Source organism: Vigna unguiculata, chromosome 3 (genome assembly GCF_037176805.1).
Source record: "Vigna unguiculata cultivar grain cowpea cultivar isolate G323 ecotype 2 chromosome 3, ASM3717680v1, whole genome shotgun sequence".
NCBI lineage: Eukaryota > Viridiplantae > Streptophyta > Magnoliopsida > Fabales > Fabaceae > Vigna > Vigna unguiculata.
Window position 1 is genome coordinate 13,559,838 of NC_140794.1, and position 60,948 is coordinate 13,620,785.

Genomic DNA, 60,948 nt, shown 5'->3' on the forward strand with positions numbered 1-60,948 from the left:
AATTTTTTAAAATAAATTCTCTTTAAAAAAGTTGATGCCACATAATGAATATTTTAAAACTAAAAAAATAATATTATATAAGATTTTAAAATAAAAAATACATTAGTACCAATATTTATATTTATTATACTAATTTCAATATTTAAGTTACAAAAAACTTTAATATAAATAAAAAATTATAAAAATGTTAGTTGTCACATAATTTAATTTTTAAAAATAATTTCTGTAAAATCATAACATAAAAATAACATTACATAGTAAAATTCATTCAAAAATAAAATAAGATATTGAATTAATTTATAATTTTTTTTAATAAATTAATTATAAATATTTTATAATTTTCTCAAAGAAAGAGTGAAGAAAAAAATTAAGACAAAATAAAATAAATATTTCAATATGAAAGAGAAAGAATAGAACGTAAGATATAAAACACATAAGTCTAATTCTTATCCTAATACTAATATTTTTTTTTGAGGTATTTTGCTCTTTCAATCTATTATAGTTCAATAGTTAACTTAGTTAACTTAACATAAATTTAGTTTCTTAAAACTGAACTATTTTATAGTACAGTTCAATTATTATTATGAATAGTTTAGTATATTTTAGTTTAATATAGTACAATTAACTATAGTTTAGTATAGTTTAGTAAATTATGCCCGGCCCTGAGGGGAGGCTGTTTACAGTTATTAGAATCAAGCGCAACCTATCTATGGATCATCTTTTCAATGAGAAAGATGTGTACGGAAACACACCCCTTCATCCCCAAAGTGGCTTCTTGATCTTTTTTCCTATTATTAGTGCGCTCAGACGCAGAGCCATTGTTCTTAAGTTGGCGTACGCTAGCAGAGAAGATTTAAATGCCTTGTTGACGACACAGGTATAGAAGTTAGCACTTTTAATATTATCTCCTCTTAAAATTAAAACATTCTTCGCATTAAGTAGATACTAATCATTTTGAGTTAGATGTAACCACGGTCCTTCAGTTCACTAAAACTTTACCTAAATGCAGGACCCAATAGAGCAATTAAAATTGGGGGAAGAAAAACAAAATGAGCAATTTGACAAAAAGCCAAAGAATGAGCTAGAAAAGAGTGTGGGGCGATTTTTCACGAAGGAAGCAAAAGAGACGCATCTATTAGTTGCCACACTCATTGCAACGGTGAGTTTTGCAGCTGGAATAACCCTACCAGGAGGTACCATACAAGATGGAGAACATAAAAGTACCCCAATTATGAGAGACAAAGCCTCTTTCATAGTATTCACTGTATCAAACACACTAGCTATGGTTCTGGCAACTGCTGCAGCTCATATACATCTTTTCACGCCACTCATCACCAAAGCCAAATGGAAGGTGCATTTTCTCTGTGAATTAGCCCTCAGGTTCACTTTGCGCGCCTTATTAGCAATGATTGTTGCATTCGCTGTGGCCACCTATGCCGTACTCGAATCTTCCTTGCTTGGTATAGCACTTGTCACTCTTGTATCACTATATTTCTGTATGGTACCTTGTCTAAAGGCATCCATGGCAAGGATTTAATCTATACACTGTTGGAGTAAACTTAAACTAGGGGTTATTGAGTAGATTTTATGACAGTTATATTTTGATGTTTTAGGAAAGCAAAGTGAAGGAGTTTTGTGTGTTATGTTTTATTAATGGTCATTATAATATTATGTTTTACAATAATTGGAGACATCATGGAGATAAAAAGTTAAATGTAAGTCATATAAATTGTAGTGTTTTATTGATATGAGATTCAGTGAAAGAAATCAGATTATTCACAAAAGAGTGCTTTGCTAAAAAAATGGTATCAAAAATTAGTTAGCTTGAGTGTTTGAGTGAAAAAAGAGAGTAAGAGATGAGTCTTACAAACATTGTGCCCCTGTCCAAGTTGACAAAGGCAGTCAACTATGACAATTGGAGCCTCAAGATGAAAGTTCTCCTTGGCTCCCAAGAAAATTGAGAGATGGTGGAAAATGGTCACGTAGAATAAAAAAACACCACCAATGGTCGAATGCCCAGATGATTGCGTTGCAAAAATCGTGTACAAAAGACAAGGTAATTTTGTACATCCTATATCAAGTTGTTGACGAGTTTGACTATGACAAGATTAAAAGTGCAAAAGCTTCAAAAGAAGCGTGAGGCATTCTAGATAAGGCATATAAGGGAGATGACTGGGTGAAGGAAGTGAAGCTTCAAACACTCAGAGGAGAGTTGGAGAGCATGAGAATGAAAGAGACAGAGGGAGTAGTCGAGTACATTACTCGGGTTGAAACCGTGGCAAACCAACTCGGCAGAAATAAAGAGGCGTTACCCGATAATTGCGTGGTGGAGAAGATTTCGAGGTTATTGATTGATGACTTCGATAATGTGGTGTGTACGATTGAGGAGTATAAGGACCTATACACGCTCACGGTTGTACAACTTGTTGGTCTCTTTAGGCACACAAGCAACGAAAAAAGAAGAGAAAGGTGGAGTCACTTGAACATGCACTCCAATCAAAAGCAACAATTACAGAGGAGAAAACATGTTACACTCAAAACACTTGAAGTAGAGGAAGAGGTTGAGGAGGTAAAGGAGATGGTTGTGGTGGTAGAGGTGGAGGAAGACATGAAGAAAAGAGAAGTCAATCTGGCCAACAAAATTGGTATGAACGAAGAGGTCGATGGAGAAGAGGTCGATCGAGCACCTTAAACATTGAGTGCTTCAAATGTGGCAAGCACGATCACTATGTAAATGATTGTAAATCAAACAGTTGTTACAGGTGTGGCAAGGTCGATCACTTTCAAAATAGGAGGGATGAGCCAACCAACTTTCTCACAGAGGAAGTCAAAGAGAATGAGGTCGATGTGTTGACTAGTATCTCAGGAAAAATGACTAAGTTATTAAACTCAGTAGTACAACTCAAACATTCAATCAACTCGGTGTGGTACCTTGACATAAGAGCGAGCAACCATATATGCAAAGACGAGCAATATTTGGAAGAACTTACTAAAGTTAATGTCGGGCATGTGTTTTTTAGAGATGATTCAAAGGTTGCATTAAAAGGTATAAGAATAATTTGGTATTTATTAAGGATGACCGAGTTGGGGAGATTTGAGAAGTGTATCATGTACTCAATCTCAAAATCAATATTCTTAGCATGAGGCGGCTGATGGAGAAAGGTCACTCGATTTTAATGCAAGATTGAGTATTACAGTTGAAGGACAAACTCAGACATTTGATAGTTTGAGTACAAATAAGGAAAAACTAGATGTACAAACTAGATTTGAAGATTTTTTGAAAGAGATGCTTTAAAGTTAATATGCAAGATAAAGCAATGATGTGACATTTTCGGTTTAGACTCCTACATTTTGGTGGACTGATAGAGTTGGTGAGGGAAGGCATGATTCATGGATTGTCGAGCATTGAGTTCAATGGAAAGTTTTGTGAAGAATGCTTACTTGGCAAACAATCGAGGACATCGTTTATGAGAAGTGTCGAGAATCAAGCAAAGGAGAAAAGAAAGTTTTAAGGTTGAAGAAGGTACTATATGGGTTGAAACAAGCTCCTCGGGCATGGAATGACCGCATTGACACTTACTTCAAGAAAAAAATATATATGAACAATGTCCATATGAACGTGCCCTATACATAAAGAAACAGGAAGGTAATGTGATGTTCATTGCTCTTTATGTTGATGATCTTATTTTCATGGGAAATAAAGCAGAGATGATTAAGGAGTTCAAAAGAGTCATGGAGAAGGAATTTCAAATGATTGACTTGGGAGACATGAAATACTTCTTCGGAATGGAAGTCAAACAACTTGAGATAGGATATAGATCACACAAAAAATGTATTGGTTTTATTAGAATTGGTGGGTAGAGACAAAATGATCGTGTGATGCATTAACTTTTGTTGTTATTGCCTTGACATTCAGGAAAGTACAAAGGAGGCTGAATTGATAATAATAGCAGAAAGATCTGTGAGGGAGGGTTGCAAATTTATGAATTTGAATACAAGGTGGATAATACTCGTGGAGGTTGTAACGAAACTCTATTTTCTAAATATTGCTCAGTCTGATAATCTAGAGAGTCCTCTTGACTTGCATTAGAGAATGATTTTAGAGAGTTCTTCATTCCTTTGATGTAGCAGTTTAAATTGTGGCGTATGAAAATTTCCTTCTTCTGATTTTGTTTTATTACTTCTTGAGTTTTGATTTGATTCCCAGCTAATGACTTATGTTCAAGACCTTACATATAACTTCGACATTATAACTAGTTAAAGGGAAAAAATAGAAGGTTTATGTATTACAGTATAGTATATTTACACGTGATCCATCAATTTTTCTTCATTTTTTTTGTGTAGATGAAGTGTCATTTATTTTATTTTTATGTTAAGAATTTAAATAATATATTATCTTAATCTTTTATATTATTAAATTTATAATATTATAATATTTTATTATTTGATATATTATTTTAATTTTTTTAAAAATATTTATGCATTGAAATAATTATTTCATTTTTAAAATTAAAATTAAATTTATAAAAAATTAAGTTTCATTAAAAATGGATTTAAAATGGATATAGATTTTCAATTGATTCAAATATTTGAATCTAAATATCTAAGTTGATTCTAATTTTTAGATCTGAATTTTAAAATATTCAAATAATTTTAAAAAATCCAAATTATATTTTCACCAAAAATGAATCTAGATTAAAAATCTGGTCCATATATATAGATTCATAGTGAATATATAGATTCATAGATTCATAATGAATCTGGATTGGATATGTAAAGATCCCGTCCATGTCCACCCTTAAATAAAAATCAATCATTTTTCAAAGAAAGACTTGAAGTTCATACCTGATTTAGAAGGGAACAAAAGTGTTGGGAATAGTCCAAGTGTGAGTCAAAAGTTCCACATTGGATAGAAAAGACAAAGTTGAACACTGTATAAGAATAAAGACCCATAACAACATTGCCTTAAGGTTTTGGTGTAAAAGTGGTGTCTAAGGTCTTATATGTGTAAGACTAATGTCATATAACCATATAGAACCACAATCTCTCAATGACCATGACTATGACTATAAATGCATATATGAAAAAATATATATAACCTATCAGTGGTATCAGAGCCGATGGTTCGGAGTGACTGACCGCATAACCATAACCAAAGGGCTCAAGCTCTTCTCAACGTTGTTGTTCCAATGGGTTCCATTCAGCTAGGTGTGGTGGAGAATCCGAGTTGCGATATAAAACCCGCGACTACGATTCACATCTAACAACATTATGTTCACAACTCCAGTTTATAACAACAGTATGAGATTTCGTTGACCTTTGCATTCATTGACCTTTGCATGAAAAAGGAGCATGTGTAACTTAACAACAGAAAAAAAAAACAAAAAAAAACGCAATTATCGATAAAAAAGACAAATGGGTCACAATTGGAGAAAATAAAATTAATAATTTTACTTAAAACCTTTGTTAATGACGAAAATGACATGCTTTGCAATGTTCATGAAGGTACCTCCTTTTTATGCTATAGAATTATTGGCAATAAGTGTGAGTCAAAGTCCCACATTGAATAGAATAGACAAAGTTAAGCACTATATAAAAATAAAAATCTATAACACGATTATCTTAAAGTTTTGATATAAAACTGGTGTCAAATGTCTTATATATATAATACTAATGTCATATAACTATATGGAACCACAGTCTCTCAATATAATTATAACCATAACCCATATCTGAAAAATTATATATGCATAAACCCATCAGATGACAAAGTGCGATACCTATGACCGTTACCCAAGCTACAAAGCACAACTAGATTTTTAGCACAAATCGAGAGTCTGTTGGAGTTTCATTGGTTTTGGTGAGGTTTTTGTATATGCGAGGTCCAACATGGACAAGCGATTTACGGTGAGGTTTAACTCGGTGAGGGTTTGAGGTAACTCAACCGAGTCAATCATGGAGCTGGAACTGATGAGATCCAAAATCTTGGATAAAGAACTATCTTCATCGATATTCGGAACCACCATGGAGACTTTTTCTTTTTCTGCAATAGTAAGGTTTTCAAACAAATTTACCTGGACACCACTCATTTACAGCAATAGCACACTTTTGTTGCAGGTCTTAATCCAAAGAGTCGAATTCTGACCTTTGTTGTTGTTATATTACTCATACAATCAACGATACAATTTATAAATTCCATATTTCGTTGTATTCAAAATAAATAAAAACAGTTAACACAATAATTATCCATAAGACTCCCATGTATAATACAATGACTACTTGTAAAACTCCAATGACTAATACATTGTTATATTGATTGATTTATGTATGGTAGACCATTAAGGGGTGCTAGTATCATAGAGAGTCCATCTGGTTTTGGTCTTGAGTTTGGTTCGGATGCCATGAAAACCTTCTCCATCAGACATGATTGCACCTACAATGAATTATTACAAACCGTAACTCAATTAGTCGAGTGTGGTGATCGTAGAGTTGTCAAACAAATTAACTATCGTCGCCTTTCAATAATACGCAACAGGCGACTATTTCATGACACCGCGGAAATCAAATATGACTTTGATGTGTCACAAATGATCAGTCGTTGGAAACACGTACAAAGTCTAGACCAATCTGTCAAAAAACCGCGTATCTCTTCCTATATCGAGCTTTTCATCCAAACTAGAGACATCAGACCACCAACACCTACCGAAAAATAGGAAGATATCAATTCTGGATAATTTGTGGATCACCGGGGGAGAAGAAGATACAGATGGTTGCCGTAATTCATTTAGTTTATTTTCTTTGCTTTCCATTTTAAGTTATGTGCAACTTGTTAATCATTTTATTTTTCATTAATTAGTGGAATATTTTAAACTTTTTATTGATGGAGTAGAAATGCTATCACAAAAATATGTTATGCTGTAATCAATTATATGGACCATGTTATCCATCACCATAATTAATTTGGTGCAAAAATACGTACTGTAATCGATTACCTTCAAAGTGTAATCGATTACCATCATCAAATTTTTGACATCTGATGTGAAGGTAATCGATTACAGAGTAAGTTAATCGATTATGTGTTACCTTAATCGATTAAACAATCGATTACACAAGTCTAAAATTGTAAAATGTAATCGATTACACAAAGCTTGTAATCGATTAACGAACTAATAGGAGCCCCTGGAAAATAATTACTAATTTGGTAATCGATTACAAAAGCGCTGTAATCGATTAATGAACTAATAGGAGCCCCTGGAAAATAATTTCTAGCTTCGTAATCGATTACAGAAACCCTATAATCGATTACACCTCTAACAGGAGCCCCTGGAAAATAACTTCTAACTTGGTAATCGATTCAGAAACCCTGTAATCGATTACACCTCGTCTTCCACTATAAATACAACATTTTCTCTCTGCCACTGCACACCAGAAACCCAACTTGCGCCCCCTTTACCTCCTTCGTGTTTTCACCATTGTGCCTTCATTTCTTAACCAAATCACCTCTCGTTCGTTGCAATCTTTCTCATTTTCAATTCTCTACAAAATCCACCGATTAAAATCATCAGAAACACCTAAAAATGGCTGAATCTTCAAGGAAACGCAAGACTCAAACCGGTGCTCGTTGCCGTCGTGGTGCCGCCATCAACGAACCTGAAGAAATAATTGCACCTTCACAGCCACAAAGACTTTTCTCTTCCGTAGCACAATATGAAAGATATACTTCAAAATTTTTCAGCAAAGATATTATTGAACCCAGATATCCTAATGATTTTATTGCTGAGCAAAACTTTGAGTGTTATGATATACTGCACAACTTGGGATTATTACCTTTTTTGACTAATCGTCAATGTTATTATCCGGAGTTAGTTAGAGTATTTTATTCTAACTTACAAATTACTGATGAATGGGTTATTCTTAGTGAAGTTAAGCATGTCAAGATTAGAATGGATATAAATATGTTTTATTGTATAACCCAGTTGGGCACTCAAGATGTCTGTTTTGAGGAAAACATGGTGGAGGAATGGAGAGATGATTATTCGAGTCACAATGCAAAAGTAATGATTTGTCGTGACAATGTAAATATTGGAGGAAGAATACTGGCAAGCCAAATGAAAGTGGAAACACGTATCCTGCACTACATCTTATGTCGATGCTTGGTGCCCCGATCAACTAACCTTGCCCAAGCTACTGAAGAAGACATTATCTTAATGTGGGCAATGCTGACCGGAAGACAGCTTAACTGGGGTCATCAGGTTAGATATCGCATGAAAAAGACATTAAGAGACCATGCCCCTTTACCATATGCAAATCACATTACTGACATTTTAATTAAGTTTAATGTTCCTCTAGAAGATGAACCATTTGAGGAGGTTAATTGGAGAACAGGTCCAATTGGTGCTGAAGTTATTCATTCCTTTGGTTTTGTAAAAAACCAAAATGGTGAATGGATTCATAAACGTGATATGCAGGATGCACCTATTCATGATGATCGCACACCATCTCCACCGCCTCAGCCTACCCAAGATGCATCTGCTGCTATGCTTAATGATATTATCCACGAAATTCGCGATCTCCGGGCTTTTGTTGGTTCAAGATTTGACAGTATAGATGCTCGGGTTGGTCAACTTGAGGAAGACATGGCTTATGTGCGACGCCAATTTCCTCCTTTTTAGATGCATTTTGATGTTTATTTCATTCAAAAACTTTGTATTTGTTTAATGCACTTTCACATTGACATTATTATGTTAGTACTTTAATTGATTATAATGTTTTTTTTTTCATTATTATCACTATTTTTAGTTTCATATTCAACTATATCATATGTCATTGCTTTCCTATCCAGTAAAATGTTTGTTAACGTTTTTTTTCAAAAAATTATGCATGTAATCGATTACAGTTCATTCATAATCAATTACATTACACTCAAAAAATTGCAACGCATGCAGTAATCGATTAGAACATACGGTAATCGATTACTGTATGAAAAACGTTAACCCCTGCACGATTTCATGTAAAAACGCTAATTCCGTAATAATCAAAGTAAATTGCGTATAAGGGAAAAAAAATCGGAATTGTTGGAAGTGTAATTGGGCTTTATTATGGTTTAGTAATATCACTCCTACCTACCTATCACAGTGCTCCCAACCACTTTTAGGTATTTCACAGTAGAAGAATAAATGTGTTGTAAACTCTTCCTTTTGTGTGCAGACGCATAATATACATCCTAAATCTACTCCCCGGCGTGCCAAATAAAATATATTGGTTGCTAAATTCTTCAATTTTTGTGATCGATTTAGCCATCAAAGACTACTTTAATCTAGTAAAAAAGATTTATCCGTTAGTAATAAAATAATACTTGCTGTATATATCTCATATTTGCCATCAAATCAATGGTCAATAATGATGATAGTCCAATTAAAAAAAAATCATGATAAACTTATTTATTTTTTATTCAACTCATTCATTTTTGAAATTTAAAGTTATAAAGTCTATAATGAATTAATCATAAAATTAAAAAAAATAAATAAATAGATATTTGAGTTGGTTAAAGAAAGAAAAAAAAAAGATTCATTACATGGATTAATTCCCTGCCATGGATGCCTTTATCAAAGGTATCATACAGAAATATAGTAATGCAAGAGTGATAACTGCTATACCAAGCAAGGAAGATCCCAGTACGGCATAGGTGGCCGTAGCGAATGCAACAATCATTGCTAATAAGGCGAATAAAGTGAAGTTGAGTGCTAATTCGGAGACATATTGTTCCTTCCAATTGGCTTTGGCGACGAGAAACGTGAAAAGATGTATATGTGCTGCAGTAGTTGCCAGAACCATAGCTATTGTGTTTGATACAATGAATGCTTTGAAAGAGGCTTTTTCTCTCATAATTGGGCTACCCTTATCTTCTCCATCTTGTATGGTACCTCCTGGTAGGGTTATTCCAGCTGCAAAACTCACCGTTGCAATGAGTGTGGCCACTAATAGATGAGTCTCTTTTGCTTCCTTCGTAAAAAATCGTCCCGCACTCTTTTCTTGCTCTTTTTGTTTTTCTTCTCCAAATTTTAATTGCTCTGTTGGTTCCTGCATTTAGGTAAAGTTGTAGTTAATATACTTAATGCAAAGAGTGTTTGGTAAGTGGAGTTAATATTAATACCTGTGTCGTCAACACTGCATTTGAATCTTCTGTCTTATCATACACAAACTTAACTGTGGCTTTGCGTCTGAGGTAACTGATAACAGGGACAAAATGCATGAAGCAATTTTGGAAGGGTGTGTTTCCGTCAACGTCTTGCTCATTGAAAAGATGAAGCATGGATAGGTTGCGCGTGATTCTAAAAACTGTAAACAGCCTCCCCTTATTCATAGCATAATGAAGAAAATTCTGGCCTTTTTTATCAACTAGCTCCGAACAATCTGGAAAGCGTTTTATGATGGTTTCTATAATTTGCCAACTTCCATCGGCAGCAGCGATGTGAAGTGCCGTCATGCCGCCGTTATCTTGCATGTATGCAATGCTCGCATTTTGTTGAAGCAGCAACTCCGTCAAAACTTTGTTCCTCTTTTTCACCGCATAATGAAGAGGATTCCGACCTTTCTTATCCGCAGGTTTCACTGCCGGTTTCACATGTTCGTTCTTCAGAAGTTCTCTTGCCATTTCTGTATGTCTGGTAAAATCGTTATCGTTCCTTTTGTATTAACACTCAAAACTATCGGTTCCATAAATATTTTTCAATTCTTATTCTTGATTTATCTTAGTTCTATACCCCTTCTATTTGTCACTGATCTGCCCATACACCCCATTTGGTGTCACTAGAAAACTTAAAAAAAAAAAAAAAAAACAAAACTATCACCGACATTTGAAGAAAATTTCTACAGAAGAAATTAAAGTCAAAAGTTTAATTACTATTTCAATATTTATATATCTTTTAAACTTTGATTCATTATGGTTTCGATACTTTTTATATTTAATTAAGTTCTATATATTAAATCGGTTCAATTCAATGTAATTCCTTTTATTAAATTGACGTCATTCGAAGGTAACTACATGTTAATTTAATAAAAGGTTTGTTATTAAATAGAAACGGTCACTTTTCATAAGATCACATTACTGTTGTGATCATGTGTCAATGTAAATTCTCTTCTCTCTCTAATCCTTTTTTAGGACACATCATCAATATCGTTTCCTTTAGATTTAAGGTTAACTTCTTTAGATTTAGAATTATTTATCCAAAATTTTTATTTTTGTCTATGACATTGTCAAAGATGGAAATATGAACTTAGTTGTGACTTTTTATATTCATTCTCAGGATATGTGAAGAATGACAAATAATGGATTACATTGTCTTCATATAAAAATAAGGATCAAATTATTAATTAAATGTTTTATTCAATTGACATGTAGGACAACATTGAATTGATTTAATAGAAGAGACTCCGTTCAATCAATTTAACATTTAAAAAAAATTAATTAAACCAAAACAATTTAACATTTAATGAAAATTAATTAAACCAAAAATAAATATCGAGACATGAAGTAAAACACAAAATATAGAAAACAAAATAGTAGTTAAACCTCAAGTAAAGATGTAATGTTTCAGATTATTTATATAGTTATGGAATAAAAGGTATGAGAAACAACCATCAAAACTTCAAATGAAAGACAGGAAGGTTTGTTACCTATATCTTGATTAATCACTGCAGCGTGCAATGCTGTTTGATTATTGGGGCCTTCATATGCAGGCGATTTGATGTTGGATAATATCTCATACGCCACTTTCTGATATCGTCCTTTTGATGCGAGATAAAGAGGAGTCTCATCAGCTTTATTTGCATGATAGGAGTAATGAGGATCCAATTTTAACAAGGTCTTCACTACTTGGATGTGATTATAGCGCACAGCCTCATGCAATGCAGTGTCCTTCTCATTATTTGTTGCCCTTATAAACTTTTGTTCTGCTCCAACACCATGCTCGATGTCTGGTGGAAAAGCCTTCACATGTTCAACCAGTAATTTTGCGACACCGGAGTGTCCATTCTTTGCAGCAATATGAAGGGGTGTTTCCCCTTTGGCGTTAGGGATTAGAACTAGACCTCCACACTTCTCAAGAATCTGTTTCACAAATTCTTCTGAAACACCTACTTTGAATCTGAGATCTGGACGCTTTCCCTGAATTGTTTGCAGAAGAAATGATGCAGATGAAGGGATTCCGATTTTTTGTGTTGTTGTAGAAGTCAAGTGTATATGGAGGATGGTGTTTTTGTTGGGGGTCACCAGAGTCTCCAAATTCTGAACTTTTATGAATTCTTGGAAGTTTCCTTTCAGTGCAGCAAAGTATAGAGTAGGATGAATGCGCGTGATATTGTTGTTTGTGCCATCGGTGTCTTGCGGTGACGCCGAAGAAACTGCTGCTACTTGGTTAGTTGCTGCCATTATCTTCACCATTCTGCTTCCGGTCATAGCGTATTTAAGATAAAAGAAAGTAGAAGACGACAAATTTGCATCAATTTTAACAATTTACCGAGATGGGCCATACACACCTTTTAGTTTTGAAAATAAATATTTCCTTATATATATATAATTCGACATTTATTAAATGTTAAATTTCAATTTTATTTTTTAAGTCTAATATATTTATAATTTCCCCAAGTTCCTAATATTATATTTTTTCGATTTTTTAATCTATTTTTTCTTTTCGTTTTAACGATCGCGTAAAACTAAAACTAATTTATAATATAAATAAGACAATTCTGATTGTCCTATAAGAATTAGTTAAAGTCAAACTCAAAACTCAATTATTGATGTATGTTATTATTTTATATTTTGGAAAACTTAAGCTTATAGAGACAATATTATAAAGAAAACTTAAATAAAAATTTTAATTTATTTAAAGTAATTATAATGTTTAATTAGTCGGATGGTATCCACTTTCGTTCAGACGTGTCAGTTTGATACTCATTTTTAAAAATGTGTCAATCGAGTCCTAATTTTTAAAAATTTTTCTCAATTAGGTCATTTTCAGAACAAAATTATTAACAATGTTAATTTTATTCATGATTTTTACCACTAAATTTTAATATAAATATCAATACTTAATTTTGTAACTTATTTTAAATATCAATACCGTTATCGACGTTAATAAAAAAAATTCTAAAAGAGACCTAATTAAGACATCTTCTCAAAAGTTAGAACTTAATTGACACTTCTTAAAAATATGTACTAATCTGACACATCCAAATAAATAAAAATTGGTATGATTCGACTAATTAAAACTAATTATAAAGAAATCTAAAATATATGCTTAAGTCAAAATAGTTGAAATTCGGAGTTATTAACGATTACCACGTACAAAATAGAGTTATTGTCTTATTCTTCATTTAAATAATTTCTTTTCTGAAACAACGTGGGAACCTCCAATTCCCATTTAAGTAGTATTTCTCAACGACTTGTGCAGAATTTAATCGTGTGCGTCCGGAATTCATTGCGTGGCTTTACTATTTGTCTATTAAATTTTATTTTAGTTTATTTGTTCGACGATTTGAGTTTTACTGTTTGATTCCTTTAGGACACATTTATAATCATTTCGTTTTAAACTATTCTCTAAACTAAAATCTGTGAATCAACCGCAAATTTTTAAGTAACATAATTGCTGAAAAGTCAACCGATTTGTTAATGTTTTGCCCAACAACGCAAGGGAAATTTTTTATTAAACTTTTGTGTTTCGGGAGTAGAGACCAAGCACCTATAATCAACACTTAAATTACTCTTTTTATCTTCACTTTGCTCTCCTCAAATGGCTCGTCTTATTTTCCGTTCCACACGATCTTTATTCTTTCTCGATCGGTTAGGCGGGCGAAGTGTATCTGTCTAAAAGGCTCTAATGCTTAAGTCAGTTAAGGCCGATTGGTAGATAATTGTAACTGCTGTAATAAATGCGAATTAAAGATCCTCACCAACCTACCTTGGGCCCCTATTTATAGTTTTTGGTGTGGGCTTATGATTAGGGCTCCTTAATCATGGCCCAATTGCTTTTTAATTTTGATTAATGACTTGTTTTATCATAATTAATGTCTGACTGATTGATCAAGGTTATAGTTTGGCCGACCGACCGAGAATCGTCGGCCTGACTGGTTGCCCTTAGAGGTGAGGGTCTCCATGAAGATGGAAACAAAGTTCAAATGGAGATGAAGGCCGGGGGGGTGTTTAGTTCGTCTGGTCGACAGATAGCCGATTTAGTGTGTTCAGAGCTAAGACTCCGATGGGCCAGACGCCTCAGCGTCCACTGTGAGGTTCGCCTGTAGCGGGCGGCCTGCGACCGCTGGTCTTTGGTCCGCTTGGCCGATCTACCAATGGGCCATACAGTACATTTTGTTTTTGTTAATTCAATTTGAATTCAAAGGCAATTTACTGAAAGGGTAGTTCTGAAATCTTGTTCATTGTTTACGTTCACAACTATCTCTGCTTTTCATTCTCAATTAATGTTTGTTGAATTTTCCTTTATTACCTCTATTGTATCATTAACCCTATGTATAGGGTGTTGAGTGTGGGAAACTATATACTGTCGTATCTACTGTTGTATCTAATCGTGCCTAGGATCTTAGAGCAGTCTTTTCATATTCTATGTACTTGTTTCACTATAAATAGAAGAGAGGAAGAGTGGTCTTGTAGTCCACTACTCATATATTTTTAGTCTCAATCTTAAGTTGGTATGAGAGAGGGTCGATCTCGCTCTGGTTTCTATCTCATCTGGTCTGGCACCATCCGTCACCGCTGTCCGCGGTTGACCGCCGTTAGTCACCGCCGCTGTCCGCAGCTGTCCAAGTTCTTTTAACCTCGTTTTTGAACTACCCAACACTGTCAAACAACATATCAACACTATCCACCATCGTTTGCAGTACTCCGCCGCTGTCCGTCGCCGTCCATCGTCGTAGTTCCGTCCAGAAACCACTGGATCTTGACTGCCTCTCTGCGCGACAGCCAACCTCGCCGGTGCTGCAGGCAGAGTCGTCATCACGTGCCTCCATACGCGTCATCTCTGTTCGCTGCAGTCAGGCACGTGCCGCCCACGCGCCACCGTCCAGTCACCGGTTCATCGTCGCGCCACCTCCATAGTCTTTGCCGGAGCCTCCTCTACCCGTTTTGACCTTCAAACCTCTGTTTCGGTAAAGTCCAGTAGCACCCCTTGTTGAAATCTCCCTAAGGTATTCGAAAATCATCACTGTTTCACTGTTTTCCGAGATCCTCTCTGTTTTTGTTTATTCTCTTGATCAGATATGGCCACTGGAGGTACTGGGAGTGTTATTTCATTCTCTAGAAGCCCCTGCATTACTTTCGAGAAACTAAATGGCCAAAATTACTTATCTTGGTCCGCTGCCGTCGAGATGTGGTTTCTCGGTCAAGGACATCACAACCACCTTGAGAAAGATGACAGTCACATACCTTCTGAAAAAACTGAACAGTGGAAACAAGCAGATTTTCAACTATGTGCTCTATTGTGGCAGTCGGTGGAACCACGATTTTTGATGTCCCTATGGGCCTTCAAAACATGCCACTCGTTTTGGAAGCGAACTTAGAATATCTATGCAAATGATATCTAGCGCCTCTATGATTCGGCGAACAAGTTGGCATCTATGAAAATGACTAACCATGATATGATTTCCTTCATGAATGACGCTCAAGCTACTGTGGAAGAACTTCGAATGTTCTTGGAAGTTGACTTTCTAGATGAAATGAAGAAAAAGCTTGACAAGTACTATATGGCGATGATCCTCTACGCTATACACCCAGACTTTAGTCATATCCGAGATCAGCTTTTGACCTCTCATAAGGTTCCTTCCATGGAAACTTTGATCTCCCGCATGATACGTGTTCCAACTCTTCAAACTCCAGAAACTCTTACTATAATGGAACCATCTGTCATGGTCGCTACCCGAGGAAGAGGAGGTCGTGAAACTAGAGGAGGTGGACGTGGAGGTCGTGGGCGTCCTCAGTGTACGTATTGTAAAAGCATGGGTCATACCCAAGAAAACTGCTACACTTTACATGGTTTTCCTGCCAAAACAATCAATGTCTCCCAAGCAGAGACTATTGACTCCAAGTTCACTGAGGACGAGTATCTAGAGTACCTACGACTCAAGTCCAACAGCTTGGCACAGTCATCTCAAGCTCCAAGTACATCAACTGTTTGCATCTCTCAATCTATGGAAGGTCACAATTCATGGGTGATTGACTTTGGTGCTTCTGATCACATTTCTGGTAATACCTCCTTGTTCTCAACCATTTCATTCCAAGAAAAATCTCATTTTATAACCCTTGCGAATGGTTCTAAAACATCCTCAAAGGGAGTTGGTCAAGCCATCCTATCTCCCTCCTTAAATCTAAAATCTGTCCTTTTTGTCCCTAATTGTCCTTTCAATTTAATTTCCTTAAGTCAGTTAACCAAAACATTGAATTGCTCTGTAACCTTCGATAATAAATCTTTTGTTATACAAGAGCGTGGCTCGGGGAGACAGATTGGAGAAGGATATGAAACGGACGGATTATACCATTTTGGATCTCGTCCATGGGTGTCATGTGTTGCAACTCCCAATCCTAAAATCTTACATGATCGGCTTGGTCACCCTCACCTGTCCAAGTTAAAGAAAATATTTCCTGAACTTAGTAGTCTCCAGACTTTAGAATGTGAGTCATGTCAACTAGGAAAACTTGTTAGATCTACCTTTCCTAAAAGGTCTCAATCAAAGTGTATTTCTAGTTTTTCTGTCATCCATTCCAATATCTAGGGACCTAGTCGTGTCTCATCTTTTGGCTTTAGGTATTTTGTTACTTTCATTGATGAATATTCGAGATGTACTTGGGTTTATCTTATGAAAGACCGTTCTGAATTATTATCCCTCTTCACATCCTTTTTTAATGAAATCAAGAATCAATTTGGTCAAGTAATCAAAATCTTAAGAAGTGACAATACCAAAGAGTACTCTTCGTCTGCTTTTTCTAATGTTTTGAGTTCTCATGGTATCCTACACTAGTCTACTTGTCCTCATACGCCACAACAAAATGGTATAGCAGAAAGAAAAAATAGACACTTAGTTGAAACTGTTCATACCTTTTTGCTTAGTGCCAACGTTCCTGTCCATCACTGGGGAGATGCCATCTTAACTGCAGGTTTTCTTATTAATCGGATGTCATCTTCCTCTCTCAATCATAAGGTCCCTTTCTCCATTCTGTTTCCAGAAAATCCTCTCTTTCACACTTCTCCTAAAGTTTTTGGTTGTGTATGTTTTATTCATGACATGTCTCCCGGGTTAGACAAGCTTTCTGCTTGCTCTCTCAAATGTGTTTTCTTGGGCTATTCACGACTTCAAAAAGGGTATCGATGTTACTCTCCTGAAACCAATAAATATTACATGTCTGCTAATGTCACATTTTTTGAACAGACCCCTTACTTCTCTCCATCTGTTCAAGATGCTCATGTCATACAGCAGGTCCTTCCTATTCCCGTGGTTGAGTACAATATTTCTAATGTCCCTATCACTCCAAGTCTCGACCAAAGTCCTCCTGAGCCATCATCTCCACCTATTGATTCTTTCCAATACAGGACGCCGACGAATAGTCCAATTGTTCAAGAACATGGTGAATCCTTTACTTCAGATTCTTCTCCCTCGTCTCTTAATCCCACGACTCCTGGTGAAGGTGATTCAGGTTGGCCCATTGCTCTCAGAAAAGGTACTCGTTCCTCTCGAAATCCACATCCCATTTATAATTTTCTTAGCTATCATCGATTATCGCCTTCCTATTGTTCACTTTTATCCTCAGTGTCTTCTGTTGTTATTCCCAAAAATGTGAATGAAGCACTTGATCATCCTGGATGGCAACAAGCCATGATTGCAAAGATGTAGGCTCTTGAAAGCAATCATACTTGGGAGCTCGTGCCCCTCCCTTTGGGCAAGAAGGCTGTTGGTTGTCGATGGGTGTATGCAATTAAAGTTGGCCCCGATGGTCATGTTGATCAACTCAAAGCCCGATTGGTTGCAAAAGGGTACACTCAGGTTTATGGCCTTGACTATTGTGACATTTTCTCTCCCGTGGCCAAGATGACTATTATTCGCCTCTTCTTTGCAATGGCAGCAATTCGTCACTGGCCGCTTCATCAATTGGATATAAAAAATGCCTTCCTTCATGGTGATCTTGAGGAGGAAGTTTACATGGAGCAACCTCTTGGGTTTGTTGCTCAGGGGGAGTCTGGTATGGTATGCAAATTGCATCACTCTTTATATGGCCTCAAACAATCACCACGAGCTTGTTTGGAAAATTCAGCTCCATTGTTCAGAAATTTGGGTTAAGACACTGTGAGGCAGATCACTCAGTCTTTTACAAACATACCTCTTCTGGGAAATGTGTCTTCCTAATAATATATATTGATGATATTGTTATTACAGAAATGATACTACTCGAATATCTCAACTGAAGGAGCACTTGTGTAGACATTTTCAAACCAAGGATCTCGGAAGCCTCAAATACTTTTTGGGCATTGAAGTAGCTCAGTCAAAAGATGGATGCTCTTGATATATTACAAGAAACAGGTATGATTGACTGCAGACCAGTAGAGAGTCCTATGCACCCAAATCAGAAGTTAACAAAAGAAGAAGGCGAATTATTCTCCGATCTAGAGAGATATAGGAGGCTTGTTGGAAAGTTAATTTATCTGACTATTACGAGGACTGATCTATCTTTTGCAGTTGGAATTGTTAGCCAGTTTATGCAGACTCCATGTCTTGGACATTGGAATGCCATCATCCATATTTTAAGGTACCTCAAGAAGGCTCCAGGACAATGTTTGCTATATGAAGATAAAGGAAATATTCAAATCTTTGGGTACTGTGATGCTGATTAGGCAGGCTCTCCTATTGACAAACGCTCTACTACGGGATATTGTGTCCTCCTTGGAAGAAATGTTATCTCTTGGAAAAATAAGAAGCAAAATGTAGTGGCTCGATCCACCACTGAAGTTGAATATCGGGCAATGGCGTCTCTCACGTATGAACTTATAAGGGTAAAGCAATTTCTTCGAGAGCTTAACTTCTGTGAAATTCAGACCATAAAGATGTACTGTGACAACCAGGCTGCTCTCCACATTGCATCAAATCCAGTGTTTCATGAGAGAACTAAACACATAGAAATTGACTGCCACTTTGTTTGAGAAAAATTGATGACCAAGGAAATTTGTACTGAGTTCGTTGGGTCAAATGACCAACTTGCAGATGTGTTGACCAAGTCATTAAGAGGACCTCAGATTGAGTTCGTTTGTTCCAAGCTTGGTTCATACAATTTGTATGCTCCAGCTTGAGGGGGAGTGTTAGAATTATTACCTCTATTGTATCATTAACCCTATGTATAGGGTGTTGAGTGTGGGAAACTATCTACTACCGTATCTACTGCTGTATCTAATCATGCCTAGGATCTTAGAGCAGTCTTTTCATATTCTATGTACTTGTTTCATTATAAATAGAAAAGAGGGAGAGTAGTCTTGTAGTCCACTACTCACATATTTTTAGTCTCAATCTTGCAACTACAATTTCAGTTCATGTTTCCAATTTATGTTTTGCCTTAATTCAGTTTTCCATTTTAGTTTATTGCCATGCTTTCTTCGAATTTTAATTTTAACTTTTATTGTTTCAATTTCGGTTTACAACTTTTAGTTTTCTTTATAGTTAATTGCTTTATGTTACATTTAGTTCCAGTTTTACTTGTCAATGTTTGTTTTACATATTTTAGGTTTTATTGTTTACAGTTTTAACAGGCTTAACATTTAATCAAGATTTCCTCATCGTTGCATTGCAATGTCAAATTTCTTCATTAAACTTACCTTGGACAAAGGAATTTTAACAATCTCAATAAATTAAAATACTTAATAATTAAATTATTTGCGATTGAATTTCTTCATTTCTTAAATAATTAAATAATTAGTTTAGATAAAGTAATTAAAATATTTTAACTTTTAATTTTTTTAGATAAATCAAATTAATTTTTATTTTACGGTAAACTAACTCTATTTTTAAGTTTAACGTAACTTAATTTGACCTTCAATTTGGTAGGACTCATCTTGACTTTTAGTTTAAGTTGATCTTCAGCGCAGTCCAGCCCAACTTGACTTTTTGGACTTTTTTTTGTCCTAGCCAACCAGTAATTCCACATCTTGGGGAGTTTCAATTTTCTTCTTTTTATAGAGAATTTCAAATTCTACTATTTTATTTTTTGAAATACCTTCTTAAAATTCTTTAATTTCATTTTCCTTTTAATTTCCTTACCCAAACACATCATTTTCCTTTAAAGAATTTTAAATTCTCCAAATAAATGAATTACTCTCTTAAATTGTCTCATCAAAACACACCATTACCTTGTGTTTGGATAAAGCACTTCAACAATTCTAAGACATTGAAATGCATTGCATTTGAAATTCTTGCAATTGAATTCCTTTCATTTTCTAAATAATTTGTTTAGATAAAGTTATTACAATATCATACATTTCAATTTCCAAGACATTGAAATGCATTGCATTTGAAATTCTTGCAATTGAATTCCTTTCATTTTCTAAATAATTTGTTTAGATAAAGTTATTACAATATCATACATTTCAATTTCTTGTTTGGATAAAATAATTGAATTTCTCTTCTGAAAATAAAATTTCATTTTAACAATATTTATTTTAATATATAAAATTTTTAAATTAAATTTTAAAAATATAATAGTCAACTTAAAATATTTACATTCAGTCAAATTTTTATCGAACCGACTAAACCAAATTCGGCAAAATTTTGGTTGGCGTAAACTCAATCCAATTTGGCCAAATTTAGGTCGAAGCCGACTCGGCCCAATTCGGTCAAGGTCGATTTGGCCAAATTTGGTTAGACCAACTCCACTGCATTCGACCAATTTTGGCTATCACGACTTGTTGGAATCCAGACAGTTCGACTTAGTCAAATTTCGTGCAAGGTCTACTTGGCTGAATTTCGGTCGAAGTCGACTTGACCAAACTTTTACTAAGGATGACTCAGCTAAATTTTGCCAAATTTTGACTAGGGAGAATTCAGTCGAATTTCAGATGGCGTCGTTTCGGCCGAATTTGGCCAAATTTTGGTTGGGGTCTACTCGACTGATTTCGGCCAGGGCCAACTTGGTCACATTCGACTCAATTTCTATCGGTGTTGACTCGACCAAATTTTGTCAAATTTCGGTCGTGACCAACTAGTCAAATTGGGCTAAATTTCAGACGGAGTCGTCTCGACCGAATTTATCTCAAGGTTGACTAGGTCTATCTGACCAAAATTTCGGTCGAGGCTTATTAGTCGAATTCTCTAAGGCTGACTCTACCTAATTTGACCACATTCCGGCCAGGGTCAACTCGAGAAAATTTTGCCAAATTTCATACATGTTTGACTCGGCGAAATTCAACCGGCCAAGTCCAACTTGGACTGCATTCAACCAAGTTTTTGTTGGGGACGACTTGGTTGAATTCAGCTGAATTTCATCTGGGGTCCACTTGGATGAAAGCAACCCAATTTTGGATGAAGTCGACTTGCCCTAATTTGGCTGAATTTTGGTCAGATCAACTCGGTCAAATTTGACCAAATTTGGTTGAGTCAATGTTGATGGAATTTTGGTCGAGCCATCTCTCGCCAAATTAGGTCAAGTCGGCCTTAGTCAAAATTTGGTTATACTCGGTGTAACATCTCGATCGAATATTACTAATTTAAATAAATAAAATAGAGAAATATAAAACTGCATTTAATGAAATGTCATTTCCCAAAAACATGGGAAATTTTAAAACCTTTATTACCTCAATAATAATCCAAAATTCATAATTATAAATACTATTATAATTTATTTGAAATTGGAATTAGTCTCTCTTGAAAACCTTGAATTAATTTAGTCTTTTAGCTTTGTAAATGCGTGAATATAGTCATTTTAACTAAATTTTATTAAGTTTATTTGATGTTTCAAACACATTTCATTATAATGTTTTAGTTTGTTTACACCGTTTGACACATGTTTGCTTCAATGTTAGTTGAGAAATGCGTTTGAAATCTCAAATAAATTTAAAACAATTTGGTTTAAATGATTAAATTCACGCATTTCTAAAGAAAATAAACTAAATTGGTTCAAGGTTTCTAAGAGAAGCTAATTCTAATTTTCACTAAAAGTTGAAGGACAAAAAACATATTTAACCCTTCATTTATTTATTTAATTATTAATTAATTAATTTAGTTATTATTATAGTTGCTATTATTATTTTAATCAACAATTATATTGTAACTTTTTTCTTTAATTATCATTATTAGTTAATATTAATATTATTTAATATTATCATTATATTTGAATTAATAATTATATTTTGTTTTAACTTATTCATCTTATTATTATCTTTAGTTACGAATTTTGCATTAGGACTTATTGTGTAAAAAGTTTATTACACTTTATTACTTTTTTTACACGATTTTTTTAAATATTAAATTAATTTTTTAATTATTGTGATGTGAAATTGTTTTAACCAGAGATTATACAATATTGTTTTCAAAAATATAATATGTAAATGTTTATTAATAACTACAAATAATAATTTTCTCCAGGAAACATTCATATTAATATTTCTTTAATGATGTTTATCAATAAATTTTGAATATATAAAAAAATTATTTTTTTATAAATTAAAGTCTTTATGTATTTTTATAACAAAATAAAATATATAGTTTTTTCTTTTAATGTAAACATATTTGTATGATATATCATTATAAGAAAACTCTTAAATAATGATTATTTTTAATGAACAAAAATAACTTTAGAAAATAATTTTTTAATTAGAAATTAATTTAAAGATTAATTTTTTGGTAGCAAAAATTTTGGTAACTAATTTGATTAATTTATAATAGAAACTATTTTAATTATCAATAATTTTTAATTTGTAAATTAATATATTAATTAGTCATAATAGTTATAGATTATTTTTTTAACTAAAATAATCATTATTCAAAGATTTTCTTTGGTGTTTGAATATAATTTTTTTAATTAGTTATCATATAAGATAAAACTTTTGAATATATTTTAAAGGTGGGAAGGAGTTTAGTGCGATCCATAAATGAAAGGAAACGGACATAATTTAATCGAATTTCGACAAGTTTGACAAGAATCAAAACTTCATTGCTTTTATTAATGAATGAAACTTCAATATACTTAATATCTTGGTTTACACGTCCCAATGTTGTGCAATTTGTATTAATGAATTGATATTTAATATCTTTCTTTAATAATTTAATAACGTAATTTAATTTACATCTTTTGTCACATCCGCTAATAAAATATTAAACAAAATAATTAACATCTAATAATTTTATTTCAAAATTTATTAAAATGGTCCATGCATTGCACGGGTACAGGGAGTAGTTAGAAACAAGGGTACTGGTACCTTGACACCGGTTATAATATAACGTCTATTTGACACTCAATATGTATAAAAAACCAATTTGTTTAATAAAATGTGGGTCTCACTTATTTGGATGGAATAAGGTTAAAGATGTAAATGGTGCAAATTTTGAATTTCGTGCTTTCATTTTTTAAAGAGAATTGAATGTTGTGTTTTTGTAATTAGTGTATCTTTTATAATAGCATTATATTGAATTTATTTGTTATTTTAAAAAAAATAATTAATTAAAGTAACGTTTATAATTTCTTTCTCTTTTCTGGTCAATAATTTCAAGTCTTGAATTAGTATGTATTTTGGTATCATATGCCGATAAAAATCTAAAATAATAAAGTATTGAGCAATAAAAATTGAAACTAGAATCCATGCACATGAATATTTAGTTTTTCAACAAAACTTTTAAAAGGATGTTCCTTAGACACTATTTATTTGTGAATGATAAACTTTCCGTCGAGTACCGATATTGATCCTTTGTTGTTGTCGTTCAAACATTAAAAGGAACTGAATGTTTAATGCTTTGTTGAAAAAGAAGGGAAAGTGCAATGAAAAATGTAGACAAAGCTTCTCTGATAAAAATTAATGATGAGGGTTACTTCATTTCTTCTTTTATAAGGAAACATTAAAGGAAAGATAACATTGCTGATATACTTGATAAAATATTTCAATAATACCCTTAATCTTTTTCGATAATACCCTTAATCTTTTATGAGAAGAAAGACTCTTTATCAAATAAAATATTATTTCAAACTTCAACTGAGCAGCGTCAAGAGGGAGGTAAATAAGATGGTAGTGTCAAACTACCATTTTCCTATAAACAATTTGTGCTTCACTTCTTTCACCTTCCTTGTGGTTGGTTCACTTGTGGAAAGTTTCTCCTTACAAATAAAAAACTTTCTTCATGACGCAAAAACCATGTGGTGTTGCAGAAAGCTTCAATGTATCCGGCTATCATCCATGATATTATTGAAAATATGTGGGACCCTCCACCATTTCATGTTTATTCTACACAACCAACCATCCATATCTCGTCAGCTCCTATTCCACCTGCACCTTCTTCACTGCTATATATTATTGCTCTTTTATTTCCATTGCCTTTTCATGCTCAGAGAAAGTGAAACAGTGGAACACAATCCTTAACATTAAACTCCGGAACTATATAAATTAGAGGCTCCGCTCTTTCTCATGTCAGCAACAAACCATCCACATAAATGAAGCATTTAAGCTCATATTTTACCTTCGCTACTGCCATTGCTATTTTATTTTCATTTGAACCTCTTTCTTTTGATACTCATGAAAAGTTTGTTCAATGTCTTTACAATTATCCCCATATCACCAACTCAATCTCCGATGCTGTTTACACCCAAACAAACTCTTCATACTTCACTGTCTTAGATGCTATCATTCAAAATCGTAGGTTCTCCAACCCAAACTCCAAACCCCAAGTCATTGTCACGCCACTCGACGTTTCCCACATTCGAGCCACCGTAATGTGCTCCCAACGCCATGGCCTGCAGATTCGAACCCGAAGTGGAGGCCATGATTACGAGGGTCTCTCCTACGTTGCCGAGGTCCCCTTTGTCATCGTTGACCTCTTAAACCTTCGACAAATCACGGTTGAAATAGAAAGCCGAACTGCATGGGTTCAAGCTGGGGCAACTCTCGGTGAACTTTACTACACGATTAGTCAGAAAAGCAAAACACTTGGGTTCCCAGGTGGTGTGTGTTCCACTGTGGGCACTGGTGGCCACATCAGTGGAGGTGGCTATGGATTCTTGATGCGTAAGTATGGTCTTGCCGCAGATAATGTCATTGATGCTCACATAATAGACGTGAATGGTAATCTTCTTGACAGAGAAGCCATGGGTGAGGATCTGTTTTGGGCCATTAGGGGAGGTGGGGGAGCAAGCTTCGGAGTCATCGTGGCGTGGAAGATAAAACTAGTTCCAGTTCCATCAACTGTGACAGTGTTCAATGTTGCAAGGACATTGGAAGAGAATGCAACCGAGATCATTCAGAAGTGGCAGCTTGTGGCGAATAAAATGGACGAGCGCATATTCATTAGGGTGGACGTGAGAAAGGTAAATTCAGGTGAACATGGAAAGCAAACAATAGAAGCGAATTTTGTGTCCATGTTTCAAGGAGGTGTAGAAGAACTTATTCCATTGATGCAAAAGAGCTTACCAGAGTTGGGTTTGGACAGAAAGGACTGTACTGAGACGAGTTGGATCGGCTCCGCTGTCTTCACGAATGGTGTGTTGAGTGGATCTAGTGGCCATGAAGCCCCTGAAGTTTTGCTGAACAGAACTCAAATTTATTTAATGAAATACAAAGGAAAATCTGATTATGTGAGGAAACCCATTCCCGTTGCTGGATTACGAGGGTTATGGCGCTTGCTTTATGACGATGAGATTGAAATAGCTCAGGTTGAATTCGCCCCTTATGGAGGCAGAATGGATGAGATTTCGGAATCTGAAATTCCATTCGCACACAGATCTGGATACATATTTCATATTCACTATGCGGTCGATTGGAGAGAGGAAGGGGACGAGGCTGCACAAAGGCATATGAATTGGATAAGAAGAGTGTATAAATATATGGAACCTTATGTTTCAAAGTCTCCAAGAGCTGCATATGTGAATTACAGAGATCTTGACATTGGGGTGAATAACAATGGCTACACCAGCTACGACCAAGCCAGCATTTGGGGTCTCAAGTATTTCAGAAACAATTTCAAGAGATTGGCTATGGTAAAGACCAAGGTAGATCCTCACAATTTTTTCAGAAACGAACAAAGCATTCCTACGCTATTCGAAGAAGGAAAATAAATTAACTCTTAAACATCTAATATTAAAAAAAATTAAATGTTACTAAAAAAAATTTTAAATAGTAATAAATTTTAGAAAAAAATAATTGTGCTTAATTTTTAAACTAAAGATTATTAGTATTTAAAATAATCTAAATTATGAATAAAAATTATAATTAATGATCAACTTATATACTAATTCTTTTTATAATCAGTTAATATTAATAATAAATTTAGAGACCAATTCAATACTCAATTATAATTTTGTATTCATAATAGAAATTATTTTAGAAGGTCATAAATTGATATCAAAATTAGTCACTATAATAACTAATTATTTTCTGTCTTTAAAATTGGTTGATATTTACATTTTTTTTTTATAGTTATGTTTTTAAAGGAATTCAAATGTTTATAATTACACAAAAAAATTGAAAATTTTGATATTCTAAATTTTTGTCTCGTGTAAAATTTAAGAGATTAATTATAATTTTTTATTCATAATAGTAGTGACTATTTTAGTAATTAATATTTTTTTATTTTATAAATTGGTATCTTAATCGATCACTATAATCGCTAACAATTTCTTATTATTAAAATTAATTATTATTAAGACATTTTTTTATCATATATTTTTGCATACAATAAGTCGATATGACTATAATTTGTTTCATTTAAATTCAAAAAATAATAAAGTTGAAAACATCTTCTACCTACATAAGGTGTTTATGGAATGTTTTATACGTTTGACTATAGAATAACTAATCTTAGCATATATGTATTGCTTATAAATAGTATTCCCGTTTGTCAAATTTGAATAACAACACAAACGATTATGAGAAAGACATGCTAACAAGAAAGACGATTCTCTAAAATGAGTATTGTAATGAAAATGGACCAATTATATTATAAAAACTCAATGATCAACACATGGCCTGCATTATTGAAGAAGATTATATAAGTTATTTTGCGTGCTCAACTTCTCCACCATATATTTAAGCATAGGTTAGCTAACGTAGAGTTCAAGCGTTTATTAAATAAAGATTAAAATATAAATTTAATCCATATTTTTGTTCAGTTTTTTTTTTTTCAATTAGGTTTTGATTTTTGTTAATTTTATTTAATTAAATTCTTTTGAGATAACATCGTTTAAATTCTTAACAATACAATGTACAATTTACATTTTCGTGTTACGTAGAAGGTTTTTATCTTACGTGATCCACTTTTTATTTTTAAATCAAAAGGAAATTATTTTTAAATCAGAAAACAACACTACAAAAATTTTATATATTAGTTACGAAATATTTCGTAGCTGATCCGTAGCAAATCCATAGCTAAAACGTTTTGTGACAGATTACCTATTAAATTGTTAGGGAATTTTTCGTAGCTAAATACAGGTAGCTAATTAGAGAGGGATATAATCCGTAGCTAATTCATAGTTAATCCCTCTCTATTCCCTCTCTAATTGAAGCAAAAAAGTTTTAAAATTTCTAGCTAATCCGTAGCTAATTTGTCACAATTCTGTTGTCGCTAATCCGTAGCTAATCTGTCGCAATTTTGTTCTCGCTAAATCGTAGCTAATCTGTCGCAATTTTGTTCTCGCTAAATCGTAGCTAATCTGTCGCAATTTTGTTCTCGCTAATATGTCGCAATTTTATTCTCGCTAATTCGTAGCTAATTTGTGGCCTATCTCTTCTCGCTAATCCGTAGCTAATCTGTCGCAATTTCTTTCTTGCTAATTTGTAGCTAATCTGTCGCAATTCTTTTCTCGCTAATCCGTAGCTAATTTGTCACAATTTTATTCTCTCTGTTATTTAGTTAATTTGTCGCAATTCTTCTATCACTAATCTGTATCACAATTGATTCGCTAATTTATTTCAATTCTATTAATCATATTCAAATATTATTTGTTATTTGCAATTACTTCACTGTTATTCACTCTCTATTATGAGTTATGTCCATGAACCTATGTCCATAATAAAAAAAGAAGACAAAGAAAATAAATGATTCACAAAAAATGTCTAAATACCTCCAATATTTTCAATACATGTTTAAAAAGGATAGATAATCAATCCTACAATGATCAAAGTATATCCATCAAACAATACAAAACAACATAAAAGTTTCCACCAATGTATAATAGTTTTAGGACACAAAAGCATCAAAGGGTATAAAAAAAAAAGTAATGCATCAACACAATTAAAACACAAAGTTTTGGATTCTTTGAGACATGTCTTCATTCTTGTTTCTTTAAAGCAGACAATAAAGATTGCATTTGCTATTGCATCTGTTGTTGCATAATTGCTTGCATTTCTGCTTGTGCTTTCATTTGTGCTTGCATTAATGTTTCTATGAAGGTATTAATCCTACAAAAGAAATAACGTTTCCTGAAACACAAACACAAATGTTTAATATGTTTATGAAACAAACCAGATTCACTACACTCTAGAATGCCGATAAAAAAAAACAATACTCAAGAACATGACTAAATAGTGAGCACTTTTTACCTGATTAAGCATCCACTTCAATCCAATTGCAGTTGAGCCCTAATTTTTGGAAGAAACATTTACTCTTCCTTCTCTAATAGAAAAAATATCCTTATTCAAGCTTATATTTATACCACTCTAGAAATGACTTTGTAATTTCCTTTCTTGTGTGAGTTCAAACTTTTGGCACCTAACATGTAGTTTGTGAAGCACCTATGAAAAGGCTTCATAAACATTATGCAATCCAATTCGTTTTTATTGTTACAAATATTTTTCTTTCTCCTACGATCAGACATTTAAAACAAGTAAAAATATCAAACTCTAGATAGTTACATTAACAATCAGAAGCTCTTGACAAGTTGGCTTAAATTTTCAACCTTAAGTAGAACATAAAGAACAAATGCACTTAAAGAGCAGGTGCACCACACTAGAGAGATAAATAATGATAAGTAACAGTCAAAATTATTACACATCAATACCAGTACATCAATTTGATTACTAAAGTTAAAGTGAAGATAAAGATGAAAATCACACCTTTCCTTGAAATAATGATCCATCATATAAACTTTATAAACAAAGATCGTATACTTTGTATTTACCCTTCACATTAAGGTTTCAAAAGAATAAAGTTGTGATAAGATAATAAATTATCAACACTCATTGCACAAAGATACTTGGAGAAATTAGTTATCGTAGCAAATCATGTAATGCACAAGAAAAATGAGTAAGAGTAATTGCTCAAATTTGTGGAGGAACTTGGAGCATGGCATAATCTTTAGAACTTTAGGTACTCAACGTATCTATTTACAAGCAGTAGAAGGGTTCAAGAGCACTAGTAATTATAATTAAAAGTTGAATGGTTATTTGGGATACTATTGATTGGTGTTTTACATGGTATCATTAACCCAAGTGATATAGTAGTATTATTTTATACTCTGGGCTTTTTTTTCTCTCCCCATTATCAGTTTCTTAATTGTTCAAAGCAACTCAGCTAAAAAAGTTATCCAATGATTAATAAAAATTAAATAATGGGGTGGCATATAATTATTTTGTATAAATTAGCAAAGAAAAAATTATAAAATATATAAATAATAAAGAATGTATCAAATAAAATAAATATATTTTATTTAATTATTTTATATTTTTTCGGTTGTGGATCTATACATATCAATGAGAGATTACACCTCTGCAAAAAATTTGTTACTTAATGGATGAAATTTGAGGTGGGGGAATTAATTTAAACAATTAGGAAAATATGATTACTAAATGCAAGACTCTAAAACCAAGAGGACTAAAATCTAAACATAGCAATGATAGATGACCATCTATGTACAAATTCTGTTAATTAATGGATGAAATTTGGGGCGGGGGAATCACTTTGAACAATTAGGAAAATATGATGACTAAATGCAAGAAAACCAAAACTAAGAGGACTAAAACTGCACATAGACTCAAGTACACGAGCTAAAAAAGCAACCAAGCTTATAACTTACGAATGTCTTTCGGATTCATTCAATAAGGATCATAGGTCAAAGACACAATTATTTGAAACTCAAAAGCTCAATTGCTCACGTGAATCCTCAGACAAAATCGTGTGCCCAAAATTATTACACTCACGCAACAATTATAAATTTCACATATTCGATCATCTCATAAAAGTTTATGAAATAAAAACATTAACATAAATTCACTGTAATAAACTAATGTAAAAATATTCATCTAGTTCAAACAAATAAAAAGGTAGATTTTATCTATCTAGCAGAAGAACATTTCAACAAAACATTGTGAAGCATGAATAAGTGAAATCGCACACCTAAAAACAAATCGATGTAAGGGAGACTCTGGATTAGCCAACTTGAAACAAATGATACTCTGTCTCCTCTTCCGTCGATTTTTCGATTAACCTTGCTCTTGCTATCAGCATCAGCTTCGAGTCACCTTCACGTTCTGCAAATTCAAGAGTTTTAACAAAAAAATTAAACCCTAATATAAAAATTTTTGGATTAAACTTACCTTCCCTGAGAAGCCAACCGATTCCGATTGCGGTCAGTCATGTGAATCCAACCATGAGTCTAACCTTGACAAAAACCATTTGAGAATGCCGAATGAGAGCGTAAGAGCATCTATGAGGTTGAAGATGGTGTAGAAGTTGAAGATGTTGCTTTCGAATACGCAAGTGGGGAAAAATTTCCTAGACGAAGAAAACGAAAATTATAAGTTACTAAAGATTGGCTGAATTAATGTATTCAGATTTGCAAAACGAAAATATGAAAACCTTAAAAAAATAAAAGTTTGGTAAAGTGACAGGAGAGGGTAGAAAGAAGACACTGAAAGATTTGAAAATTTAAAAAATTGTAGACGACTGGTGATGACTGTTTTTGTCTTGTCTCCGTAGATAAAATATTATATATATATATATATATATATATATATATATATATATATATATATATATATATATTTTCTTTTAACATTCAGAAATATTTTATTTTTACATTATAAGTAATTAAAGTTTACTTTTATTTCACTATCTTAATGAAATTTCCATATTACATAATATAATTCCATATCATTTAATAAAATTTATATTTGTGTTACTTATTAAGTAAAAAAAATTATATTAATATTCATATTTCTTTTGATTTTATTAATTAAGATAATTTTAAAACTTATAGTTAATTATCTTACATATATTTAAATTATTTTTAATTTTAACTTTCTAATATAACTTGAACTTTTATTTCTTTTAAATTTATAATATTTCAGTGTGTAAAAGATAGTTACAAAGGTAACTAATAATATTTTACTTTATTAATTAAAAAATAAAAATAAAATTCCTAAATTATCAATTTAAATAAAAAAAATATGTTATAATTTATTTATTGATATTGATATTGATATTGATATTTTATATTTTAATATATACAATTATATTTAAAAATAATAATTTTAAATATTTAAATTAACAATAATTTTAAATTTTTAAATTTTAAAAAATATATATTTAAATTAAAAATTGTTTTTATTTTTGAATTTAATATAATTTTAATTAAGAAGGAACAACTACAAATATATATTATGGTAAATTTGTAACTATTTTGCTACGAACAAGTTATAATTTTTTTTTCATCGCTAATTTCTCGCAAATTAGCTAGGTATTAGCTACTAATATATGTTATGGTAAATTTGTAGCTATTTTGCTGTGGATCAGCTACAATTGTATTCATTCGCTATTTTCTCGCAAATTAGTGAGAGATTAGTTACAAATATATGTTTTGGTAAATTTGTAGCTATTTTGCTAGGAATCCGCTACAATTTTATTTTTTCGCTATTCCCTCACAAAATAGTGAGGGATTAGCTACAGAAAATTTTTCTCGCTAATTTCTCTAACAAAATACAAAATTTCTTGTTGTGCAAGAATTTTAAGTATTATTACGTGCTTCGTTATTTTTATATTTTAGAAATACATTTACGAAATTGAAGGTTTAGGTTAATGGAGAAAATTGCGATTGTGTTGTATTGGAATTATCCTTCGTCCCTGTGATTGAGTTCACCACCGAAGGAATATAGCATCAAAGATTTAATGGAGAAAATGTTTTTAGAAAAGCTTATATGACAATAATTTATCACTTGCAATAATTGATTATCAGCGACAGTTGTGACTTGATTCTTCAAGTTCTTGATCTAATTTTCAAAAGAGTAAGTCTATATATGTTTGGTAAAACCTATTTCGAAATGAACTTTTTCATTCAAAAATTTAGTGTTGTGTTTGCAAAAGAAACTCTATGTGTTTTTGAAATGGGCTTTTGAAAAACCTAGTGTGGTAGCGATAACTTTCACCAAATGAATAAATTATTAATTAACGCAAAATTTATAAAAATAATAAAATATCAGTAATTAATATTAATACAAATATAATATTATAAAAGAAAGAAAATTTGGAATAAATATATTCCTACAAATTAAATCTATTTTTATCAATAACACCTAAATGAATAAATTAATTAATTAACACAAAAGTTAAAAAAATATCAATAATTAATAGTGACAAAAATGTTATATTATAAAAGAAAAGAAAATTGGATCAATATTCTCTTATAACCAAATTTATTTTATCAATAAGTTATTTATTGATAAAAAAATATTATATATAAAAGAAAAAAATTTAAAATAATATATTCATATAAATAAAATTATTTTTATCAATAAAATTTAAATCATTTAATTAATTAATTTACATGAAATTTAAAAGAATAGTAAAATATCAATAGTTAAAAGTGATAAAATATTTATATTATAAAAATAAAAATTGGGATAAATGTTTTTTATATAACTAAAATTATTTTTATAAATAAATTTAAATGAATAAATTATTAATTAACACAACATTTATAAAAAAATAAAAAAATATTAAGAATTAATGATGGTAATTATGTAACATAAATTTAATTAACGAAATAATTAAATTATATCATTCACACAAAATTTCATAAACTGTGTCCATGATATATAAGATCATAATCATATAAAATTATATTACTCATACTTAACAAAATATAATAAAATTATTATGCATGAACAACATATTAAATAACCATAAAACATGTAAACTTATAAATAAGGTCAAAAATTTAATTCGTATAAAACTTGCTACTAGAGAGAGTACATCACACTAATAAGTCATCAAAATAACAAAAACTGTAACATCCCATTTAATAGATGAACTTAATTAAATGAAATATCACACATAAAATAATATAATGAGCACGAGGTTTAAAGTATACAAGATTTTATAGTCATCCAAATATACCAACCAGGAACAGAGGCACTACATTGCCAATAACAAAATATAAAAGTTTAATAGTTGCCCAAAAGCTTGCTCATATAGCAAGAGATTACAAAATAATGAAAACTCTTCAAACTTGGGCTCAACACTGAGCCAAACACCAAACCATGTCCAACTAAGCTGCAGCATTTCCGTCATCACTGCGATCACCATGAGTTCCCATATCTGCTCACACCAAAGGATTGGTGATCATTGCAAAAAGGAAAACCGCACAAAAAGATAATACAAACAAGAAGGTAAGCTAGAGTAAAAATGTTTTCATCATACAATTAAGCATACAATTCAAAATTCAAGAACACATCAATCAATCAAGCATGTGATAGCAAACAACAAGACTCTAAGACTCAATTATCCAGATACATATAATCAGTCAGATTCACTGGATGCTTGTACTTGTGGTGGCCTCTACTACTCTGCAGAGTCATTGCCAATGGGTTTCACCCTACCATGCACAAGGTTAGCCTTCAAACATCTAAGGCCATTATCCTACCAAAGACTAGAGTGTCCTGCTAATCTCACCACTTGTGTCAGTCCGCTCTACGTGAGACTAACTAACTTTTTAGAGTTTCAGGATGCAATCCTTACTTGAATCCTTACCTAATTATATACAGTATGACACCACCACGAAACCTTAATAAGAGGTTCATGAAATTATGTTCATCACATAAGGCACCACCATGAGATCTCACCAAGAGGTTCATGGAATTATGTCCATCACATACGGCACCACCATGAGATCTCACCAAGAGGTCCACGGAATTATGTCCAACTCATACCATAACCATGTCTCACCAACCAACCATAGATTTATCATGCATAACAAACTCATACAAATGTCCAACCAACCACCCAATCATGATTCATGAATTTATTCATGCCAAGCTCATCAATTCTAGTCCATTAATCATTTAATACATGCATATTCACACACTTCCTGCTTTAAATAAGATAATCCAATCAATCATGTAACCAACAACCAAAAACATAGAAGAAAATAGCACTAGAGCACGTCCCTACACAAATCTCGCTTAAGCTGGAAGCACTTGCTCAGGCAAGAGAGATTCTCTCGCTTAGGCGAGCCCTTTTCGCCTAGGCGAGAGCTTGAGCACGAGCAGTGGAACAGTGAGGTTTTTGTGTTTTCTCCCTTAGGCGAGACCTCCTCGCTTGAGCGAGATGACTTCTCGCTCAAAATTGGAGCTCGTCGTCTAAGCGACAATTCGAGCCAAAACCTGCAAGGGTTTCTAATACTCTCGCTTAGGCGAGACCCACTCGCTTAGGCGAGAATACTAGATTCTCTCCACTGTTCATGCATGTAAAAACATGAGTTTACCCAATGCACAGTGTATTTTCATACCATCACAAGCACCATACAATCATCAATAACATGAAACAGAACTGAACAACAAGCAAGATACATTAAAAACATGAAACCCTAGCTTTCCTTACTTGAATAGATGATAACTAACAACACAAGCACCTTACAGAGGAGCACCACAGCTCCAAGAACAGTTTAGCGAGCTGAAAATACTAACACCAAAACAAAAACTAGGTTACCAAGAGGAACCCTAGTTGGAATCACGAAAATTAAGCTAGAGAAGACAAAGTATGAGTTGAGGAGCAACTTACATGGAATAGAAATGGAGTTTTGCTAGCTTGACGAAGAACGAGATCCAAATCCTAGCAGAGCTCTGTTGAGGAAAGGAGAAGTGAGAAAAGGGTTGTTTTTGCAAAGTGAACAGAATGGAAAACGGAGAGGCTGAAATGAAGTCTTTGGGACACCCTACGGCACTACAAGAAATTTACTAATTTGCGAGGGAAATTAGCGAGGGAAAATTTTACTCGCTAATCCCTCGCTAATTAGAGACAAATTAGCGACAAACAAATATTGTAGCAAAGTTGTAGCTAATTAGTGAGGGACTAGATACAACATAATATGGTAGCTAAGTTGTAGCTAATTAGTTAGGGATTAAACACAACATAAATATGGTAGCTAAGTTGTAGCTAATTAGTTAGGGATTAGACATAACATATATATGGTAACTAAGTTGTAGCTAATTAGTTAGGAATTAAACATAACATAAATATGGTAGTTAAGTTGTAGCTAATTAGTTAGGGATTAAACACAACATAAATATGGTAGCTAAGTTGTAGCTAATTAGTTAGGGATTAGACATAACATATATATGGTAACTAAGTTGTAGCTAATTAGTTAGGAATTAAACATAACATAAATATGGTAGTTAAGTTATAGCTAATTAGTTAGGGATTAAATACAACATAAATATGGTAGCTAAGTTGTAACTAATTAGTTATGTTGGTAGGGGGAGTTACTTCACTTATGAATGAAGAATGATTTTGATGATGTCTACTGGTTTAAAATAAAACATAGCTTGGTCTAGCTAGGATATGCATTAGGCAAATAACTTCTCTTTATCAAATGTATTTTAGGCCTATTGTGTAATCTTGTATATGATTAGTTTTTTAACTAATGGATTAGCTGTGAGTATGACACAAAGGAAGTGAAAATATACTCACGATAATCGATTAGGTAAATTGCTAATCAATTAGTGACAACAGAAATCTTTGTATAAAAGCTGTTTTTAGAATCTATTTTGTAAGAGGAGAAAATTGATAGATCACGCAGTTTTCCATCTGAAAGAGAGCCCTTTGAGAGTCACCGAGTTTCTGAACATTATGGAAGATCACTCAAGTGCAGATCCAAGAAGATTGATAGTTGATTCTACTACGATGGGTCTTGCTTGAATCAAGGATCATCTTGTCAAATCTGCACAGCATAGGTGTATTCGTTTCTTGATTTTGTTTACTGTATTTCTGATTACAGTTGCTTCAGTGTTTGAAGTGTAGGCCTAGGTGCAATTGTGTGGATGCATTGCTCCTAGGGGGAGTTCTTGATTGGTAGATCAAGTTCTTGGGTTTTAGGTTCTAGAATTATATAGGTGTGCTTGTAATTCTTGAATCCTATCTGTTTAGTGGAATCCTCCTAAGTGTGTTACTTAGGAGAAGACTGGATGTAGATTCACCCTGAATCGAACCAGTATAAATTGTGTGTCTTGCTTCTTCCTTCTCTCTCATAATCTTTCTTGATTGATTTAAACAGTCCATTAACCCAAAACTGCGAAATTGATTAATTGAGCTGTAAAACCTAAAGATTTATTCAAGATTCATCTTAAACCAGATAAAAGCCTTTTAATCAATTCAGATCCCTTTGTGGTTAAGATAATTTGACAAATATGTTTTTAACAAGTTAGGGCTTAGACATAACATATATATGGTAACTAAGTTGTAGCTAATTAGTTAGGAATTAAACATAACATAAATATGGTAGCTAAGTTGTAGCTAATTAGTTAGGGATTAAACACAACATAAATATGGTAGCTAAATTGTAACTAATTAGTTAGAGATTATACACAACATAGATATTGTAGCTAAGTTGTAGCTAATTAGTTAGGGATTAGACACGACATAATATGGTAGTTAAACTGAAGCTAATTAGTTAGGGATAAGACACAACATAATATAGCAGCTAAGTTGTAGCTAATAGTTGGGATTAGATACAACATAATATGATAATTAAGTTGAAGCTAATTAGCTATGATTTTAATTATAAAATGATTTTATTGCTAATCCAAAACTAGTAAATAGAATTTCTAATTAAAAAAAATAATATACAAATTATTTTATAAAAAATGAATTTATTAAAGAAATTTTTAAAAACTATCAATGTATTTAAAAATCTTCAAAAATATATTTTATTATTATATAAATTAATCCCTTATTTGTAAATTATTTTTATTTTATATATATATATATATATATATATATATATATATATTTAAATAATAACTACCATTTAACTAACACAATATTTTTTTTCCATTTAAATATTATTACAAAAGGTATTAAAACAATTCTTATTAATTATATGAAAAATTAAATGATTAGCTATTATTTTGATAATTATTTATTATCTTTTATGCTATTTATATATTTTATATTAATTTATTTGAATAAAAGAATTATTAAATTAATAATTAATTTATATTGTCACATATTATTATATATTATTATATTTATGGTACAGTTTATTTTATTGTTTAAAAAATTTTAAATATGAAATAAATTATTTAGGATATATTATAAATAAAAATAAATTGTATGTATCTATTTTATTTATAAAATATGAATATTTAACTTGATTTAATTAAACACTTAACTTTAAAAAATATATATTTTATATAATATTATATATATATATAATATAAATACGATAAATAAATGAAAATGATACAAAATATAGAATGAATCTATCCGTATGAAACTTTAAAAACATAAAAAACATAAAGCATACAACTTAAAACTTAATCCTATTTGGTTGAAACTTTACACAGTTGCTTCTCGAGACATTTATGTCACTGTTCAAACATTCATGTCCTTTTGGTTGAACGGTCGGAGACTTGCAAGCATCAGAAGCTCGCATAAGAAGCTCAGATCGAAGGCTGTCGGATTTCGTATAGTGACTCGCAGGCACTGGAAGCTTTCACATCGAAGGCTGTCGGATTTCGTATAATGAAGAAGTGCAAACATTAGGGTTTTGATTTCAGCTTGGAGATAGTACCGAGAAGCTCAAAAGTGAAGATAGTACCGAGAAGCTCGGATGAGAACTCGAAGAGGTTGCAACGACGTCGAGTTTGGTTCCTAAATCAGGTTTATTATCTCGACCTCTGTCATTTCTCGTTCACCTTCTTCGAAGTTGGTTTGGAGAAAAAAAGTTTTCTAATCGATTAACTATTTTGAAGAGAACCAGGTTTGGGAGGTTGCAGCAATATTATCAAGTTCAAGTTCAGTTTCATCGGTAGTTCAAATTGCAGTGATATAGTAGGTTAGTATGGTTCAGACAATTCATGATTTATCAGACTTGTAGTAAATGCTTAGAGGAAACATTATCATTTTTCTGCAGCTTGTAAGCTACTGTCAGTACAGTTGAGCACAAGCTGAGAGATGTCTACATTTGTGTCTACATGTGTTATATGTCAATAATTTATTAGATTTATTCCATATTCCAGTAATTGCACAAATTTCTTTCAACTTACCGGGAAGGCAAGATGATGCAGTGTTAAAAGTCGCACACATTCCACACTTTTCAATCCCAATCCTTTTACACTGAGCAAGTATTCTCTGTATGTGTAAATCAATTTTATTATGGATATATTGCCTTACTGGAAAAAAAGTATCATCACATGTGTGTGTTTTACTAGTGAAATGAGAGAGTTCAAGATGTTGGTTTCACCAACAAGATTAAATAAATGCTAAATTTATTGTATAAGAAATAGTACTTCATTAGGAAGTTTAATTAACCATTGGACTTACTTTGCTTTGTCTGGTGGAACGTCTCTCAGCCATTCAAGGTCAATGCTTCCATGTTCTTCAACCAGTCTATTTAGGAAATTCTGCATAGTGTATCATGTACTATAAGCTGCATTCATAGGGTGTGCTTGTAATATGTGAAATGCAATAATTCTAAACTATTATATTTTCAAAATTTAATAAATAGAAAATGTTCATGACTTATTGACTATTACCAAAAGTAACCTTTAAAATCAATTTGTTGTTCTCCATAAAATGAATAGGGTTTCGAAATTCAACTTTCACACTTACTCTTCTATTGGTTTGCATAATTCCTCTATGAAACTTATTATGCCTAAAGATAAGTTGTTTTTAGTACCAAAATATGCATACTCTACATTTATATATTTCTGATTTGGTTGATGGTATTCCATCCATAGTTAGTTTCACTTCTTCTTTATCATTTCTAGAATGTGGTACCATTTTCGTGTAAGATTTAAACGTGGGAGGGGTTATGTATTTAATTTGTTTTAATTGCTAGCTTAATAGAAATAATTATTGTTTTAATGTATCACACCAGTGACAAGTCATGAGACCTAATAGAACATGGATGTTACAAAGAAAGGATCAATTTGGCATGATAAGTGGAGAATTTAGAGATGGAGTTGATGATTTCATTCGAATAGCTACTAGAGACCCAACAATTCCAGATGTAACAGGACGCATTCCTTGTCCTTGTACAAGGTGTAGAAATCGTTATTGGGAGACATCATTTAATGTGGAGAAACATTTATATCATCATGGATTTGTTGATGGTTATATAAATTGGACTCTTCATGGTGAGAAGAAATGGGAAGATAACTCATCAACATCTGTCATCCAAGATTCTATTGATGAGAGCAAAAGGCCATATGTAGATATGATTATTGATGCTTCTTTGGGTAGAATCAATTCTGAAGTGGAAGAAGATCCAAATCCTTCAGCTGCAAAGTTTTACAACTTATTAAGGGACGTTGATGAACCTTTATGGGATGGTTGCAAAAAACATTCAAAATTGTCAGCTACAACACAACTCCTAAACTTGAAGTCAGAGTTTAGCATGAGTGTAAATTGTTATGATTGAATGATTTCCATAATTAAAAGCATGCTTCCAGAGTCAGAAAGGTTGCCTGAAAATTTGTATAGATGGAAGAAAATGGTTAGTGAGTTGGGATTAGGATATGAGAAGATAGATGCATGTCCTAATCATTGCATGTTGTATTACAAGGAAAATAGTGACAAGAATGTTTGTTCGGTCTGTAAAGAACCACGATTTAAGCCGAAGACATCTACAAATAAGAAGGATGTTCCTTGCTCGATATTGAGATATTTTCCCCTTGTTCCAAGACTTCAACGCCTATACATGTCTAAGAATACTTCAAAGTACATGCGTTGGCATGCAGATGGAGTACGTCAAGATGAATCAGTGATGACACATCCATCTGATGCAGAGGCTTGGAAGCAATTTAATCATACACATCCTACATTCTCACAAGATTCTCAGAATGTTAGGCTTGGTCTTTGCACAGATGGTTTTAATCCATTTAGCAATACAGGTACCCCATATTCATGTTGGCCTGTTTTTGTCACACCGTATAATCTTCCACCAAGTATGTGTATGAAAAAGGAATACATATTTCTTACACTTGTGATTCCTGGACCAAAGTCACCTGGTAAAAGTTTAGATGTGAATCTCCGACCTCTAGTTGATGAATTAAAGGTGTTATGGGATATTGGGGTAAACACTTTTGATACATGGAAAAAACAAAATTTTATTATGAAAGCAGCATTGTTGTGGACAATAAGTGATTTTCCAGCATATGAAATGTTGTCCGGGTGGAGCACTCATGGAAGACTTGCTTGTCCATATTGTATGGAGAATAGTAAATCATTTGGTTTGAAGTATGGTAGGAAGCCTTGTTGGTTTGATTGTCATCATCAACATTTGCCTATTGATCATCCTTTTCGTCATGATCGATACTCTTTTAAGAAGTCTGTAGTAGAAAACTCTTTACCTCCAAAACACTTGAGTGGTATAGATATCTTAAACAGAGTGAATCAACTTCAAGAAATTAACTTTGGCTTGAAATCAACCAAGATAAAGCAGCCCGGCTTTGGTAGAACTCATAACTGGGTAAAGAAAAGCATATTTTGGGAATTGCCTTATTGGTCCACCAATCTAATTCGACATAATTTGGATGTTATGCATGTTGAAAAGAATGTGTTTGACAATGTGTTCAACACTGTTATGGACATAAAGGACAAGACAAAAGACAATGCAAATGCAAGACAAGATTTGAAGTTGATATGCAGACGTCCTAGGTTATAGTTAGTAGTTGAGAATGAAAAGTATAAAAAACCAAAGGCAACATATGCCTTGAATTTGGATCAAAGAAAGAAGGTGTGTGAATGGATAAAACAATTGAAGTTTCCAGATGGGTACTCATCTAACCTATCACGTTGCATTAATCTAGATGAAGGAAAAATATACGGAATGAAGAGTCACAATTGTCATGTTTTTATGCAAAGACTTTATTCCTTTGGCATTTCGTGACATGTTGCCAAGCCAATATGGAAAGTTTTAACTGAACTGAGTTTGTTCTTCAAAGAGATTTGCGCAATTGGAATACGTGTTTCTATCATGGACAATGCCATACTTTCCATCATTGAAACAATTTGCAAGCTTGAGAAGATTTTTCCACCAGCATTTTTTGACTCAATGGAACATTTGGTAATACATCTCCCATATGAAGTTAAGGTTGAAGGACCTGTGCAATATAGATGGATGTATCCATTTGAGAGATGTATGTTGTACTTAAAAAGGAAGGTTCGAAATAAGGAAAAAGTTGAAGGATCTATTTGTGAAGCATATATTTTGGAAGAAATTTCTAACTTTGCTTCTTTATATTTTGATCCAAGCATTCAAACAAGGTACACTAATGTTCCTCGTAATGATGATGGTGGTGAACAAAAACTGGATGATAAATTGTCTATTTTTAAACATCCATGTCGCCCTATTGGCAAAGGTCAACATAGATTCTTAACTGATGAAGAACTTCATATTGCTGAGACATATATCTTGGTGAATTGTTAAGAATCAGAATCTTATCTTCAGTAAGTTTTCTTTTTAATTTATATGTTTATGCATTTTATAATTATATTAGTTATGTTATTAATTACCGTATTGTTAGACAATTCGATGATTCACTAAAGGAAAGAAATCCTAATATATCTGAGGATGAAATACTCATAGCTCGAGATAGAGATTTTAGTAGATGGTTGAAACAACAAGTAAGTAGTCTCTCTCATACTCTTTATAATGTACAATTTAATATTTATTAATTATAATAATGATATAATTATGTGTTTTCACTTTTCCAATAATTCATAGGTTAGTACAGGTCATGTCCAAGATCAAAAGATTCGAGAGATAAGTTATGGTCCATTGAAGGTTGTGACTTCTTATAATGGTTTGATTGTTAATGGATATAGATTCCATACGAAGGATTATGGACATAATAAGTCCACCATGAATAGTGGGATATGTGTTCGAGGAAACATATATGGTGAAAATGATTTGGACTATTATGGTATTGTTGAGGAGATATTAGAATTATCATATGTTGGATTCGAAAACAAAGTGGTTATTCTACATTGTCACTGGTTTGACCCTGTCAATGGTGTTAAAGTTGATAATGTCTATGGGTTGGTTGATATCAATCATAAATCAAAGCTTCAAATAAATGAGCCGTTTGTATTAGCTGGACAAGCTCAACAAGTTTATTATACAAAATATCCTCAAAGTGGGAGTAAAAATACTAGTGATTGGTGGGCAGCTTGCAAGGTTAGAGCAAAATTGTTTATAGTTGAGACACTGAATAATGAAGAAGATTTTTCAAATGAGCAAATTGCTATTGATTATTTTCAAGATGAAGAGTCCACGAGAATGAGTACTATTCTTATTGACAATGAGATCATACAACTATTTGACGCACATGCTCCAATGGAAGAAGTAAATATGGATGATATACAAAGTTCAATTGAAAATGTAAATCATGATGAGGTCAACGATGAACTCAATGAGGATGATGGTTTCATGGATGAAGATGAGAAGTTAGATGATTTAGATGATTCAAATATGGAGTTAGATGAATCTGATGAAGAATGGTTATGATTGATTCTTTTCCATTTCATTACCTTAATATTCTTCCTAGTAATTTAGATTCTGGAACCTGCTATATTTCTTTTATATTTTTCAAGCCTTGTAAGAAGATTGTGGAATTATACTCTTTCATTAGTCATTGTCAGTTTCGACATTTATTTTGTTACGTTACACTTGACTTTGATCATGGATTGCTTTTATCCTCTCTTTTTCCCATTCACAATTTTAACCCAAATTTGAAGCATTTGTTAGTTACCTAAATTTAAAGCTTCATCTTGAGCAGTGAGAATTGGATTGAGTGCACTCTCTAGTAGGTATCCAAATTTTCTAGCAACCTACTATTAGATAAATATATAACATGTTATTGTATTAAATCATTACTATTAGATAAATATATAACATGCTACTGTATTAAATCTTTTGTACCGTACCTAGCCAAACTCAACCAAGTAAACAGTATACACATCGAAACCACCTAGTATCTGGTACCCGGACACCACCAGCACAAGCCATCTAGGCAAGTAGCCGGTCGAGACCGACTACTTGCCTAGAATGGTAGCTAGCATCGATGCCTCGCCTTCAATAAGTTTCAAGAGCCTGATTTGGGGCCCAGGCCCATTCATGGCCCAAATTAGAGCCCAAGTCAAAACCCGGTCCATGAAATGGTCAAACGTCATTTAATGCTCTATAAATACGCGTGGACCCCGGTAATTAAAGGTACGCATTCATTAATCACTGGTTTGACTCTCTGAGAGCTTTGACTAACTTGAGCTTCGGAGACTCTTCTGCAGGTAACCCCTCCTGGGTCCAAGCCGACATGTATCGACTGGGAAGAGGCCAACTGAAGAGATAGCGGACTGCATGGTAAGGTGACGCTTGTGCCTAACTTATCTTATTTGTTCTCTGCAGGAACAATTGGCGCCCACCGTGGGGCACGAGACGAACACCTTTAGTACCCGTTTTTCTCTGAAGATGGTTTCTACCCGTAGCAAAGCTGAAGCTAACAAGCAAGTGGACGATGGTCCCTCTGGACCTTCCGGCATCACCCCTGACTTGGCCGCCATCTTAGACGGCCAGGTGAAGATGCAACAGGAGCTCGCAGACCTGAAGAAGCGCAACGCTGAAGAAATGGAAGCGCTGAAACAAGAGAATTCCCGCCTCAGAAGGAAGATCGAGGCAGACGCCAACCTGAAAGGGAAAGCCAAAGAGACCTTTGAAGCCGTGAAGTCTCCGGCCTTCCAGCCTACAGAGGAAGAAAGTGAATATAATCCCACCCCCCATACCTTCACCACCACCCAACAAACCCCCCTTACCTCCACACACCCCCAACACTTCCCATCCGGTCACCCGGGGCCCACAGCTCCCGCAACCACCCAAGCTCCCCACAACATACCCACTGCTCTCCACACAGCATACGTCCCACCCTACAATCCGCAGTATCTTCCCACAACCCACATCCCTCCTCATAACATCACCTCCACCTTTCCTACTATGATCAACCACCCACCCCCACCGCCACCCATTCACAGATTTTATCGCTAACACCCCTCTCCCGGCCCAGTGGGAACCATTCAACCTCGATCGCTATACTGGCGAAACTGACCCCGATGAACACCTTAAAGTTTACATCACACACGTTGCCCTATATACATCCCAAGACGTAGTCTTCTGCAAAGCTTTCCCCACAACCCTCAAAGGCCCCGCCCTAGAATGGTTTACCACCCTCCCACCCTACTCAATTGATAATTTCGACACCCTTTCCCACATGTTTTCCACACATTTCGCCGAAGCCGCCCACATCAAACCACCACCATATCCCTACTAGGCATCAGACAGGAGCCCAATGAACCCCTCAAAAAATTCATCGATCGCTTCAGTAAAGCAGTCCTTCGTACACCACACCTTAATCAGGAAATGATACTCCAATGTATGACCCTCACCCTACAACCCGGACCCTTCGCCAACAATGTCTACCTCCACCCACCCACATCCATGCACGAACTCAAGCTGCGCGCAGCTGACTACATTCACATGGAAGAAATGCAAACTCTTCACACCAAATTCTGTAACGACTATGCCACCAACACCTCCAACCCCACCTCCAATCCTACCCCACAGCCCCACCCGCGCCCTGACACCCGTCCACGTGAACCCCGCCAACCTCGTTTCACCAGATACGCCCCACTCACAGTAGCCTGCTCCTGCATCCTAGACGAGGCCCTCCAAGCTGACCTCCTCCCCCCACCACGAAAGACAACCACCCCTCCTAACGCCGACATGACCAAGTATTGTCGGTACCACCGCAACCACGGTCATACCACAGAAGAGTGCAAAGCGCTCCAGGATAAGATCGAAGAACTGGTACGCGTCGGCCATTTTCGCCGCTTCATCCGCAGGGATGACCACGCCTCCTCCTCCCGAACCCGCCACCCTCCACGACACGACCACAGAAGACATCCAAGCGGTACCCACCACAATAACCACCCCACCCAACCCGACGACCAACAACCACAGCCCGCTCACACCAACGTTACCCCTGCTGACCCCCCCTTACGAGGCACCATTAACACCATCTCTGGTGGCTTCGCAAGCGGAGGTTCCACCTCTTCCGCCAGAAAGAAACACCTCCGCCACATACAATCCATCAACCACATCACCCAATCCCATCACAGACGACGTATGCCCCCCATCGTATTCACAGACGACGACTTCCATGGCCTCGACCACCAGCAAGATGACCCCATGGTCATCACAATTGAAATCGAAAATTACGCCGTTAAGAAAGTCCTGGTAGATCAAGGCAGCTCCGTTGACATCCTTTACTGGACCACCTACCAAAAGTTACAGCTCCCCGACACCGCTATGATCCCATATGATGAGCCCATATACGGCTTTTCTGGCGAACAAGTATCCACCCGAGGCTACATAGACCTCCATACCGTCTTTCGGGAAGGAACCCAAACAAAAACAATCCCAATCCGCTTCCTTATAGTTGACGCACCCACATCCTACAACATACTCCTGGGCCGTCCTTCCCTTAATACCCTTGGTGCAGTCGTCTCCACCCCGCATTTGGCCATGAAGTTCCCAGCACCATCCGGTGACATCCTAACCGTCCACTGTGACCAACGTTTGGCACGCGAATGCTACATGGCAAGCTTAAGGCCGCAACTCCCAATCCAACAGACGAACCACATCGAGAGACCACCTAATTCCCGCATAGCCCTATCCGGCGAGGACCTTGACCCCAGAATAGGCCGAGATGCCTGCCTCGAACCAGTCGAGGACACAACCCCCCTGGAACTTCCCAACGGCCATTCCATCAACTTGGGCACTGGTTTGAATCTTGATGAGCGTGCCACAATTACACCCATCCTCACAAACAACACGGATCTCTTCGTCTGGTCAGCCTCTGACCTCCCCGGGGTAGACCCTAAGGTCGCATCCCACAAGCTCTCAATATACAAAGAAGCCCGCTACGTATCTCAGAAAAAACGCAAACTTGGGGAAGAACGCAGACAGGCAGCCAAGGTAGAGGCTGAGAAGTTGCTGAGCGCAGGATTTATAGACGAAGCACAGTACACCACCTGGCTTTCTAACGTTGTCTTGGTGAAGAAAGCCAATGGCAAATGGCGGATGTGCGTCGACTACACAGACCTGAACAAAGCATGCCCACGCGACGCCTACCCACTACCCAACATCGACCGCCTCGTAGACGGCGCGGCAGGAAATAAAGTACTTAGCTTTTTAGACGCATACTCAGGTTATAACCAAATACCCATGGCCACAGCAGACATGCACAAAACCGCCTTCATCACAGATGATGCCAACTACTTCTATAGAGTCATGCCCTTTGGCCTCAAAAATGCTGGGGCAACCTACCAGCGGCTAATGGACAAAGTCTTCAGCCACCTCACAGGACACTGTGTCGAAGTCTACGTCGATGACATGGTCGTCAAGTCCCCAAGCCATCATCAGCACGCTAAAGATTTAGAGGCAGTTTTCTCCGCCCTGCACCAGTACAACCTCCGCCTAAACCCCGAAAAGTGCGTATTCGGCGTCGACCGGGGTAAATTCCTCGGTTTCATGTTAACCCAGCGCGACATAGAAGTTAACCCCGAAAAATGCAAGGCCATCATCGAGATGCGTAGCCCCACCACCATCAAGGAAGTCCAACGACTAATTGGCCGTCTCACGGCTATATCTCGCTTTCTACCAAAACTAGCAGAACAAACTCAGCCCATAATTCAGCTCCTAAAGAAATCCGCCCGGTTCACGTGGACTGAAGATTGTGAACAAATCTTCCTTAAGCTCAAAACATCCCTAACCTCACCCCCCATCCTTCGCAAACCCGACATCAGCCAACCCCTGCTAGTATACATCACGGCCACTGATCACGCCGTCAGTGCTGCCCTTGTCCAAGAAGCAGAAGGCACGCAGCATCCTGTTTACTTTGTAAGCAGAACACTACAAGATCCTGAAACCAGATACCAAATGGTAGAAAAACTAGCCATGTCCTTGGTCCACGCTGCACGCCGCTTACGCCCGTATTTTCAAAACCACACCATAACCGTCAAGACCGATTACCCAATTCAAAAAATACTACAAAAACCAGATTTAGCCGGACGCATGTCATCATGGGCCGTGGAGCTCTCCGAATTCAGCATCCGCTATGAACCACACGGCCCCATCAAAGTCCAATGTCTCTTAGACTTCGTCAATGACCTACAGCAAGCACCTGTTGAGGACCAATGGACGCTTCATGTAGATGGCTCCTCGAACCCAAGGGGTGCCGGTGCCGGCATCGTACTGGAAGGCCCCAACGATATCCTCATCGAGAAATCTCTTCACTTCGCTTTCAAAACGTCGAATAATCAAGCCGAATACGAAGCTATCCTCGCCGGGCTCTCTCTAGCCCGTGAAGTCGGCGTCAAAAAGTTAACATGCAAAACCGACTCCAAACTCACCATAGGTCATCTAAACGACGAGTTCCAAATCAAAGACCCCATCCTCCAACAATATTACCATTTGGTCCGCGCAATCATTCAATCCGCCTTTGAACAGGTCCGCGTCGAACACATACCCAGAACCGACAATGTCAGAGCCGACATCCTTTCCAAATTAGCCAGTACCAAACTCAAAAACCGTAACCGGTCCTTGCTACAGCAAACACTATCCACACCCTCCGTCACACACACTTGCCAAACGTTAACCCATACCCCATCAAACAGTATCACCCCCACCCAAAACCCAAACTGGACCACCCCTTACATTCAGTACCTCAAGACTGGCAACCCCCCTGCCGAAGCGGACAAAACTTGGCTGGCCAAGGCCGCCAGGTACACTATGGTAGGCGACGACCTCTACAAACGCGGATACGGCCAGCCCCTACTTAAATGTGTCACGCCAGAACAAGCCCAGTACGTCATTAAGGAACTACACGAAGGGATCTGTGGTTATCATTCAGGCGCGCGCACCATGGCCACAAGAATTCTCAGAGCCGGGTACTTCTGGCCCACAATAGAGGCGGACTGCCAAGACTACGTCAAGAAATGCAAACCATGCCAGAAGCACGGCAACCTTATACATAAAAAACAAGAACAGCTACACCACATATTGTCCCCCTGGCCATTCGCTAAATGGGGAATGGACATCCTAGGCCCCTTCACACCCGGCAAAGGACAGGTTAAGTTCCTAATCATAGCCGTTGACTACTTCACCAAATGGATTGAAGCCAAGCCATTGACAACTATCACGGCCCAGCAAGTCCAGCAGTTTGTGTGGAAGGACATCATATGCAGATATGGTATACCGCATACCATCATAACAGATAACGGCCGACAATTCATTGACAAGGAGTTAGCAAAATTCTACACTGGCTTAGGCATCAAACATATCACAAGTTCTGTAGAACACCCACAGACCAATGGGCAGGCGGAAGCGGCAAACAAAGTTATCCTCGTGGAGCTGCGTAAAAGATTGGATACCGCTAAAGGCCGATGGCCAGAAGAATTAATTGAAGTGCTATGGGCCTACAGATGCACCCCTCAATCGTCAACAAATGAATCCCCTTTCAGCCTAGTCTACGGCGCAGACGCCATGATACCAGTAGAAATTGGCGAACCATCCCTGCGCCGAGAACTGTACGACTCAACTCACAACCACCAAAACATGGCCTTACATCTCAACCTCCTTCCGAACTCAGAGAAAAAGCCCAAATACGCAATCTCGCCGCCAAACAACGAGCTGCCAGGAAATATAACGCAAACCTGCACCCACGATCGTTTGTCATAGGAGACCTAGTATGGAGAATGGCCAGCAGTGCTAGAAAAAAGGATGGCAAGTTCTCCGCCAATTGGGATGGCCCATACCGCATACGAGAAGACGCAGGAGGTGGGGCTTATCGCCTAGAACAACTATTTGGGGAAGAAATCCCCAACACGTGGAATGTATCCCACCTCAAGTTCTATTTCAGTTGAACATGCACCATAAGCGGATCCATACTTGTAACCACGGGTGTACTCTTTTTCCTCACTTGGTCTTTTTTCCCTAAGGAGGGTTTTGGCCAAGGAGGTTTTAACGAGGCACCCCTATTTGAATAAATAAAATGAGTGGTTCCCTACTTTATGACTCTATACTGCTTTACTCGTGGTTAATTCGTTTAAGTTCCCCACCCTTACCACAAGTAAGCGGCCTGGGTCGAACACCCTTTACTCGTGGTTAATTCGTGTACCGTACCTAGCCAAACTCAACCAAGTAAACAGTATACACATCGAAACCACCTAGTATCTGGTACCCGGACACCACCAGCACAAGCCATCTAGGCAAGTAGCCGGTCGAGACCGACTACTTGCCTAGAATGGTAGCTAGCATCGATGCCTCGCCTTCAATAAGTTTCAAGAGCCTGATTTGGGGCCCAGGCCCATTCATGGCCCAAATTAGAGCCCAAGTCAAAACCCGGCCCATGAAATGGTCAAACGTCATTTAATGCTCTATAAATACGCGTGGACCCCAGTAATTAAAGGTACGCATTCATTAATCACTGGTTTGACTCTCTGAGAGCTTTGACTAACTTGAGCTTCGGAGACTCTTCTGCAGGTAACCCCTCCTGGGTCCAAGCCGACATGTATCGACTGGGAAGAGGCCAACTGAAGAGATAGCGGACTGCATGGTAAGGTGACGCTTGTGCCTAACTTATCTTATTTGTTCTTTGCAGGAACATCTTTGAACCTTGAACTGTAGTGGTTACAATACATCGAATTTGTTGGCAATATTTGGTTCTCTACTCCTTAAGTTTTCAATATGGCATTACTCTTTTCTAAGGGTTGCTCGTACGCATATGAATGTGTATATAGACTTAATAAGGCAAGTTGGTAATGAACTCATGGTGATTTTATTTAATCATTAAGTTGACAATAAAAATTTATTTTATATATTTAATAAGAAGTAGATAAGTTTTCAGGCCAGGTGGATCAATTATTTAGCTATAAATAATGTCACAATTATATATCCATGACAGGAACTGAAATGACTATTCGAGGAAGAGGTAGAGGTCAAGGTAGTCACACTCTAAGTCAACTTAAGCCTATTCAATGTCATGTTGGCCCTTCAGAACTACATCCTATTTTGCAATCACCAGGTATAATTGTTGAAAGCACTCTAAATTTTTGTATGTATTTAAGCGAATCTAACTACCATTTATATGTAAAAAGAATCAAATTTTGTTATGTATTTAACAAGATTTATCTTCATGAAAAACAAATGACAATTCATTTTGTTTAGATTAAGAGAAAAAAAAGAAGAAAAAAGGCAATAAATTAGCTTTGTCAACAATTTCTAGTTTCAATGTTTTTTTTAGGTGCTACTTCAATTGATGGTAATCAATCACCACCTACCACTCCAGTGTTTAATGGTGGTCAATCAAATGTCAATCCAACATCTAATGACGTACCTACTCAAGACCCTTCAAGTGTATATTCTCATAATGAAGTTGATAGGAGACTTGTCATATCTGTACAAAAAGTTAGCAGACCGTAAGTACATCCAATCAAATATTCAATTCAATGTTGCTAATTTTTGGTTTGTAAAATGATTATTTGAACATGCAGAAGAAGGTTTGTTCCTGATTCTGTGACTCGAGATATCATATCTGAAGTATTGATGAGAATGCCTAATCCAGCTGAGAAATGGAAAACTTATTCTGCTGATATGAAAGAAATCTTATTCAATGATTTTAAGGCAAGTTACTATAATCTTTTATCTTTATATTACATTTACTTATTATCATTAATTTTGATAAATTTGTATTGGTGTAGAATAAGTACCGATTTGCATCAGATTATGATCATAGCATGGCAAGAAAGGTTTGGAATTTAACATGCATGGATCACTATTCTGACTCTTTAGCTAAGGCAAGAAAAAAGGCAAGAGAAAGAGCAAATTCAGATAATATAGAAGACTTAAAAGGTTTTGGGCCAAGAGGAATAAAGACTGAGATGTGGGATGCTTTAATTGACATATGGATGACACAAGACTGGAAAAAGAAATCTATTGCTGGTAAAAACAATAGGGCTGCCAAGCCAGAGGCTATGGTGCACACTGGAGGGTCAATAAGCTTTGGACAACACTTGAAAAAGATGGTATTCATTTTCTTATTTTGTAGAAATATCTATGACTTTCTAATAATACTTATATATTGTATACATTTGGTGGATATGATTAGTGCATCAATCATATACATAAACATACTTATTATATATTTTGATATACATTTGGATTTTGATATATATTTTATAGGAGGCGGAACGTAATGGGTCTGTTTCTTATGGTGAACTATACAACAAAGTTCATAAAAGAAAAGACTGTCAATATGTCTCCAATAAAGCAAAAAATTTCATTGTAAGTATACATGTAAGATAATTTATTTACTTATTTAATCTTATATTACAAAATGATTGATTTACTATATATAGGAATCATATGAAAGTGCTATGGTAGAAAAATATGGAGAAGATGTATCAAAGCATCCTAAAGTTGATTCTGAAGTATGGATGAAAATGGGAGGTGAAAATAAGAAAGGTAGAATTCACGGTATTGGTCGTAGCTTGGAACTTGCCATCATCAGTGTGAATGGTTCATCTTCATCAGTTGTAGGTCCTTCCACAAATCCAAATCATGCTCCTCTAACAGAAGAAATCATGACAATAGCTACACAAATGTCTCAAATGCAACAAGAAATGCAGACACAGTTACATTTACAAACTGAATCTCAAAAGCAACTACAGATAGAGTTACAAGCACAAATAGAGGCACATGCACAACAGGTACAAGCTTAGTTGAAAGCACAAGCAGATATGCATGCACAATTTCAAGCACAATTCCAAGCACAAATACAAGCACAAATACAAGCACAAATGCAAGCACAAGTAGAAATGCAAAAGCTTTTACAACAACAAATGCATACATAAATGCAAACACAGATGGAGTTTTTCAAGACACAAATATTTCCTGCATTAAAGATATCTTCACCACCGTCTGTCATGAAACATGGCGAGAAGAAAATATGAAGATGATGATGTTTTTTTTTTTTTTGTTTCTAAAGACGTATTTTAATGATGTATGTTGACAATTGTGAAGACTACTTTCATTATGTTCATCACTTTTATTATTTTGAATGTAGTAACATTTGACATGTTTCATATAAAATGTTTGGCAAGATTTATACTTAATGTTATATTTATGTCAAAATGCATTTCATAAGGTACAAGTAAAAGAATGGAATATTTTGGATTGATGCAATTCGCTACTATTTTTCTAGGGATTAAATTGTTGAATTAGCGAGGGCTTAGGTAGGCATTAGCTAGGGATAAGTTTGCTAGGGATTAGCTAGGGAATAACTACAACTAGTTTGCTAGGGATTAGCGGGGGATTAGCTACAACCTATTTGATAAGGATTAGCAAGGGAATAGCTACAATCAATTTGCTAGGGATTAGCTACAACAACTTTGCTAGGGATTAACTAGGAATTAGCTATAACCGATTTGCTATGGATTAACTAGGGATTAGCTCCAATCAAATTTGCTAGGATTTAGCTACAACAAATTTGCTAGGGATTAGCTAAGGTTTAGCTACAACCAATTTGCTAGGGATTAGCTAGGAATTAGCTACAATCAATTTGCTAGGAATTAACTAAGATTTAGCTACAACCAATTTGCTAGGGATTAGCTAAGGTTTAGCTACAACCAATTTGCTAGGGATTAGCTAGGAATTAGCTACAATTGATTTGCTAGGGATTAGCCAAGGATTAGCTACAACCAATTTGCTAAGGATTAGCTAGGATTTAGCTACAACCGATTTGCTAAGGATTAGCTAGGGATTAGCTACAATTAATTTGCTAGGGATTAGCTAGGGTCTAGCTACAACCGATTTGCTAGGGATTAGCTAGAGATTAGCGACAAAGTGGTTCTCTAGCTACTTAGCTACCCATATTTTAGCTACGACATAGTGTCTTCGCTATTTCCTCGCTAATCCCTCGCTGAATCGTTTTGCGAGAGATTAGCTAGGGATTCGCTAGGGATTATTCCCTCGCTAATATGTAATTTTCTTGTAGTGCGGGCTACCCCTTAGGCCCAACAGATGAGGCTAGGCCCTTAGATATTAAGGACAGAAAAAAGTGGCCTTACAAAAACTAGTACAAAAAATTTTACACAAAAAAGCCAACAATATGTTATATAAAATTAAGTTTAATTCACAAAATAATTAAAATAAAATACCTATAAGTACCCAAAATTGCAAAAAGAAAAATATACCAAATGAGTAGAAATTCCATTATTTAAAAAAAAAAAATTGTCTAATAAATGTTGCCTCATGTGTCCCATGCGCATAACACTACGAGTGGGCATGCGAAACACACACCGCACATCATCGCCTTCATGGAGACTAGTCAAAATTGTGACCCAGACCAGTTTTCCGACCCAGTTTGTTTCTAGTGATATAATCAACGGAAAGATCCAATTTTCTAGCCACAAAACCGACGTGATGCGGTTCACAAAAGCCCCCAAACTAATTTTGACAAAGATCGATCGAAAAAGGGAAGAAAACAAGATCGAAAAACTGTTTGCAATACAGAAAAATTCGCACAACAAATTTGATTGTACAATCCCATTACATCTAGAAAGAAAACCCCTCTATCAATTTTGAATCCAAACGATAAATTTAAGATCTCCAATTTTTCATGCATAGACAATGAACAATTATGAAATTTAGGATACACATTCTTGAAAAAAGTTTGAATAACTATAATCTTTATCTTAATTAGGCTTTGATACCAATTGAAGGAAATATTAATCTAAGATACAAAATACAGTATATTCAAGTATGTGTTCAAAAAGAATTGTGTACCAGGTATCAATAAAGGATTCATCTATCTGTCGTTCTTGAAGCGCGTGTGAAAGGATACTACTCTCTTCCTAGTAGGGTATGTCAAAAGATTGAATGCTCAAATAAAGAATGTATTTGACTATTTGTCTTCTTACTCTCTTCAAAATGGATTATTGGGGTATCAATTTTATATCCTTAGCAATAGAGACCAGAGACATCTCAACAGGTTACTAAATAGTTAAGTTCGTCACAGACCTTTCACTGAGCAATCCAACCCATCACAAACCATTCATCAGAAATCCAAAATTATGTATTGTCCATAAAATTAATAACAATGTGCAATATAATTGATATTAACAAATAAATAATTTATTGATTAATGTTAATCCAATAACAAAATAGAGAATAATAATTTTATATAATAAAATTATATAAATAAAATATATAGGTGAGGAGAAGAAAGAATAGCCTTAGGTTATTATACCGGGTGTGAACTTAACCGATATAAAAAGCCAAAACTTTTTATACCAACGGTATCTATACTGATTTTGGAACGGGTATAGAATGCCTTTTTTTAACGGGTATAAAAGGCTTCCTTCGAATAATGTTATTTTTAATCTTAAACTATTTTTGTTTTTTTTAAAGGGTATATGGCTGAAGAATAAAAGAATACATTCATTTTTTAAAAATAATAAAAAGGAAGCTATCTATGATCGCAATTTTTTTTTACACTTACAATTATACTAAAAGTTATGTATTTAGTGATAATAATTAAATATATAAATTTTTGAGTGTATTATTTTGACTTCTCAAAATTATTAGTCAAGATTCGCCACTATATATATATATATATATATATATAATTACAAAAATTATTAGTAACTACAGTGACTAATCTAGGTACTAATTTATAAACTAAAATTAAATTATTGGTAAGTAAAAAGTTTCAAAATTTATAATTGGTCTATATAAATTGGTAACAAAAATAGTTTGTATTATGAATTGGTCTCTACAATGATAATTAACATTAATTACCAATGTTTTTTAACTACCTAAGGAATTTTATCTAAATTTGTCTTTATTTAGGACATTGGTCTCTAATAACCTTTTTGGTCTATACAAAATTAGTCATTATTTAAGACTTTTCTTGTAATGTCATAACATACAAATAATATTAACTATTCAACCAATATTTCAGTGTCAAGTAAAATGTGAGAATTACACTTTTTCTTCAATAATGGAAGAGAATAAATGAAAAATGAAAACAATATCGAGTTGATATCTGTTTTTTTTTAAAAACAAAAAAAAAGACATGTGAGAGTGAATGATGAGTACAATATACAAAACTCAGAAAGTCAATGAAAAAGAAAATTAAAATTATCTTAATAAATATTTTTATGTTTAATTATATTTGATTTTGTTTTATTATTTACTATTAAATGTTATGCTTTAAAAAAATATCAAATTTAATTTCTACCAATTTCTAATATATGATATATATAATTTAAAAAAATTTAAAATAAAATTGAAAATTTCCAATATATATATATATATATATATATATATATATTATAAATAAATTTTAAAAAATTTGGGTAGAACATGACCACCCTACCCTTTAGCAGCTCTGCATCAATGTTATTAAATGAATATTTTATTAAGAAAATAAAATCTGAATTTTCACAATTATCAAAATCTGAATTTTGCAGCACTATCTTTTGATCACTAAGACCTATATTATATATGAATGGCTTTTGTTATCCACGTACGTGAGTGTGTGACCATGTATATGTTCGTATATGTGCATAGTATATTTAATAAACACCAATGCAGAATTCTCATTTTACCTGGCCTTATATGCCTCGGTTGTCCAGGAACCGAAGCATATAATGGCGCGGTGACATTTTTGCAATTAGAGCCAAGTTTTAGGTCTCGGTTCTCCAAATACCTGAAGCCAAAGAGGGGTATAGGCCCCGGTTCGTCCAAAACCGGTGCCAAATAGTGGTATAGGCCTCAGTCTAGTAAGACCGGAACTCAAAAAGTGGCTGGACATTAGCTATTTGGCCTCGGTCCAAGTAGACCCGGTGCCAAAAGGGGGTCTATGGCTTCGGTTCCCCTAACAACCGAAGCCATAGGGTTTATTTAGGGTTTGAATTTCGCGAACCCTTCTTCTTCCCCGCGCTTGCGCCTCTGCAACTCCTTCCCCTCGCTCTCTCTCTCTCTCTCGCACGCTCTCTCTCTCCGCTGCACCCACTGCCACCACACCCTCCGACCACCTTCGACCACCTCCAGCCATTGCAACCACCACGCGAACGAGTCCCCTGTGCTGCACCTCCATTTCGTGTCTCTCTCTCTCTCTCTCGCTCTCTCTCTCGCGCTCTCTTTCTCTCTCTCGCGCTCTCTCTCGTGCCTCTCTCGTCTCTCCACTCAGGCTCACCAAAGAACAATCCGCTTTGCTTGAAGAAAGCTTCAAACAACACAACACCCTCAATCCTGTAATCATAATCTCCCTCTTAATATTATTTTCCTCCATGCATCAATATCATGACTTTCAATATCATCACTCATATTGTCGTGTTCGATTGGGGTTACAGAAACAGAAACAAGCTTTGGCCAAGCAGTTAGGTCTTCAGCCTCGACAAGTCGAAGTGTGGTTCCAGAACCGGAGAGCCAGGTAAATATCTTTGATTGATTAAAACCTTATATATGTTATGCATCTTCGTATTACTGAAACGGGTCATATGTTATATCAATGTTTGAACTTGTTAATTAATATCTTCTGTTTTTGTGTTGCAGAACAAAGCTGAAGCAGACAGAGGTGGACTGCAAGTAGTAGATAGAACGTTGAGGGATGAGTCAATTTGATTTTGTGGTCTCTCAATTAGACAACGTTGACAAGTGTGGGTTTAGATTGGATGATCTTGTACATCTATTATTGAGTTCATTTCAATATAGAATAGCTTCAGTTCATGTATGTCGCTTGCATCTTGAGTGACCCGTGGATTCTAAAATTTTCAGATTTTCGTTTAGATCTATGATAATTATAAAAGAAATATTTTTACCCTATGGCCTCGGTCCTATCTGACCCGAGGCAGAAAACTGGATATATGGCACCGGTTTTGAAACAACCGAGGCATAAAACTGGATATATGGCTTCGGGTGATAACCGAGGCCAAAAGGTACCTTTTGGCCTCGCCCCAATATGTCTCGGTTCCAAACCCGAGACAAAATGTGGAAAATAACCGGGGCAGAAAGCCCTTACTGCACTGGTGAAAATACAATATGAGAGAGTTACAGATAATTATTTTTAGTGTAACTTGATGTGTTATTAGAAGTATATATGATGTATATATACATAGAGGTAGGGTAGAATGAAACATTCTGATATCTACGAGACTTAGTGTGGAATTGAAAATGGAGGAAAAAGATACAAGTGGAAGTGGAAATGGAAAGAAAGAACATGGAAATTCAAATTTCCAGGCGTTTCTTGAACAGGAAAGAAAAGAGAATCCACAATTCTTTTCATCATTGGACAACATGGAAGACAGTGAGATTTTGGCGAGCATCAGAAGAAGTCAAGCAAAAGACAAGAAGCGAGAGCCATGAAAGAACATGGAAATGCAACAGATTCGGCTGATATCATATTGAGAAGGGTTATCGGGGCGTTTCTTGAACAAGAAAGAAAAGAGAATCCGCAATTCTTTTCATCACTGGACAACATGGAAGACAGTGAGATTTTGGCAAGCATCAGAAGAAGTCAAGCCAAAAGAAAAGAAGCTATGGCCATGGAAGATCAACCTCATTGTGAAAGGACAAGACCATCTGAAGAAAAGTCCAAGACTCGAAAGAATTTGAAGTGAAGTCAAATTTGGATGCAGAAGATCATGATTTCAATTTTGTTAACATCTATGTACTAGCTGCATCTGTTCAGAAGGGTCTGAACATTTTCACACAAGTATCAACTTTCTTTGCTTTCACTTTTCTCATTCAATTTACTAAGTTTTACGCAAATCATTGTTTCCTTATGTTTTATTATAGTGAGAGTTGCTTTCCCAGCAGAATCATGGCTGTGAGGTGAAAGTAACACAAAAAAGTCGAAACAGTGAGGAACATTGTTCTTGAATTTACATGAAGTAGAATTGGTGTAGTGCATTTCATGCTTGTATTTTCTTTACATGTATTCATGCACATTCTAAACCCTAAAACCTCAACATGTTTTCTATATGTCTCTTTTGACTTTTGACTCCTTTCTTTAGTCGAATATTATAACTTTCAATTAGACTTCAAAGTCTTTTAATAGACTAAAAAAAAGAATGAAGTTGCAAAGGAAATGTACGACTTTACTTAAAAGAAAAAAAAAACATGACTTCTAAAAAAGAATAATTAAAAGTAGAAGTCTTTGAAAGTTTGATTACACTCTCAAGTCGTATTTCCAAAACACAATTTATTCATTTATGTATATTTTTTAAAATTTGTCCATTTAATACATTTAAACGAAAATTGTGCTTAGATATATGGTAAAAAAACCCAGAAAATTAAAAGAAGATAATATGTGAAATTTAAAATTCAAGGTTTTCCTTTTTAAATTTCTTAGGTTAGTTGAATTTGAGTACCGTATTAATGCATGTTTGGATATGTTTCGTATCTCTTCTAATTAGGATCACATGATGCTCATTTTTTTCTCTTTTCATGCACTCCCTCTTCTAATTTGGTTGTTATAAAATAAGAAAGCTAATTGGTTATTATAAACTCACCATCCATTCTCATGATTCATTAAGGTCATAAATTAAAATTATTCTCTTCTTCATTTTCATCAATCATTATCATGAAAAGTTGTGCTCTAATCTCCTACAGTGGACACTTGGTATATTTGATTGAATTACAATTCCTTTTTAACTTAGTATGGTAAATTTGCATTAAGTTAAAAGGTTTTAAGATTATCATTAAATCATTCTCTCTAAAAAAAATCATATGAATTTTCAACTTGTAATGTCCCAATTAATCAATGAACATAATTAACGGAAACGTCGCACAAGGTAACATAATAGCGCAATCCTGGCGTTTTAGACTTTACTCCTTACAACTCAAGGCACACCACGGTGCCACAGGAAAACAAATCCTAAAGTTTAAGGTAAACATAAAGAAATCAAAAGTCAAACAGATACATGGGCCATAGCCCTAAAGAAAAGCCCAATAAGGAACATCCAGTCCAGCCCAAGTGGACTATGCAGCGGAATCCTCTCTCCCCTATTGGCCACGAGTTCCTCTCGCATCTGCTCCCATCAATAAATTGATGATCATCGTAAAAGTAGAAGGATAACATACAAGACATTCAAACAAGAAAGGGTATGCTAGAGCCAACAAGATATCATCAATACAATCATATATACCTTCACAATCCAATATACATATATCAACCAAGCATATTATGACTTCTTAAACAATACACTAAAACTCGACTCGACTCATCCGGATACATATAACCTGGTCGGATTCAGCGGATGCTTGCACTTGTGATGGATACCTTTGCTCACCCCCGAGCTGCTCACCCCCAAGCTGCTCACCTTCAAGCTATGTGTTACAAGTGTTACAATGAATCAATTCCCTCACACACAAGGTTAGCTCTTAATGAGTTTTAGGCCTCCTGCTACTCTCACCACAGGGGTCAGTCCGCTCTAAGTGAGACTAACTGGCCCCTTAGAGTGTCAGGATGCAATTCTTACCTTGAATCCTTACCAAGTTATATAGATGGGGCACCACCATGGACACGCACTAACAGGGGCCATGGAATTACGTCACGACCACTGAAGTACGACCCTGAGGATCTCACCTAGAGATCCTAAGGAATTACGCACTGACACAAACATATCATACTCAATAAATCAACAAGGAATTAACATGCATATACATTTATATATTATACCAGCTCTTTATAATTTCACCTCTTTCATTTGCCCAGTAAATCCATACCCGTCCATCATTCTCAAATCATAGTTGTGAATTCCATCTCATGTCAATACTATGCCACTTTAATACCAACCATCCCATTTATTCCTCATGCCAAGATCACACAATCACAACAATCAAATTTGTAGCCACAACTTATCTCATGCATCTCATTTCGCAAGCCTCATACATTATATAGAGTATAACATAAACCAAACATTTCATTAAGCCAAACAAGAAGAACAGCGCAACCTGTAACGAATCTCGCTCAAGCCAGAAGCCCTCGCTCAGGCGAGAGGAATGCCCTCGCTTAGGCGGTGAACTCTCGCTTAGGCGAGATCGCGTCAGAAATGCTAGGAGGCTCTCGCATGGCTCGCTTAGGTGAGCCTTTCTCGCCTGAGCGAGACAACCCCTCGCCTAAAGGTGAGGTTCCTCGCCTGGGATAAAACAGGAGC

General features: G+C 34.9%; 4 protein-coding genes, 1 long non-coding RNA gene and 3 pseudogenes across 8 annotated transcripts in view; 6 read left to right on the forward strand and 2 right to left on the reverse strand.

Annotated features, from left to right (window-relative positions):
• The window catches only part of LOC146887491 (protein ACCELERATED CELL DEATH 6-like), a 10,599-nt gene extending 9,041 nt beyond the window's left edge, over positions 1–1,558 (forward strand). The window contains exons 3-4 of the mRNA XM_085670523.1: positions 673–877; positions 1,010–1,558. Of these exons, the coding sequence (XP_085526649.1) occupies positions 673–877; positions 1,010–1,537 (733 nt within the window). The 3' untranslated portion in view covers positions 1,538–1,558. The remainder of the gene's footprint in view (positions 1–672; positions 878–1,009) is intronic.
• An 8,021-nt stretch (positions 1,559–9,579) lies between these two features.
• LOC114175049 (protein ACCELERATED CELL DEATH 6-like) lies at positions 9,580–12,457 on the reverse strand (annotated as a pseudogene).
• A 3,176-nt stretch (positions 12,458–15,633) lies between these two features.
• On the forward strand, positions 15,634–19,196 carry LOC146887492 (uncharacterized). Its single transcript, XM_085670256.1, has 6 exons — positions 15,634–16,678; positions 17,162–17,271; positions 17,434–17,722; positions 17,984–18,246; positions 18,749–18,805; positions 18,891–19,196. Exons 1-6 carry the CDS (start codon positions 15,634–15,636, stop codon positions 19,194–19,196), a joined length of 2,070 nt encoding a protein of 689 aa, XP_085526382.1.
• A 5,330-nt stretch (positions 19,197–24,526) lies between these two features.
• On the forward strand, positions 24,527–26,391 carry LOC114176388 (tetrahydroberberine oxidase-like). The gene has a single exon (XM_028061429.2). The coding sequence runs from the start codon at positions 24,680–24,682 to the stop codon at positions 26,294–26,296; it is 1,617 nt and encodes a 538-aa protein (XP_027917230.1). The 5' UTR covers positions 24,527–24,679; the 3' UTR covers positions 26,297–26,391.
• Positions 26,392–28,275: 1,884 nt separating this feature from the next.
• On the reverse strand, positions 28,276–31,123 carry LOC114175288 (uncharacterized). 3 transcript variants are annotated; one of them, XR_003602810.2, is made up of 3 exons: positions 31,033–31,123; positions 30,771–30,948; positions 28,276–30,704 (listed from the first exon to the last, which is right to left on the reverse strand). It is a non-coding gene; the product is annotated as an uncharacterized LOC114175288 (long non-coding RNA). The 3 variants fall into 3 exon arrangements; XR_014993520.1 differs by lacking the exon at positions 31,033–31,123 and having other exon boundaries at positions 28,276–28,658; positions 28,779–30,704; positions 30,771–31,019; XR_003602809.2 differs by lacking the exon at positions 31,033–31,123 and having other exon boundaries at positions 30,771–31,026.
• Positions 31,124–41,441: 10,318 nt separating this feature from the next.
• LOC146887493 (uncharacterized) lies at positions 41,442–43,229 on the forward strand (annotated as a pseudogene).
• A 911-nt stretch (positions 43,230–44,140) lies between these two features.
• LOC146887494 (uncharacterized) lies at positions 44,141–51,205 on the forward strand. Its single transcript, XM_085670257.1, has 5 exons — positions 44,141–44,426; positions 47,544–49,311; positions 50,411–50,499; positions 50,688–50,807; positions 51,027–51,205. The coding sequence occupies exons 1-5, from the start codon at positions 44,141–44,143 to the stop codon at positions 51,203–51,205; spliced, it is 2,442 nt and encodes an 813-aa protein (XP_085526383.1).
• A 2-nt stretch (positions 51,206–51,207) lies between these two features.
• LOC114176881 (uncharacterized) lies at positions 51,208–57,412 on the forward strand (annotated as a pseudogene). The gene is made up of 7 exons (XR_014993281.1): positions 51,208–51,406; positions 51,484–51,807; positions 51,965–52,066; positions 52,141–52,246; positions 52,322–52,717; positions 57,142–57,221; positions 57,344–57,412. The product of XR_014993281.1 is annotated as an uncharacterized LOC114176881 (transcript).
• The last annotated feature ends 3,536 nt before the right edge of the window (positions 57,413–60,948 follow it).

Bases quoted from the DNA above. Each gene is read 5' to 3' on its own strand.
- LOC146887492 (XM_085670256.1), top strand. From the start codon at position 15,634: ATGACTAACCATGATATGATTTCCTTCATGAATGACGCTCAAGCTACT. The intron at 17,723-17,983 runs GTACTCGTTCCT...ATGCAATTAAAG, and splicing joins GCCCATTGCTCTCAGAAAAG to TTGGCCCCGATGGTCATGTT. The intron at 18,247-18,748 runs GTATGCAAATTG...TGGAATTGTTAG, and splicing joins CTCAGGGGGAGTCTGGTATG to CCAGTTTATGCAGACTCCAT.
- LOC114176388 (XM_028061429.2), top strand. From the start codon at position 24,680: ATGAAGCATTTAAGCTCATATTTTACCTTCGCTACTGCCATTGCTATT.
- LOC146887494 (XM_085670257.1), top strand. From the start codon at position 44,141: ATGGTTTCTACCCGTAGCAAAGCTGAAGCTAACAAGCAAGTGGACGAT. The intron at 49,312-50,410 runs GTACGACTCAAC...CTTGAACTGTAG, and splicing joins CCATCCCTGCGCCGAGAACT to TGGTTACAATACATCGAATT. The intron at 50,500-50,687 runs GTACGCATATGA...TATCCATGACAG, and splicing joins CTCTTTTCTAAGGGTTGCTC to GAACTGAAATGACTATTCGA.